At 44.7% G+C, this 72,089-nt stretch overlaps 1 long non-coding RNA gene across 1 annotated transcript; it reads left to right on the forward strand.

Moving 5' to 3' along the window:
• The first annotated feature begins 13,010 nt into the window (after window positions 1–13,010).
• On the forward strand, window positions 13,011–53,721 carry LOC147125107 (uncharacterized). The gene is made up of 3 exons (XR_015079567.1): window positions 13,011–13,340; window positions 27,738–27,903; window positions 52,836–53,721. It is a non-coding gene; the product is annotated as an uncharacterized LOC147125107 (long non-coding RNA).
• The last annotated feature ends 18,368 nt before the right edge of the window (window positions 53,722–72,089 follow it).

Here is a 72,089-nt window from a genome sequence, read left to right on the forward strand (position 1 = left end):
TTCCCCATATAGAATTTTACAGCACAGAATGAGGCCATTTGGCCTATCGTGCCTGAACTGGCTCCCTGAAGAAGCTATCCGTTTGGCCTGATCTTCTTCAAATGGAGCCATGGGGGTCGATTTTAACTGAGCCGTGAAGCGGGCTTTGAGGCGTGCGGGGGGTTAAAATTGCTAAAACTGATGGGCGAGACCCCCCCCGCCTGGTTCCCGACCCCGAGCCATTTTAACACAGGCGTGTCTGATGGTCCTGAATCAGTCCTGCCTCCAACAGGCGGGACTGGTCTTTAAGGCCCTTAATCAGCAATAATTGGCCTTTATAATGCTATTTTAACAGGCCCTTGCATTTTTAACCCTTTTCCCACGTAAAACACACCTGGTGGGGATCACGCCTGTGAAACCTGGCGTGAGCACTATTGGCTTGCTGACTATTAGCTGCAGGTCAACCGTTAAAGAGGAGATTTGATCAGTCATCATTTGCAGGTGGCAGGACTTTATTGTTTCAGGCCTGGGGCAACTTTTACCAGGCTTAACCACACCTGTGGAAGGTTGGAGCCTCACACACATCACCAGTGTGAACTCCTGGGAAACTCCTCTCGCCACCCTCACTCAGCGCTTCCTCAGCGGAGGCATATGCCAGAAGCATGGGAGCCATTTTTCTCCTTCCCTTCTTGGCATTAGAGGAGCTCGAGCACCAGGCACAGCAGCAGCAGAACCAGGAACAGCAGTGTTAAGTCTGTGTGTTATAGTGAGAATTAATACACAGACCACAAGAGTAAATTTTAACAGGACTTTACTAGTCGAAGGTCAGGGCGGAACTGCCCAATAAATCATTACACAGCACTATATATACCGGTGTGGTCACCACCGGTATTACAGTATACAGCAGCCAAGATAAAGTAGTGCAACCCTTAAAATAGTTCTCTTAAAGGTGGAACGGTTACATACACTACAATCCTCCCTTTTTAGCTTAACAGTATATATTCCCCATTAAACATAACATCATAACATATATACACAACTTCATGTAAAAACAGTTCACAGATTCAGTCTCTGAGGAGGCCTCCTGACTCGGTCCGGATAACGCCTCGGTGGTGTAGTAGTTTTCGGTGGTGTAGTAGGTTCTCGTTGCTGGGGTGACTCATCTAATAGTCCTTCACTGGACTTAACAGCTTGAACTTTCGTAACTTCAGAACCAGCCTTGCTGACTTCTAAAGGCTCGAATACCTTGGGAAGTTTTTCTACTTCCAGACTGATTTGGCTCAGTTCAGAGGGACCACGTGCGTGACCTGGTAGGGGTGATAATGGTTCAGATGAGTCATCATCTTCTGCTTCTTCTCTATTGTCTTCTATTTCCACCATCATTTCAGCTTTTGCCTCTGCCACCAATTCCCTGAGTGGCTTATTACTGTTGACACTGCTCACAAAAGGGTGCTCTTTCTTCTTAGCTTTCAACTGATCGATGAATTTGACATATTCCCTTTCTTGCTCAGCTTTGATTCGTTTGGCCTCATCGTGCAGACGGTTTGTGTGTTCCTGATCCATTTTCTCAATCAGCTGCTTCTGCTGTCTTCCCAGATTCTCCAACTCTGTGTCAAAGAACTTTTTCTTTGCATTCATCTCTTGCTCAAAACGACGAATCATTTGTTCTAATTGCTGTTGTAGTTTGAAATGGAGTTGGGTTCGAGCCCGGTGTTCCTCAGAAATGTGCATGTCTGTAGACTGAACAGACTCAGAATTCTCTGTCAAACTATGTTGTTGTTGTTCAGTGGAATTCTGTTCTGATACTTTGTTCTCTTCTGAAGCATTTATGCACTCCTTCGTTTTTCCATCATTAGTCTGCAAGTCCATTTTAGACTTGTCTTTTGCACATGGGCTGGTCTTACCATCATCAGTTCCAGAGTCTGAGCTGATTGTCTTCACTGAGTTCTCACTCTCTGCTTTGTCACTGTCACTGCTGCATATGCCCTCATCCAATATTCTGGACAATCGTTCAGGTTTGACATCTTTTCTTTTTCCGGAATCTACCGTCATTGCTTTTAGGGAGTGCCAGTCCATATTTATTTTCCTGATCCACTCCCGTCCCAGAAGTGGTGGACCTCCCTCAGGTAGTACATATAAGTCCATTCCTTGGTGTTCTTTGCCCTTGTGTCTCACCTTGACTTTTATCTTTCCGATGGGGTATACTCTTTGCCCCGTGTATGTCTGCAATACTATCTCCGTATCCCGTAGGGGAATATGTGTGAATAACCTTTTGTAATCTTGCTTATTCATGACTGTCAACGCCGATCCGGTGTCCAATTCCATCTTCACTTGGACTCCTGCTATCTGCAGTGTGACCCAGATAGTTTGTCGGTCAGCTTCCTTACTCACATTGTGAATTCTCAGACTACCCAGTTCCTTGCTGTTGTAGTCTGAATCCGAATTCTGTTCATCCGAACTCTTCTCAGCCACCTTATGTACCTTGCTGCACTTTTCCTGCGGTGACTTTTTGTTGCTGGTCTTCTTTCCTGACCGGCATACTTTAGCTATGTGACCAAGCTTGCCACATTTTCTACATTCCTGGTTTTTAAACCAGCATTGGTTCTGATCGTGTGTTGTCTTTCCACAACGATAACATTTTGTTGTACCCAAAGCCATTTGATCTACGCTGAGTACCGCTGCCTTCAGCTGCATTTCCGCAGTGCCTCTCGCTGCAGCTTCGTGCGATGCTGCAATAGTGACAGCCTTATCAAGTGTAAGATCATTCTCTTCAAGCAGCCGCTTTTGTGTTCCTTCTTTCGACAACCCACACACGAATTTGTCTCTCAGTGCCTCTGTCAGACTTTCCCCAAACTGACAGTATTTCGCTAGCTTACGCAGTTCAATTAAATACTCCGCGTTGCTTTCCTCTTTCAGTTGCGTTCTCGCATAAAATTTAAATCGTTCCACTAACATCAGCGGTGTGGGGTTCAAATGATTCTTCAGGACAGCAACAATATTAGCGAAAGTCTGATCCGCCGGTTTAGCTGGTGATAGAAGATGCTTCAATAGCCCGTATGTCTTTGCACCCATTGAGTTTAGTAAGGTTAGTGCTTTATCTTCATTTGATATTTTATTTGCCTTACAATATATCTCTATGCGTTCTACATACGTGGCCCAATCTTCAACATCGGGATCGAAATCGTTGATGTTACCACGCTTAGGCATCCTCACAATCTTCTTGAGAAACAAAAAGAAATTTTTCTTTAACTTTTTTTTTTTAAATGGCGGTTTCCCGCGCTTGTCTTCTTCCCCGCCTACGAAAATGGCGGCTTCCCGCGTTTGCCTTTCTCCCCCGCTGGCTGTAATGGTGACTGCTGTATTGCTGCGTTCGCCCTCCCCAGCGGTTTTCAAATCGTGTCTCCCAGCCCCTCTTGCAGTCCGGTCCTTTCCCCCGGCTGCGGCTGAGTTCTCCGCGGTTTTTTTAAATTTTCTCCCGCGCCTTACGCTGTCCCGGTCGCTGCGCCTCGCGGCCTCGGTAGCTGCCCGGCCTTTCTCACCGGTCACGGTCGAGCTCTCTCTCGACGCTGTTGCGTCTCCCAGCCCGCTTGCAGCCCGGTCTTTTACACCGGCTGCGTTTGTCGCGGTCGAGCTCTCTCTCGACGCTGTTGTGTCTCCCAGCCCGCTTGCAGCCCGGTCTTTTACACCGGCTGCGTTTGCATTCACCGCGGCTCTCGTGCCTTACGCTGCCCCAGTCTCAGCGCCTCTGGCCCCGACTTCTGTCCGGCTCTTTTCCCCGGCCGTGGTCGAGTTCTCCGCCCTTATATCCTCCGTTTTCCCCTCCCCTACTTCACAGCCAACGTGGCCGACTTGCTGCTCGTCGCTGATCGGCTTACCCACCACCGTGATAGAAGGGATGATCACTGCCTGTTGCTGATGGAAGGCTTCGTGTCAGAATTCTTCCTTTGCTCTGCAGACCCGAGTCTTTTCTCAGCAGAATGATGAGGGCGGATGCCTCTTCTCGACGCCCGTTAAACTGCCTTGGATGTATCTCTGCCGCAGGGTAAGATCGTACTCGTCGCCACTGTTAAGTCTGTGTATTATAGTGAGAATTACTACACAGACCACAAGAGTAAATTTTAACAGGACTTTACTAGTCGAAGGTCAGGGCGGAACTGCCCAATAAATCATTACACAGCACTATATATACCGGTGTGGTCACCACCGGTATTACAGTATACAGCAGCCAAGATAAAGTAATGCAACCCTTAAAATAGTTCTCTTAAAGGTGGAACGGTTACATACACTACAAACAGCAACACCAGCAACAGCAGCAGCAGCAGCAGGAGCGACAGGCTGCTGCTCACCCACCTGAGGCAGCACAGGCCAGAAGGGGCGAGCGCATGGAAGCCCGTTGGCGCAGGAGATACCCCCCAAACAGGGTCTACAGACACAGGGTCAGCTACCTCAACATGACTGAGCAGCAGTACCAAAGGTGGCTCCGAGTTTTGCGACAGGTAGTGACAGACATCTGCGCAATGATACAGCAAGACCTGCTACCCAGAGGACCAGGTGGACACCCCTTACCAGTGGCCATCAAAGTCACCACCGCACTCAACTTTTTTGCCTCAGGCTCATTCCAGAGATCATCAGCAGACATCAGCGACATCTCCCAGTCGGCCGCACACACTTGCATCACACAGGTAACCGATGCCCTCTTTGCCCTCGTGCACAATTACATCCATTTCACCAGGGTTCACTCAAATGTGACGGCGCGAGCGATTGGTTTAGCTCATCTGGCAGACTTTCCAAGGGTGCAGGGCGTCATTGACTGCACACATGTGGCCCTTAGGGCACCCCATCGCAATCCAGGTATTTTTGTCAACCGCAAGGGCTTCCACTCCCTTAACGTTCAGCTGGTGTGTGACCACAAGAAGGAGATTTTGCATGTTTGTGCCATGTACCCTGGCAGTTGCCATGACTCCTTCATACTGTGCCAGTCTAGTGTGCCTCCGCTATTCAGGCCGCCAGACCAACTTCACGGATGGCTACTTGGAGACAAGGGCTATCCCCTGGGGACTTGGCTAATCACACCGTTGAGGAGGCCAGCCAACGAAGCTGAGGAGCGCTACAACTCCAGCCACATTTCCACCAGATCCATAATCGAACAAACCATTGGCTTGCTGAAGATGCGCTTCAGATGCCTGGATAGATCAGGTGGAGCCCTACAGTACTCAACAGCCAGGGTCTCCAGAATCATCGTGGTTTGGTGTGCACTCCACATCATGGCACAGCGTCGTGGCTTGCAGATTCCTGAGGACCAAGTGGCTCCTCACATACCCTCCTCAGATGATGAAGATGCTGATGAGCAGGAGGAGGAGGAGGAGGGCAAAAACGAGCATCCTGCAGAGGCCCATCAACCAGCGGCAGCATTACACGAGAACATTGCTGCCCGGGATGCAAGGAACGCACTCATCCTGGCCAGATTTGCTTAGCCTAGTAAACCAAACTCTTTTGCCTCACAGCTTCTTACCTGAGCATCGACAAAGGCCAAACCCTGCGGATTCCTAGCTATTTGACCAGCATGCTGACAACTGTAAGTAATCCTAAGCCCTCAATGTGAAAGCCCCATTCGCGAAATGACACACGCCAGAACTGCAACAGCTTTATGCACAAGAACCAACTGATGGCATTTTTACAATATATACAAAATTTCACCCAAGTGACTACCCTTGTGACTACTTGTGCTTTATTTTCCTCTTACGCGTGCTCCTACATAGTGGTTCCCCTGTGGCTTCAGCAGATGTGGAGGCCCCTTGCTCACTTTCCTGCTGCTCCTGTCTCGACACCTTTGGTGGGCGTCCTCTGGAGTGGCGAGCCTGTGAGGGCTCGTCGGCAGTCTGCTGCTCATGCGGCTGTGCAGGGGTTGAGACGTCTATCTCACTTGGGTGTGGACTCCAGCGGGGCTCTGACCGAGGGCTCTGCAGTGGCATGGAAGTGTGAGCGCTTGGAGAGGAACCCCCACTTCCTTGAGGCCTGCCACCAACCTCCCTCTCATGGGTCAGCTCCCCCTCCGCGCCTGCAAGTGGCTTGAGAGCACCTTGCTGCACATCAGGGGGGCCATGAGGACCCGTATCTGCAATGGCAGTCCTACTCAGAAGGACTTCCATGAAGGTTTGGTTTCTCTGTTCAATAGATGCCCATCGCTCCTCAAGAGCTGTCATTCTATTCTGAACACTCACCATGTTTTCCATACCCTGGCGACTAACCTCCTCCATGGCTGTAGCCCTCCTCTCCTCTACCGTAGCCAGCCTTACCACGGAGGCAGCAATCATTTCCACGTAGGTCGCCATCCTTTCCGTGTTGATGCATTCATGCGCCACTGACTCCACAAAGGCTTTGCTCATGTTCGCTATGGACTCCTCCATTTGCTCCACACTCGCAGTGACCCTGGAGACAAAACCTGCCAGAGACTCCTGCATCTGTGCATGGAGTCCATCACCTCTGATCTTATGGATGGACCCAGAGGCAGAGGGTCGACATTCAGCTGAGCCGAGCTGGCAGAGTCCTGCGCCCTCTGACGAGGACTCTCCACTGCTGTCCCTGTCTCCACAATCTGCTGATGCTCACTTGTGAGCTGTGATACACCAGGTGACAACACTACTCTATGTCCCGAAGGTCCCCCCGAGGTGTGAGTGTCTGCGCTGGTGCTGGGTGCGCTTATTTCTGCTGACGCTGCGCCCTCAGAAATTGGAGATTCCTCTGAGGAGTCTGGAATCTCAGGCTCCTCCTCCTGCACAGTGGGGACGGGGGCTCTCGATGGTCCTGTGGGGGAGTCAAGGAAAAAGTTAGAGATGTGATGCCAAGGTTACATGCACATTGCATTTTGCAGATGATCATAAGTCCATATGATGTAGCTTCAGAATCATTATCAGCGACTCATGCAATGTCAATCAGATGGAAAACTATTCTGTCACCAGCTTGCGGGGATGCACCTGTCTGTCCTTACCCAACTTCCGCATCTGTATCAGCCCCGGCAATCTCCAGAACGGCTTCCTCCCAGGGGGTGAGCTGGGCTAACGAGGATGGCCCTCCTCCTGTCCTGGCTCGCTCTCTCCTGTTGTGTGCTCTCTTCACCTGCAATGAGGGAGACAAGTGGAGGTTGAGTGAGAATGAAGGAGTGAGTGTAGAGATTGCATAGCATAGATACTTAGAAGGAGACAAAGATGGAGTGAGGTTGCAAGACCAAGGGCCCTCAGTGTGGGTTGTCAGTTGTGTTCAAAGCATCAGAGTGAGAGGGAGTGTGAGGGCTGCATGGTTGAATAGTTAGGTGAATGTGAGCATAGAGAGAGAGGGAATGGCTAAGGGTGCATGGATGTGAGTGTCAAGTGGGATGTGGAGGAAGAGATTGCTAAAGCTGAGTGCTGGTGAGGAAAGGCAATGGGGATCAGATTAAGGGTGATGGAAACTTCATACTTACTTTTCCAGTGCGATGAAGGTCATGGAATCTTTTCCTGCACTGCATCCAGGTGCGCCGTGTGAGCCCCAAGGAGTTGACTTCCCCAGCCATCTGTAGCCACACAGCCTTGGTCTGACTGGGAGGCCTCTTCCTCCCTGAAGAATGGAACAGGACCTCCCTGTGGGCCCTAGCCCCATCCAACAATGCCTGCAGTGATGCCTCATCAAATTTAGGCACAGCTCTTGCCCTCCCATTGTTCCTGCAGGCTCCTGTGCCATCATAAGGGGAAAGCTTGGAAGCCTGCAGAGGAAGCAAGGCTTGCTGTGGACCTTAAATGCAGCAGCAATGATGACGCCATCAGAGGGGACTTACAGTCATGAAAAACCCATTTGCAAAGGCTTCCCACACGTTGGAAATCAATTGGCCAATTGAGTTCAAATTGCATCAAGCTCACACATCCATTTAGATTCGTGTGGGAATCACAAATTTTGGGGAACCCGACAATTGCCCACACCCTATGCGTCATCTGCTGGTTTTCTTAAAGGGGCCACGCACAGACAGCTGATTTCTCAGTGTTTGACAGTATTGAGGTGCTGCAAACACTGACAATCACTGTACAAAGGTGAGCTCTTGCACCCAGGCTCTCCAGTGACTCCCTCCTTAGGCTAAAACAGAAGGCCTAATGCAGCTGCAGGTGAAGTTACAGAAGCGATCTATCACTGGTGAGAGAGGTTCTCGCAATGAGGTGGGACTACACATACAAATCAATACTTGTTACCTACAGAAAAGTCTAAATGCATTAAAAATTAATTTCCCAACATTTTCTTACCTCTGAAACTCACCAGTGCACCATTGGATCCTTCACACCACTTCTGCAGCTGTCATCAATGCATAAACATTACAACAGACTCACAACACGCCTCACTTACCTGGTGTGGTGTCCGGACGTCGGGAAGCCAACAGTAGAAGTGTCAAAATTGGAAAAAGCCTGTTAACTGTCTCTTAACAACCTGTTAACAAGCAGTTAAATGGCTATAATCCTCTTCCTGCCGCTAGGTGTTGGGTCCATGCGCAAATCGGGGACCCGACATTTGGGAAGATTGATTGGAGGCGGGTTGACAGTGGGTTTCTGACCCGCTGTCAATCTTTGCAATTTTGCCAGCGGTCCCGCTTCCAAACCCGCCCCCTGAGCGCTGGCAAAATTCCGGCCTCAATATTTTCAAGGGGAGACTGGATAGGCACTTGAGGGAAATAAACTTGCAGGGCTACAGGGATAGAGCAGGGAATGGGACTGACTGGATTGTTCTATAGAGAGCTGGCACGGACTTGATGAGCTGAATGGCCTCCTTCTGTGCCATTATGACTCTATCAGAGCGTGACATTAGGCAGGTAAAGGTGATATTAATGGACAAGAAGCAATGGGTGTCAAGAGCTATTATTCATAAGCTAGCCCTGGCCTCCAGCATGACCCCACTCCCAACCACACAAAAAAATACCCAGCTGCCACTCCTCCATCCCCAAACACCGCTTCTCAACATCGCTTGCAGTAACAAATAATTAAAAATATTCCCAGCCCACGCCTACTTCTAAATCCCACTACTGTCTGTAAAGCCTTCCAAGTGCAGCCCTGCTCCTCAGATCCCCCTCCTCAAACCCTGCTCCTGACTGCAATAAATCTAATATACTCCTGCCCCCCACTCTTCACCTTCCCTGCCCAAATGCAATATAAATTAATTTTAAAATATTGCCACCCAGCCCCACCTGCAGCTCAGAATTTAATCTTTTCAAAATATTCCTGGTCCAGTCATGGCACGTCCATAATTAATTTAATAATATTTGCTCCTTTTATTTCATGAATACATTTTGCACAACTATCATCAGCCATGGCTCAGTTGTAGCCCTCTTGCCTCTGAGTCAGAAGGTTGTGGGTTCAAGTCCCACTCCAGAGACTTCAGCACATAATCTAGCTGACTCTTCAGTGTAGTACTGAGGGAGGGCTACACTGTCGGAAGTGCAGTCTTTCGGATGAGATATTAAACCGAGATCCCATCTGCCCTCTCGGCTGAATGTGAAAGATCCCACGGCATTATTTGAAGAAGAGCAGGGGAGTTCGCCCAGTATTCTGGTCAACATTTATCCTTCAATTAACATGACTAAAAATAGGGTGCTATGGTCACTCTTTTCATTTCTGTCTGTGGGATCTTGCTCTTGGCAAATTGGCTGCTGTGTTCCCTACATTAAAATGGTGACTGCACTTCAAAAGTATTTAATTGGCTGTGAAGCACTTTGGCACATCTTGTGGTCATGAAAGAAATGATATAAATGCAAGTTATTTCTATTGGGAGATGTATAAGAGCAGTCTTGGGAGACCCACCCTCTGAGTTTCTGTCTCTTTCAGTGGGGATGATCCCAACCTCTGTTTTTAACTCTTCCCCCATTCTGACAGCTTGATTAAGACCAGGAACTTACCATTTGAGTAGGTAGGGCATGACACCCATGTCCTTCCAGCCTGTGATGAAATTCATTAGTACACCAAAGTGCCATAACACAAGATCACCTTTGATTTACTATTTTCTCTTAGTAAAGAACTGTTGCTGTGGCACTCAAAGGGTCTCTCAGAAATGGCTGCCAAGTCAAATAGCTGAAGAAAGAAGCAAATTTTGTTGTACCACAATGGATCCAAAATAATTGGACACTAACATTTTGATTTTTTTTTGGAATTATGTTCATAGCTGTCCTAAGTAAATAAGGAGGCCTGGGAAGCTGTTACAGAATCACTCATCCTCACAATAGGGAGTTCAAAGTTCAGGTACTTAATGGGTAAATGATTTAAACTAAAGCAATACCTCAAAAATAAAGAAATAAAACAGTGTTGGGTTTTATTCAAATTTGATTTTCATAGATTGGCATGCAGCACATTCATTTACTAAAGGGCTGTGCCAAAAAAATAGCTTGACACAAAGAGTAGTGCCACAAAAGTGGTTAGACACAAAGAAAGATATCTGCTTGACAGATGTCATTCTTTGAACAGGGAATTCCAATCTTGGCTGGACCAGCACAGGGAGGAAGAGAAAATGAAAGGGGGAGTCGACCCATGGTACTGTGCTACATGTTCTGGTGTCTGGTTACGCAGCAGATTAGCAGAGACCGGTGTGTGCCATAGGGAGCAACCAATGCAGGAAGGGAAAAGCTAACAATTGTGTGGAAAAGTAAAAATATTCAAAAAAGCGGCTTTTAAAGCATATATTCTAAAATCTGTTCCTGAAGATGAGGCCTGGCGGTTGCAATTGTAGAAAGGTGACCTCTTTAAGCTTGAAGGCCCAAGTTCAAATCGCAGTGTTGACTAGCATTTACAGTTCGACTTCCTAAAGAGAACGAGCTTGACTGGTCTCAGCATGCTGTCTCCACATGAAGAGTAAACCAGTGAGAGAGAGTTCTGTCCTGCACCACTTGAACATGCCTCCCAGCTGGTTGATCTGACAGCAGTGAAAATGATTGCAGGCAAAATCTTCTCACTCTCTTGAGCAGAAAACAGTACAATTTCATCTAAATACAAGTCCTTTCTTTACGGGTGCAGAGGGTTAACCTGGAAAAGCTCATGGAGAAATGAAGGCGGAAAAATCACCAAAATCACTGTTAAATCTACTTGGTAATCTCACCAACAAGTCTTAGTGTTTATTTATGAGTTTGAGAGCACAAAATTAACCAGTTACAGAAAAAGTTAGTCACTATAAAGCCAGCTCCTAATTTTGAGACTTTTAACCCTGAAGTATTGGCTGTTCTTTAGTGCTTTCAAACTAAACAAAATGCTGATGATTGTAAATTAAGAACTGCAGTAACAGAGAAAATCCATAAATGATTTCTGTCATTTGCATTCTTCCTTTAGAGATGGAACCATTTGCAATGCTGTTATATTGTTAATGTGTTAGTGCAGAAATTTTGCTGCAATCCCCAAAGTCCCCAGACAGTGGCAGCCACCCAGAATCTCTGTGAAAACACTGTAATCTAATGTAAAGACTGTTGCAGTTAGAGTCACTTCAGTTAAAGAATGCCTTGGCATCTCCTGTAACCACTTCTAATAGATTCAGTGCTGTTAAATAAATGTTTTAGCAGTAAATTCCTGTCACAGCACCATCCTCTTATTACCGTCCTAAATTTACAAGCCAAATGGAGGAAACTGTAAATGACTGATGATACTAGGGACCTGGTTTTACATCTATGGTGATATTTGCGTGCTTTCTTCAGCGCAGTATTTCATTTTGGAGTTTATTTTCCTCTAACATTGATTACTGTTAATTCAATGACATACGGCTCATTATAAGTAGCGAGTGTAAATGTGTTTAATGTATTTTTTACTTACAACCATTTTTTGACTTTGTGGAGCAGGCAGCGTGATAGGGAGCTTAACTAAGGCAGAGCATCACACAGGATTTTGTTTACATCGATGTTCAAGCAGCAAGCCTGCATTAATTCCATGTTCTTTAACCTTGCATACATTGTCATGCTTGTCCCCGTTTACTACAGTCTTTGTCATGTAAAAAACATGTAGCACAGTTGACTTGATACCAAAACAAAACTTTTGAAATTATAAATGAGCAGTACATCAGTGCACTAAATGTATTTAATATTTTCAAATAGATCTATGGTAATAAGGTGTCCGCATGGATTTTCAAAGTTAAATTTAAGCTTTAAATAATCAAAATACTAAAACCTCTTCTTCAAAATGTAAATTGTACCTAGCACCAATTGAGCAGTTAGATGTATTTTTTAATCCCAATCTAAATGTTATGGATGGTGATATTGGACCTGTATATATACAGATATCTTTCTTTGTTGACATTGTTTTGATAATTTCTATAATAATCTGTGTGTCCTCCTAACCAGTTTGTTTCTTTATATTCTCATCCTTGTCCTGCTCCCTTAGTTACATCGCTAAAATTAACACCATTTTAAAAGTTAAATAAGAATTGGCAACTTTTGAGTTAAAAAAAAATCCCCAAAAAATGCTGGAAATGCACAGCAGGTCAATCAGCATCAATAGAGGGAAAAGACATGTTAAAATTTTGGATCTAGGTCCCTCATCCAAACGGAGACAAGAGTCTCCACCTGAACCATTAACCTATTTTTTCTTTTTTTCAGATTCTGACAAACTGCCTTCTATTTCCAGCACTTTCTGTTCATATTTCAAAATGTCCAGAATTCACAACTTTTTATTGGCAACTTCAAGTTGACAGGACCTCTAAATCTCTAAATGTTAACTTTTCATTTTTCTAAAGGCAGTCTTTAATCTTAGCTGACATAGGCAGCGCAATGTCGCGTTAATTTTCACCGGAAAGTGTCTAGAAAAACTCCCAAAGAAAATAAAAATTCCAAGATTAAATTTGGTGGAAAGCAGCTGTGCAGGAAACCAGGCAGTACAAGGGTTAATGACTTCCCCCTTCAGACATGCAGGAAATCCGGCACTACGAGGGTTAATGACTTCCACCTCAAATTTGGCAGTATCCCAACCCTCACAAAGTGTTTGTTTGACTGTTTTGTTATAATAACCTCTGGTTTGTTGTAGAGGACAGGCTGGTAGCTTTACAGTTTTACAGCTCACAGTGTAGATTGTTGGGGGGTGGGGGGTGGAAGTTGGCCCCTCCTGCACGACCTACGGAGTGCTGAGGTATTAGACGTGAGCCACATGATCAGCTGAGCTCTTATCCATTTAAGACAGAGCTTCCCACAAAGACTCCCAGCTACTGAGAACTGAACAGCCATTCAGTGAGCACGGAAGCACACACACGCCTCCTTCTCACAGCGACTGATCATTCTATAGCAACTGCAAGTTCACACTGAAGGCACAGCGCAAAGAATATGAACGTCAAGTTCCACACACTCGTCCTCTTGGTCCTCTTCGTCTCTCTGACCCTTGTATCTGGAGGTAAGTCATTTCTTGAATGTTTCAGTAATCAATCTTTCCTGAAAAAAGCTGAAGTAAAGTTAATCAGACATACTTTATCAATAAAGGGAATTTACTGGAAGAACACCTGTTAGTGATTATATGCAAAAGATAAATAAAAACATTTGATAAAGCTAATTGTAAATAGAAATGATTAGGTATAATGGGACTCAGCAATTAATGCATAACTTTTAATCTGCATTATCTTTGATGCATGCAAGTCCAAAGCTTACCTTTTAAATGCATGTCAAAAATAGAAATTATGTTTCACACGTATCTTGTGCCTATAACAGTTATTGGATCACATAAAAATTTCAGAGATTTATAAAAAGATTATATATAGTTATACTGTGTTTGATTGGAGTTGCACTCAAATCATGGACTTCACTAAGCTGTTTATCTGCATCGTGCTGTGGAACCTGCCCTGTGGGAGAATAGTGACTATTCAATTTGATTTAATAATGGGATTTGTTTTTGGATAATTCATAAATGAGAAAATATTGTTATTTAAACTGAGTTTTTTTTTTACCAGTGACGCCTTCTCTAATATTCAGCTCTGTCACTGGCAGTTTTTTTTCTGAGATTAAGCCTGGTAAAAAAAATCCAGTATTTATCCTGCAAAAGAAACCTGTTGTTTTTTTGGTTCCACTTGGTAAACCCTGGCTGAGGAATCTCAACTGGCTGCCAATCACCATGCCAAGGTTGGTTTTGCAGGATATGTCAACATTGTCCTCATGCTCCCAATGTAATATCGGATCTGATAAAAGTCAAATATGCAAAAACAATTCTTACTCCAGATTTGTATCAAGACTAAAGCAAAACATGATTTTTATCTGTACGTTAAATATTCATTAGGGTATGGTGATATAAGGAAAGAGCAGGAAAATAGAATAAGAGTAGATAACTCCATCGTGGAGCCAATATCAGTACTGACACAATGGGACAAATACCTTCTTCTATGCCGAAGTTTCTATGGCTCTGTGAAGCATGGTAAAATTAATATTCCCCAGTGGCAGTGGGTGAGTGCTAGACTGCCATTCAGAGAGCATCAGCTCCAAACCCAGCCTTAACCAACACTCCTGATTGACTAGCCTCTGTGGTTGTTCTAGCTTTTCACAGTTGGGCTGCTAGATGAAACATTTTTCATTGGCAGTGAGGAGTAAAAGATACATTTCCTTCACATTAAAGCAGGCCTCTTGTGGTTAGTATTGGAAGGGGTTGGATGTTGCCACTGAGTAGTGGGCATATATTGATAGTGCTTCATTCTTAGGATGAATCACATTGGGAATAATTTTAACCTTAGATTCTGAGTTCTGACTTATGCAATGATTTTTATCAAGAACTTCAAGGAATGCCTGTCACCACATTTAGCCGTGAGCAGAGAAGGAGTCTGAAGTCAATATTCATCAAACTGAGCCAATTCAAAACACATCACAATAGATCCAAATAGCCCAGATTGGATTAGTTCAGACTCAGATAGCTTGTCCATTATAAGTAATTAGATGCTAAACCAACTTCTAGCTATTCCCTCATGGTTTATCAGCTATCCTTAGCTGCTTGTTGATAACAGGCTCATCCTGTGTCGAGCACCACAAACATTCAGGTAATAGCTGTAATTGCAGATTCTGATAAGGCTTAATTAGGGATGTCATGATTCTTACATTATCAGCACTGTTTCTTGATTAATCAAGAGTATTTTAATAGTACAATAATAAAAGATAAAGGTATAATGTTTCAGGATTTCGTTTAATTTGTTTAATTATTTTTGGAAATAATTCCATTAATTTTTTTAATGGAATTTCTTCTGCTTTCCCTTATTCATTAAATGGTCCTTGGATACAATTGCTGAGGAAAATGTCAATGACAACCTATAGCTAGCTAGCTTAACGATGCCACAAATATATTTTGCTCTGTGTAAATATTAGATGGTGCCAATGTAAAATGAGAAACCAAGAATGAACTGAATAAATCAAGTACTGTCTTTTTAATGAAAATTATTTCACAAAATGTAGTGCTTACAATGTTGTCAGTGTTTCACAAGTCTGGACACTTCACTTGCTCTGTGAAGCTCTTGGCATCACTATCTATTAGTGCCTGAACTTGCTGTAATTAAAAACAACTTTGCATTCTAATACTGTAAACTTGAGTAATATCAAATAATGTTTACTACTTTAGTTGTGTAAATTCTTGTAAAATAATCTGATACATCAAAAGGTAAGGCAATTGGATAGGGGCCGAGGAAGGACATTCAAGAGATAGAGTCAAGGGATGTTAGTTCAACCACAGTGCAGTAGAACAACATACATCATTTCTAGGAAGTGCTATGGGGTGGTGAGATCTAACTTAATCTAAAACATTAAGGCCTTGCTGCAGCCTGTTCAGTCATTCCCACAAATGCAATACTGAATGAACACATTGGCTTCTCAAAGGATCTGTGCAATATGTCTCAGCAGAATAACTGGAAAAAAGTTGGGAATTCAGTAATTATTTTCAATTTATGTGCATTTTTAATGTAATGTTTCCTCAAATGTCTCCACTTTTCTCCCCTCCTTTACTAACTCTTGCTGAGATATGATTCTATGGATACTAGCAATCCTCCAGTAACTCACCCAAGTGGCCATTCTTAATGGGTCAGTGTGTTTCAGCAGGTCACTCAAACATTGGGGCATCACAGTAGAGCCTGATCATGTCCAAAAATGACATCCACACATGCACACTTTTCAGCAGGAGTCACTGAAGAGCAGTCAGAAATGGAAACGCTTTGTAATTTTGCTTCCCTTATCTAGATCAGAGGTACCGAAACCAAGGACAGCTCCAACTTTCAATTCATATGAGATCAACATAGATTTGGAACAAAATCTGGGATCTTCCTGGTCTGTATGGCTCCCTATAATATAATAGGGAACAGGCAAATAACTTTTCTCAACTGGTTAGTGTTAAAATGAAAGTTGTGTTTTTTCTCTCAAGGCCACCAGGTGAGAACAAATGCCTGTGGCGAGAGAACAACAGGCCAGATTGTTTGATGTGGTAATTGATCAGATAAGGAGATGTTACTATGAGAGGGGCAGACACACATTAGTAGAGATTTAAACTGCTGGGCGGTAAGTCGGGAAGAGGTACCGGACTTCCCGCCCGGGAGTTACAGTAGGAGGCACAGTCCATTTTAATGGCCAAGCCTCATTAACAGTTTGCTGGCCAGCTGCCCCACCCAAAACAGCTGAAATGAGACAGATGCCCAGCTGTCGCCTCATGAGACCAGGCGACCCAGAGATTGCCTACCAGTACTCAACAAAGTTGCAGGGTGGGATTCAAGAGGGTTTTGCAGCTGGGAAAGTGAGGGGGGGTGTGCCTGGGTTGGCAGAGGCCAACACTTTCCTTAATTCTTCTTCTTAGGCAGTCCCTCGGAACCGAGGATGACTTGCTTCCACATTAAAAATGAGTTCGCAGGTGACTGATTAGCCCAATGTGGGACCTACAGCCTCTGTCACAGGTGGGGCAGACGGTGGTTGAAGGGGCGGGTGGGTGGGGTGCTTGGGTTGACGTGCACTCCTTGCGCTGCCTGCGCTTGGCTTCCGCTTGCTTTCCTTAATTGGGCCCAGAGGAGCACTCCTGGTCCTCCTGGCACCACAGAGATAAGTTTTGTACTTACCTTTAGGGCCCTCCACTTCTGCTCCAGCAAGTTTTAGTGGTCAGAGTGGACACTCCGCCTAGTAGGTCATTAGAATCACCTCAGGATCCTATCTGAGTGAGAACCCTGATTTACATATATTTATGGGGAAGTCCGGCATTAAAACAGTCGCAGGGTGGTATCCGAGCAGCACATTGTACCCCATTCTTTTAACTCCCATTCCACCCAGTTTCTGCTATAATTATACCCATTGTGTCTTTGTTCAGTTTTTGGTTGACAGTTTGGTAACCAGAAACTGCTTAATAATAATAATAATAATAATAATAATAATAATCAACTTTATTGTCATTGTTAGTGCACAAGTGCAGTACAACGAAATGTAGGCTTGCGGCTCCCGAGAGTGTACATTTAGATTAAGACATTTAAACATTCAACATACATTTGGCTTGTAATACATTAACATAAACATAATAAAGTGCATTGGCACAAGTGCTTGAACCTGCAAATAAATATGGCAGCTGCTGGCAACTGTTTTAGTTCATATAATTCAACTGTTGCAGTAGTGAGCACATATGCCATGGTGCTTAGAGCCCATAAATTGCTTACACGATCAGCTAAAGAATATTCATGAAAGGACTCTAAGAATCTCAAAATGTTTCATTGTGTAGGATTCACAGAACGGATTTATGCAGCTAGGAAAGTCAAATAGTGTGCTGATTACCTGGTCTGCTGGTCTTTTTGTGTTTCTATATACTCTTACTTCTTAATAAACCCAATTAATAATTTAACTCGAGCTACACAGACTATCAGTGTGGTATTTTTATGTCAGTTCAAAAAGATCAGGAGAGTAGGTAGCATCACATAGAATACCTGGCACATCCCTCCAATTGTAAAAAGGTTCAGCCCCTGGCCCTCTGTCCCAGATATTTGTGGATATGCTTATATTTCAGTTCATAGGAGACACAGGTTTGCCTGCAGAAACTGACTTTTCAGGGAGCATGAATAAAGAATATTGGGAAGTGCCCTGAATACATAGTTTTATATATATATATATATATAAAATCTTTAGACTGTTCAACACAGGGTGATATATTCTATATTTAGTTTTTGTGTTTCACCTTAAATATGTGGTTAGTTTGACCTGTAATTTCCTTAGAGGATGGTGCCAAGTGATCACAATGTTATTCATATCCTTTACAACCTCTCACTAATTATAGGAAGCACTTCATTAAGTTTGAACATAGACGCTGTGGTTTTGGTTCAGTACCGCACGTGCGGAGTGAGGACCAGTCATTCATTTCTAATTTTTTTTCAACAGAATTATTTTTAAACAAGCGATGCATGCAGTACATGTAGTCAACGATAACAGATTAACTACAAGGGATACAATCCTCGTGGTTACATTAACATAGACCTTATCAAGCTGATACCAACCAAATCAAACTGATTGGAATTTCTTTATGAAAGTTTGAATGTCAAAAGCATTATACATAGACATTTCGATTTATTAAACCAGAGTAGTGGCTCCCCCAATGGCTCAGCATGTTTATCCAGTGAGTAACTGAGCCATATAGATCAAGAAGATCCTTGCATCTTCTTCCTGGTCTGTGTTCAGTTAACTAATATTAATTCAGCTGCAGAACAGGTGTTACCACCTCGAGAGCAGGGAGGTGGAAATCAACCAGCATTCGCATTCCTGATTTATGTTCATGGGCATCATTTGAGGACAGGATTGGGCTCAGCTGTTATGCCCTTTGCAGTCAAATAGCCTGCAAATAACATTCAGGGTTAAGTTGACTGGAATCTGTCCAACTCTCTTGGGAAGCTATTACTCAATTACAAATAGTCACTACCGCCAACATTTTATTCCCGATATCCAATTCCAAATACACAGATAGAATACTTGATAGAATGAACAGTTCTTAAGGGAGGTTTTGCCAGGAAAACTCCTAAAAGATTAGATTCAGCATCAATTTCCCCTGCACCCTGTTAGCATACTGGTGGTGGTGAAAGGGTTGGTGACAGTGAACTAGCACAATAATGTCACAGGAGGGGGTGAGCAAGAAACAAGAACCTGGAGCGGGAATCGGACAGGCGGTGGCCTTGGCGAGCACCAAATCCCCCTGAGCTCAGCAGCATGGTGCCCGGACGATTTTAGGTCCCAGCCCTTATCTGCATGCCCTGGTCAGCTGCCCACTGGAAATGGGTGGGAAGTGGTAGCTTGCCGGTGGGAAGGAATGCAATTTTAGATAGCAGGAGACAGCAGGCCAACTGAAAGACCGTTCATCAGCTCTCAGGCAAGTCACAGGGAGGGGGGGTTTCACAAAGGTCTCGCGTTCGAGAAGGTGGGAGGCCTGGGGCAGGGGTGGCCTAAACTTTCCCTCTGGGGCCCAGAAGAGTACTCTTGATCCTCCTAGCCCCACAAGGAAAGTAAAATAAACTTACCAGTTCTTCTGGCCTCTTCTAGCCTCGGATCCTCTTCTTGCTTAATTTTTCACGCAATACTTTTCTTTAATGCAGCAAACAAAAAACAGATTTTCACCACATGGTTTTTGATTATTAAAATGGTCAGGCAGTCATCTCCTCCTTCCAAAATTGGACTATCCGGTTCAAAGCTGGATTGGTATTCACAATAAGCTGCATACTGACCACAGAGACTTGGGGGAAGGATTTTACCCTTTAACAGCCCCTCTATAAGCACTTTACAGATCATTGTCTAGTATCAATGGATACTTTTACAGTATTAGCTGGTTCTGCTGGCCAACATGTTATAATGCGAAGAGAACCCGAGAATCTGTGTGTGTGTGTGTGTGTATGTATTGAAAGAGGAGACTTTGCAGCTTGCAGATGCAATTTCTGTCGGGTAGCAGCTAAACAGAAATCTTCTATGATGTTTTATTGATGAATATTCTGAATTACAATTAAAGAAATGATTAGAACTGAAATGGCTATAAATAATTATTAATTTATAATCTCATTCTTATACAGAAATGTTCCTACAGTCCTCCAAGGATTATGCAAATATTTGAAGCATTTTCTTTACACAAGTAGTTCACTCTTATTTTTACAGTCTTTTTAAAATTATGTGCAACTGGTGGATTAAGAGAATGCAACGTTGCTATTTTTGCAGCATGCACATGACTTGAATTAAGAACAGGATATTTTATTCATTCACATACCTGTCAACCTACAAAGGGCAGAACTCAGTCAGTGATTGGGCTGCAGTATGGTTTTCTATAGGATTGACAGATAGGCTGATCTTGTTGGCTTTGGTGTTTCTCAGTGTATCCAGAGGCAGCACATTTGCGTTAAGTGTCAGAAAATTGAGCCTCTGGAGCAGAGGATCTCTGCTCTCAAAGAAATTGGCCATAATCCACAGTACCAGAGAGGATAAGGAGTTTCTGCATCGTAATCTCAGAATATGGTCATCCAAGAGGCCGTGTTAGACAGTTCAAGACACAGGGATAGTGTAAAACGAGAAAAGACCATCTGCAGAGGCAGCAGGAGGAGACAGGACTCACAAGTGTAGGGAATCTTTGAATTACTGGAACTATCTAATTGAAAGTGTTGAACAAGTATAGGTGGACAGTGACTCAGAGAATGGTGGTCCTGAACAACACTGTAGCACTGTGGAACAAGGATTACCCAAGGAAGTGAGTGACAGGTAGGTTACAAGATAGGAGGGGTGGTAGTGAGAGATTCAATAGTCAGGGGAATAAACAGCCTTTTTTGCAATCATAGCTGGGAATCCAATAAGTTATGTTGCCTTTCTAATAATAGAGTGAAGGATATCATGGAATGGGTGGAGAACCTCTGGGAAGAGAGGGTGACCAGCCAAAAGTCTTGCTTCATGTTGAAACCAATGACATAGATTGAAATACAGTATGTTTGTGGTCATGCAGGGAGAGTTTAAGAAGTTAGGCATCAGATTGGAAATAAGACCTCAAGGATGGTGTTGTCCAGATTGCTTCCTGTGCCACGGCGCTAGACAGGTTATGGCGAGGAAGGTTAACGTGTGGCTACAGAGCTGGTGCAGGTGGGAAGGATTCACACTCTTGAGGCATTGGAGTGATTTCTGGAAACCTATACTGAAATGATGTTCTTCACCTGAACTGAAACGGCACCAATGTCCTTGCAGAGAGAGTAAACAGAGCAGTGGGGGAGGATTGAAACTAATATAGCCGGAGAATAAGTTTAAGATGAGAGAGGGAGAGCAGAATTATTAAAACTGCTGGAGTTGAAGCAAAAAGCTTAACTGAAGTAGTGAGAAAATTTTAACCATAAAGAAAAGGAAAGATAAGCTTGTGAGGTAGTGAGAGGCAAGAACACTTGTAGAAACGGCAATGGATTAAAAAAATTAAATGATATAAACAAAAAAAAAGGAATGAGCCAACGTCCCCCAAAAATTGGGAGTCAGAATTGAGTGGTACGTATGTGAACGCACAAAGTATTCAACACAGAGTTGCAAGCATTAATATCGATGGAAGGATAAACAGAGGCATGGGTCAGGTTTGCATACAATTGAGAACTTAATATTCCTGGTTATAACGTTTTCAGGAGAGTTAGGGATGGTAATAAGGGGGTGAGATGGCAGTGTTAGTAAAGGTTTCAATCACAACTGGGGGTTGTGTTAAGACAGAATCTGTATGGGTAGATTTAAGAAATAGGAAGGGAAATTATACATTTTTCAGTGTGCATTACAGGTCAACAAATAATCGAGATGAGATAGTGGAGGAAATCTGCAGACATTTCCGAGATATGCAAGAACAGCATGGCAATAATATCCCGTAATTTGAATTATCTCAAGATAGATTGAAGTAAAAGTAATGTGATCAAAGTCTGGAACCTTTTTAGAATGCAGGATTGCTTCCTAGATCGATATGTTTCTACTGTAATAAGGAAAGAAGCATTGCTTGATATAGTTCTGGGAAATGAAGAGCAGCAAATAACTGTTGAGTGTAGGAGAATAATTGGAAAATAGAACCACAACATAGTTAGATTCAATGTCAGAATAGAAAAGGATAATAAGATAAGAGTGCTCGATTAAAAAAGGCCAAAGTTCAGCTGAGATAAGAGATCTGGCCCAAATTAACTAGGCAGAAGAGCTAACAAGCAGGTCAATGGATCAGTATTGGGAAACCTTCAAATACAAAATAAATATTTCTGCAAGGCAAAAAGTGGTTGCATCAAAGAGTAGAGTTTTGTGGATAACTACAGAGTTTTTAAAAAATTGAAACTTAAAAGGGAAACTTACGATAAAGTTAGGGCTAGTAATACTAACATTTCTAAACATATAAAAAGTAAAAGAATAAAGAGCGGGTAGGACTGCTCAGGCACGAAGAAGGGAGAAAGTTGTGATGGTTGAAGGTGTGGCAGAGATATTAAATAATTTTTCATCAGTTATTTCAAATGATGGTGGAAGTGAGAGTGTACATGTACTAGAGGAGAAAATAGAACAATTGACAGAACTATTGGTAGAAAAAGAACTGGTTCTGAAAAATTAGCAGAATCAAGATGGGTAAGTCATCAAGCTCTGACGGCATGCACCCTAGGCTATTGAAAGAATTTAGCATATTTAATGAGGATTAAAAAACTGTGGCCAGAGTTTCTTTTATCTTGTATCTGAACAGAGGCCCTGGCCAGTTTTTTAATCATCCTTAAATATGTAAATCATGCTGTGAAACTGGAGCCTAGCCATGTAAGTGCCTTGTTCAAGAAGGGTGAGAAGGATAAACTAAGTAACTATAGACCAGTTAGTCTAACATCAGTTACGGGAAAACACTTGGAATCCATGATTTGAGGTAAAATTAGTGAGCATTTAGAAATACATGGGTTAAGGACAGCTAGAACAGATTTGTTGAAGGCAAATTGTATTTGGCAAATTAAATTTTTTGAAGAAGTGACTGATTAGATTGATAAATAGACTGCAGTAGTGTATGGATTTTCAGATAAAGCACCTTGACCCAGAGAGCTAATAAGACAATTTGTATTTTCTCCACTGTCAATTCCTTCTGTGAGATGTGAGTGTAAAGTGTTCAAATTGGCAGCTTTACTCAATTGGATTTGTGTCCACTTCAGACAAATCTGTGAGCATCAGAAATGGATGTAATTATGACTCTTACTAGCCATTCATGGGCTTTGCCAATGAGTTGGGGCAAACAGTAACTGCATCTAGTTAACCTAGGCTAACCTGGTCCCTCACTTCTAGGTAGTATACTAATATAAGGTAGACTACCAAATATTAGAGTTCCACATAATGACTAATACTGCCCATTCCAACATATTGACATTTTTACATTGTAAACCTTATATAATTTTTTTTTACAAACTCCATAAAGCCTTATCAAGACACCTGGGGATCTTATATTACAATAAATCAACATGGTTCTCAGATTAGTATTGATATCTTAGTGTATTATCATTGAATGCAGATTGATAGAGAATATATTACTGGTCACGCTAAGTCATTGCACAAGTGATTTTATCTGTCATAAAATGATTGTTTCTCTCATTGAACACTGCTTTCTACCATGTATTCCTATTGCATTTATTCTGATTCTGCCATACCTAGTTGGCCAAAAAATTGCATACATGGATTAACATTAACCGTGTATGAAGTAAATGTCCATGGGCATCTATATGTTGAGAGAGGAAGAGAGACTGAAAGTTAATAAGAGTTTACATCACAAGTGAAGACCACACCCTTCCCACAGATAACACAGAAAACCATTGGGGGATATATTCTGAGTTATTCTCCATGACACAGAAAACCAGCGGGAGACGATTGACTCAGATGTCATAAGATGACATTTATATTTTATTCACTGTTGATTCCTTCTATGAGATGTGCGTGTAAAGTGCTCAAATTAACAGTTTTACTCTACTGGATTTGTATCCACTTCAGACAAAGCGGAGAACATAAGAGCGATCAGAATGATTAGCCATTCATGGACTTTGCTGTTGTGTTGGGGCATTCAATTACTATGTTAACCTTGATAAGTTGGTCCCATATATATCTATATATATAAAGCGGCTCTTCTGTCTGTCTGTCCCGATGTCTGTCTGTCTGTCCGTTCTCTATACGTTTGAAAGTTAGAGCGTACCGACGCGCGCGTCGCCTCAAAAGAAAGCTTGCGATTCCGGACCGGTCATAGGCGTATTTACGTTTCGGACGGACAAAAATCCCGCCCGCGGTATCCGAAAAACATTCAGCCTTCCGCTCATTAGCATCTCATTAGCGACCGTGTGACGTCGAGGTCGACCAATCGGACGGCGGGTTCCTTCCTACAGTTGAGTGTCGAGTGACTCGACGATTGACCAATCCTACGCTTCGGTGACCTGACCGGTCGACCAATCGGTGCGTATGTGGGCGGGCCTTATCCTTCTGAACCGAGGTGAGTGGCCGCCATCTTGATTTTTCACGATTTCTTCCCCACACTTTCAGTATGTTAGGGAAGTAAGGTAAATATTTGAATTATGTGTTAGGGAATTAATTAACAATTTATTTGAGTTTTATATTGTGTTTAGCAACCCCCCCCCTCCTCCTCACCCTCGTGCAGGGGGGACTCGGGGCCTGAAGCTCAAAACATTTCTCTCTCTCTCTCTCTCTTTCTTCCCTCTCTCTCTCTCCTTCTCCTCTTCCCTCTCCTTCTCCTCTTCCCTCTCTCTCCTTCTCCTCTTCCCTCTCTGTCTCTCTCTACTTCCCCCTCTCAGGTTTCACGGTGTCGCGGACAGAGCGTGGGCGGGCCGCCCGAAGTTTCCCGCTCGCTAACGGCCGCCAAGCCGCCCTTGCCTGCTCCCTGCGGGCCGCCTCGCGCCGCCCGCACTGACCGCGCATGCGCCGCCCGCACTGACCGCGCATGCGCCGCCCGCACTGACCGCGCATGCGCCACCCGCCCGCAGCGGCCGTCCATCAGCTGCGCGATACGCGGGGGACCTCAGCTCCGGTCTGTCCCGGCCTCAGAACCCGACCGCGCCTTAAGCGCTAGGCCCCGCACGGCCGCTATCGCAACGGCACCGGACCTCAGGCGCTAGGCAGCGGGAGGGGCCGGAGAGAGGGACAGAGGGGAGTGGGGGAGCGGGGGAGGGGAGGGGTGGGGGTGGGCGAGGGGAGGGGAGGGGGTGGGGGTGGGCGAGGGGAGGGGAGGGGGTGGGGGGAGGGAGGGAGGGAGACAGGGGAGAGGAGGGGAGGGAGAGGAGGGGAGGGAGAGGAGGGGAGGGAGGGATAGGACAGGGAGAGGACATGACAGGGAGAGGGGGGACACACAGGGGCAGGGAGACCAAGCGCCCCAAAATTGCCCTCGCAACGCGGGGCTCCCCAGCTAGTATATATATATTATTACTATTCCAGATAGTGACTAAAACTATAGGCCTAGAAATTGGCCTGAGGCGCCCAAGCGGCGCAAAGTTCGCTTGTGCGCTGGAATTTGCGCCGCGATCGCCGCATTAGCGATCGCTGCAAATTCAGTTGAAGTGCCCCTAGAGGGAGATGGGGCGCGGCTCGAGGCGCTCCGTGTCCCTCTTAGGGCGCTGAAAGTGAATTTTGCAGCGCTACGCTGTGGCACGGCACACTGCGGTACTGCAGGTCTTCCTCCTACTGTTAAGGGGGAGGGGCCTGCAACAGCGCGAGCCCCGATCGCGAGTGCCGGCAAAAGAGCCTAGCACCAAGGAGAAGTGCCGGGCTCTCGGGAAACAGCCGGCAATACCGTGGGGGGGGGGGGGGCGGGGACCAGGAGGCCAGGGACGGAGGTGCTGGCAGGCGGCCGCCGAAAAAGCGGCCGCCCCGCACCTCCACCTTAACCTTAACTTGCGCCTCTGCCGGCGCAGCAAGGCCCCGTGAACCAGGCGCGGGTAGCGAACGGCGCTACAGCGGTGTTCGCTACCAAATATCGCGATTGGGGCGCGAATGGGGCGCTGCGCACACCGATGACGTCATCGGTGGCGGCGCAGCGCAAAAGGCTAACGCCACCATTAGTGCCCCTGCTGAATATCGCGGGAGGCGCAGCCAGTGGCGCTACAGCCACTGACTGCCTCTTTAGGCGCTAACAGGTGGCGCTACTCACCCAATTTTTCCCCTATAGTGTGCTACATTCTATTGCCCATCTTGTGGAAAGTTACAAAAGGTATAAGCAGAGGCTTGTGGATATAGGAATTTTTAACAGCAAAGTTAAAAGTTAACTGCACAGAGACGTAAGACTTTTAGGGGGAGAAATTCAACACTGTTGCATACACTTTTTGAGCATTAAATCAACATTAAAAGCTGCATTTTATGTCATGACCTCCCAAGACCAATTTCCCTTTGAGTGCACTGACTACCAGATTGGATGCCGGTGACTTCTAGGTGTGCAGGGCACCCACCTGAAACATGCGTTAGGTGTCTGGGTCCTAACACCTGTTTAGGACCCCCAATTGAAACCGGTCAGCAAATGGGTGGAAATTGGGAATTTGCGGAGCCTTAAATGGACCGCTGGAGGTCGCTCAAAAAAAGGTGAATAAACGTTTTAATAGTTTTATTTCTGTGGAGCCAGGATGAACAGGAGCCGGGCCAGCCGAAATTTGTTAGATCCCAACCGGCAAGCTGTATCTGGATGTCCAATTGGCATCTGCAGTTCACTGGAGTGACCAGTTTACACAGGCAAAACCCATATAAATCTGATATCGGAATTTATAGTTGACGCAAAAATGTTACAGGAAGTCCAGTGATACAGACAGGAATTGGGCACAGATATAAGATTTTTAATATTTTATACATTATACACATGATACCCAGGTGTATTAAATGTGACAGAAGTAGGCATGACATAAAATTGTGACTGGGAAATGGACAGGAGATATGCAAAACTTTTAATATATAGAAATGCAAGTATAGGCTGTAGCATTGTGAAAGGCTTATCTGGGCAGGTGTAGACCTGAGACTAGGTTATGGCCATTACTGAATGTGCAAGGAGTACATTTTTAGATGTAACCAAAAAATTATTAGGCAAGCATACCTTAGCATGAATATTAATATAAAATAGACAGGGAGCAACTAGACGGCTGTTGCTGAGAACATTACTCGGTGGGAAATGAATATTTTATGTTAACAGGGAGATAACATCTACAGTAATAAGAAAATTACTGATTTTGTATGTTGTGAGGAGCCAGATATTGTTTTATTTTGAGAGCATACTTTGTCTTAAAGAGATCTTTCATAGATAGATTTTGATTGTAAAAAAAGTACTCGTTTCAACCAGAAACGTACTGTTACAACTCATTATAAATGAACACTCATTTTACTCCCAGCAATAATGAAAAACAAATCTTTCGATGTGAAATATAAATGATTTACCTGGAGGCAGCCAGCATCAGAGGAAATATGGATATCCAGTAGCTGCTCACCGCTATTTTTTGTGGATGACTATTAGTCCCCGAATGTAGCACTGAGTGGTTAAAAACCCTGTGCTATTTGGAATTTCTGGCTTGCAAGTTAAAAATTTCTGTTCTACAAAATGCCACTTGTGTGGCTAAAAGTGGTTTATAAATAAATTTCAACTTACTGAGGATAATTATTCGCTGTTATCACTGATGAATGTTTGCTTGGGTACAGTAGAATGAACAGTATTGTAACCTCCCTGTGACCTTCACTTGCTCGTCATTATTACAAACGTGTTCTGGCTGTTACAGTTTGCATCAATTTACTCCAACCATGCAGACTCCCAATTTGCTGCATCTTCATTCTTACCCGGAACTAACCTTGTTTATTACATTCCCAGGGCCGGTTGCCGTCCTGTCAGAGGGGTCAGCACTGGATGAGGGCAGCATCAGGACTTATGTAAAGAAAGTAGGCAGACGTCCCAGTCAAAGACAAGTACCGATGAAAAAATACAGGCGGCTGAGACCCCGTCTCTCTCACAAAGGACCCATGCCCTTCTGAGTCAGGTAAATGAAGAGACAGCTTACCACATGCAAAGGCACCCTTTTACATAAACTTCATGTATTGATAAAAACATGCAAGAATTATCAGATGCTCATATTATTTTAATCCCTTGCCATAAGTCCTCTGTATCTGTAATTATTTCAGGTAATGGTCACACAGGTTTTGTCTGTGGCTGCAGTGCAATAAATGGTTACATGTCTTGAGGTATGGGTGGTCCCACAGTGTCCTCACTTATCTGTCCAGGCAGAACAGGAGTGCAGTCTGAAATGCAGTTTAACAAATGCAGTTGTTAAAGCTTTGCAATCACACACAATGGGAATGAAATAAAATGATACAAAAACCCTACACACTAATTGGAACACATTGTTTGGGAGCCAATGATTGTGCTTGTTACTACGAGATGAATCCCACAGCAACTGTCCATAACGTCACGTAAAATGTACAATGAAAATGTCAGTAGCTGCTTTCCCATTGAGCGCACTGCATAGCACAGAACGGCTAGGAAGGTCTTTAAAAAAACATTAAATCAAATTGTCCAAATCCCATTATGGGCTACAATTTTTCTTGCAACTAAGAACATTACTTTGAAATGGTTGCCACAATTTCTAAAATAGTTATAATTGACCTAATGTTTGAAAGATAAACACGAGAGCAGCTATGTCCTTGATTGAGTTAATCCTATCTCCAAAATTAAGTGCTTTTCCACTAGCTAAGAATTAGCACGTCCTGCCATTCATAAAGGCTACTGTAGATTAAGCCACAATGTCTCGCATTCCTTACCCTGATAATCTCGAAAGACTGATGCCATTCTAAACCCTTTACCCTGACTGCGGAACTTTCTTTTTGAGAAGGAACCTAATAAGTAGAATTTTTCTGGTTGGAGGGCACAGTGTGTTTCCTTTTATTAAATGAAACACTTGCAGAGCACATATACCCATATTTTTCAATAACCCATTAATAATAGTATATTGATTGAGTCTAGGAGGAAGTTATGCTTCAGTTGTACAGAGCTTTGGTCAGACCCCACCGGATGTACTGTGTTCAGTTTTGGGCTCCATACCTCAAGAAGAATATTAGAAGGGGGGACAGCACAGATTCACCAGAATTATACCAGGGCTTAAAGAGGTAAATTATGAGGACAGGTTGCATAAACTTGGTGTGTATTCCCTTGAAGTTAAAAGGTTGAGGGTGATCTAACGAGGTGTTTAAAATGATCAAAGGATTCAATAGAGTAGCTGGAGAGAAACCATTTCCTCTGGCGGGAGAATCCAAAACAAGAGGGCATAATCTTAAAATTAGAGCTAGGTCACTGAGGAGTGAAATCAGGAAGCACTTTTTCACACAATGATGTAGTGGAAATCTGGAAAACTCTCCCCCAAAAAGTTGTGGATGCTAGGTCAATTGAAATTTTCAAGACTCAGATCAACAGATTTTTATTAGGCAAGGGTATTAAGGGATATGGGTCAAAGGCAGGTAAATGAAGTTGAGATACAGATCGGCCAGGATCTAATTGAATGGCAGAACAGGCTCAAGGGGCTGAATAGCCTACTCCTGTTCCTATGTCTGGTCTAATTCAACTTGGATACTGCTGGCTTCTAGAAATTTCCAGTTTTTTCCCCTCCTCTGCTCTAGCCATTGACTCCTCCTGGGATATATGATAATAGTTGAGCCGATAGCCCTCCTATACCTTGTCTAAGTAGCCATTCTTCATGTGTGAGCATAGGTAGTGAGTACTGGCAGGTTATTTTAACCATACGGGAGGTGGAGGGGTTGGTAGTCTATTAGGCCTGCTCCCACGGGACATGTACACATGCAAACTTTCCAGTAGCAATCAGAAGTAGGGACCCTAACTGATTTTTCTCCATCTCTAATCCAGGGATTCTGAGGACAATTGTAGCATCCCAGCTGCTGTCCTGGCTGAGCTCTGCTAACTCCAGAGCAGGGGTTGAATCCTGAACTTAAGGCTAGTGCTGTGTGCTATATTAGACAATAGTGCCTTTACCCACAAGGCCATCAGTGGAGCTCGTTTGAAAACTCTGATCTCTAGGATTCACTTGCATGGCTAGACAGGTTGGATAGCATAGTGATGTCATGTCTCCATGTTGATATCACCTGACGTCAGATCTGTACCTCCAGTTGAGAACCAGGGTCTTTCTAGATTCAGCTTTAAAGGGGTAGGAAATCGAACATTTTGGCGTCATTCAGCTTATTTATATTTTAAAAACTAGGAAAGAATTCTGAAGTTACTTAATTAGATATTTCTTTAAATGTTAATTCCAATCCATTGTTCTTCTGAAAAGGTATAATACTGCCAGATTTAATCCATTAAAGTAATGTATTACAGCTGTTATCAGACTCTGTTGCAAATGTGAGCAGACTGTCAAACAGGTAGTCAATGCCTCTAAGACATCATTAAAAAGCAAAAATAAGTCCTTTGGTCCTCAGAGTGTTAAGCATGTGGTGCCTAAACTAGTCATCCTGAACTTGCATACAGTATTGTTTGCCAAGTGTACACTGTGCATTGGCTGATGTTGAGCTTGAAGATGTTCTAATCCAAAGAAGACAGACATGATGAACTACTCAGTCTGCAGTGGTAACCAGATTTATCACCTCCTCATTCCCATAGCCGTGTCTTCAGAATTAATCTAGAAATATAGGGATCTCTTTTTGAATATGTAATTCAAATTTAATTTTAAAATATTAAAAATTAAAGCCATGTCAAATAATTCAAATTCCCTTAATACTCAGTGACCTCCAAGAATAAAGAGAATGACTAGTTCTATTATTTGGGTTAAATGTAAATTTAATATATAACTCTCATGATGACTCCATCCAAAATTTTGCCCCCAGTAACTGAACTTCTAATTCTTTTTCTTCCAATTTCTTTCTTTAACTTTTTTTCTTTTACAAATGATACACGGTGGGGGGTCCCAGTAGCACAAGGATTTGAGGTCCTGACTCCCAGCCAGAAAGGAATGAGCCTATCACTCAAACTCTCTTGCTTCAGTAGACTTGAGTTTTGGTAGTTGCTTGTCAGGCTGCTGGATATTGAGCACCAAACAGACAGCATGGCCCCTTCATGTGGAAAGGTGGTGACTGTGAAACTGTTCCTTTCAAAAGCCAAATATGTAGAGGTTCACATGGAGGGGAAAAATGATAATGAAAATCAGAATATATAAAATGAGGATAAGAACATCATATTGCTCTGGAAATAAACATCTAGCATACATCAAACAAGCCCTATAATCCTGAATATATAATAATTCTAATGGGATACAAATGATATTACATACATAACACAAGTCTACAGCCTTTTCTGAGTACCTTTTAGCACAAATAGATTGATGAGAAGAATGTGAAAGGATTGAGCTTTACAGCACCAATTTACATTATTATCTTAAATGTAACTACCAGTTTTATCCAGAAGGGCTGTCTCTAACGTACAACTGTCTGAATGAATTATATCTCCCTCTTGTTACTTATTTTCCTGTTTTTACTCGAGTAGATGAGGAAACCCATTCAGCATATGTAGCTCATCCTTCTACCGTCCCCCATTGCAACATCTAGCTGCCTGTTGAACTACTCCAGAGCTTTTGCCTTTACTACCTTACCCAGAAGACGATCTGTATAAAAAGTCCTTCCTGATATCAGTCCTCAACTTGCCCTTTATGTCATGGTTTAATTTAAAACCTTTTCTATTCCCCTCAGTATCTTAAAGTTCCACAAGGTCCCTTTACAGTGCAAATTCTCTCTTGTGTACACAGTGAAAAGGTGATTCCATAAACAAATTGAGTTTCCTTTGATCGGAATCCTGTGGCCTGACATGTCGTGTTTAATAAACCAGAAATCATGCAGGATACTCTCCATTTTATTTTGCCTCCTTTGAAAAATAGAAACAGCCATACTTTCAGACCAATGTGCATACACTAAAACAAAGAGATTTATTTAAATGTTGAATATTACATTGAACTAGTTAGCCATAGGAAAATAATAAGAGTACAATATCTAAAAACAATAAATATAGAATCATAGAATGTTACAGCACAGAAATAGTCTATTTGGCTCATCGAGGCTGTACCAGTGTTTTCTTCACGGGAGCCACCTAGTCTAATAAGAACATAATAGGAGCAGGAGTAGGCCATTTGGCCCCTCAAGCCTGCTCCGCCATTCAATAAGACCATGGCTGATCTTATACCTCAACTCCACTTTTATATTCCCTTAATATCCAAAAATCTATCGATCTCTGTCTTAAATATACTCAACGACTGAGCCTCCACGGCCCTCTGTGGTAGAGAATTCCAAAGATTCACTACCTTTGGAGTGAAGAAATTTCTCCTCCAGCTCAGTCCTAAATGGCCGACCCCTTATTCTGTGACTGTGACCCCTGGTTCTAGACTCCCCAACCAGGGGAAACATCCTCCCTGCATCTACCCTATCAAGCCCTGTAAGAATTTTGTATGTTTCAATGAGATCACCTCTCATTCTTCTAAACTCTAGAGAATATAGGCCTAGTTTACTCAATCTCTCCTCATAGGACAATCCCCTCATCCCAGGAACCAGTCTGGTGAACCTTTGTTGCACTCCCTCTATGGCAAGTACATCCTTCCTTCGGTAAGGAGACCAAAACTGCAATTTTCTTGCGTGAGCTCCATCTCCTTTGATATTCCTCCTTTTCAAGCACGTATCTAATTCCCTTTCTTACCTCTCTCATTTCTATTTTGTCTCTCCTCATATTTCCCATTTTCGACTTGACTCTTTGACCTCTTACATTTTATTTAACTTATTTTCTCCTTATCATCTTTTATTTGTACATCTTTTTAATCCTCAGTTTTGAACTAGTACGGCTACCAACCCCATTTTGAGGCTGTTAACGCCAGACGAGGGCACTCAAAAGCGACACCATGGACTCTATTTTTAGCCTTAAAATGTTATATATAGCTTTGCTTTCAACACAGCACCCTATTGTTTGCCTTCTTACAAAGATGAAGATTGAGCCATTCTAGCTTTTCCTCATAACTCAGTCCTTTGACATTAGGGGTCACCCTCATTGCCCTTCTGGGCTTTACCTCAATGACGTGATTGTGTCTTGGTATCAGAACTGAATGTAGCACTCAAGGTGCTATGCAGTTGCAGGATGACAGTGTATTTGCCTGCAAAATTAGCAAAGTATAAGGCAAAGGTTAGAAAATGACTCGGTCTCTATGGGAGTGAGACTGGACAACTATCCAGGAGAGAAAAAAAATCAGTTTCAAAATCCTGATAGTCAGGTATCATTGCATAATATTTGTCTCACATTTTGTAGGTAAATTCATATAGTATTTGAAATTTTTCTTCAAGATTTGTTTACCAGAAGGTCACCTATCAGTTGTTATATGTGAGTGACTGAGCCACCTTTATTTTCTCTATTATTTCTTGATTTGAGCGACCCCTTATGGAATAGGTCTGTAGGTGGTGAGCATGTAGGCTTCAGATACACCTGTGTTGTGTAGAGTTTCCCTAGAAGTTTTTTCTGTCACATTTAATATACAAGATCTCAAGCTCTATACAAATGAGCCCATTTGAAGCTACTTTAATCCAGAAAAAATTTAAAGTCGACGTCCCACCCCGCCCCATCATGGTATCTAACTGTTCCCTACCTGAAAGTAGCTTGCACAGGAAGTTTTGTGTGAAGAACTTAGAGTCATAGGGGGAGAAATTCGGTTGATAGTGCCACTGATTAATGCCTAAAGAGGCCGAGAAGTGGGGCTAAATCTTAGCGCCCGCTCATGGGCGCAGGCTGATTATGACGTAATTTGAGTGTGCAACGCCTTTTGGGTGCCCCGGACCGGAAATTCAGTGGCGCCCCCCTCTGTAGCGCCTGCCGCTAATAGTGACAGCTTACCTGGGCCTTACCAAGTCACTCTCAGGCTGGAGGAGCGTTATTTAAAGGGGACTGGTGTGGTTTAAAAGCGGCAGCCATTTTTGGATCACAACTTCCTCGAGAGCTACAAAGAGTTGCTGAGCTGCACACTGAGAGCCATTTGACCACTGAGCCAGCGCAGGCAGACGATCTTCAGCCTTCTGACCATCACCTTGCTGTTGGTGAGCCTTGACAACGGGGAACCTTCCTGTGGGCACTTATTATGGGGGCTGCATTGGAGGGGAACGTCCTGCTGCTGAATCATCTGGAAAGGGCACTGAGATGCAGGGAGAGGGGGGCGGGCATGGCCAGACGGAGGAGGGCCAACAGACGTCGCCACAGCAGACCTTACGCTGGCAGGGTTATCCGACAGCAGTTTTCCTACATGAACATGCCAGATGAGCAGTGTGTCAGAAGGCTGCGATTTAGAAAGGAGGTGGTGACTGAGCTGTGCCAGCTGCTTCAGCCAGATCTGCAGCCTCAGATAAGGTGCAGGACATCTCTGTCGGCGGCTGAGAAGATGGCTGCTGGCCTGAACTTCTACGCAAGCGGCTCTTCTCAGGCTGCGCGTCAGAGGCTGATCAGAAGTAGCTTCTAGGCCCCTCTCACGGAATGCTTGCTGCCATTCCAAGAACAGGAATGGAACCAGCCTGATACCCCCAAGCCTGTGAAGGGCAAGATGCATGTAAATAGCAGGCATGGCCATTGTAAATGAAGAAAGTGTTTCATTACACAAAATGTGGTTCCTTCAAACATGAGAAAGCTGTGGCAACAGAAAGCAAAACTAATACACTGACACATAACTGCCTCTCACACCCGGGAGACTGTCCAAAACATAAATCACATTCCGACCATCTTTCTTGGCCTTGATTCCACTGCGCCAACCAAAGCATCCAATGCCCCATCAGTGAGTCGTTCCGCCCTCTACCTCACCCTTTCCATGTCTTGCTAGGCTGGTGCACCACAGGTAGGCTCCCACCGCTTTGAAGGCCTACAAGGCAGTGAGTGTGTCTGGTGATGCCAATTGACCTGCCCCTTTAAGAGCTGGCCAGCGCCATTGTGTCTCAGGGAAAGTGATTATTGAGAGCACCCTCGCTGCGCCCCGCCGCCGCGAAATTAGGTTGCGCCGCCAGGTTAGCGCCTTAAGAGTAGCGTGCAGCACCTGATTTAACGCCGCAATCACCTTTAGGGGCGCTGCAACCCAATATCGCGCTAGGTGCCGCTAAATTGCGCCTGGCGCTAAACTTTGCGCATCGCCAGGACTAGCGCCCCAAACGCGGCTATACCGAATTTCTAGGCCAGAAAGAGGCCCTTCGGCCCATCGTGTCTGCACCAGCCATCAAGCCCTGTCTATTCTAATCCCATTTTCCAGCACTTGGTCCATAGCCTTGTATGCTATGGCATTTCAAGTGCTCATCTAAATGCCTTCTTAACCACCACAAGGCATATGAGATACTTTCCTTCATTAGCCGAGGCATAGAATATAAGAGCAGGGAGGTTATGATGGAGCTGTACAAAACACTAGTTAGGCCACAGCTGGAATACTGTGTGCAGTTCTGGTCACCTCACTACAGGAAGGATGTAATTGCATTGGAGAGAGTGCAGAGGAGATTCACCAGGATGTTACCTGGACTGGAGCGCTTCAGCTATGAAGAGAGACTGGACAGGCTGGGGTTGTTTTCCTTAGAGCAGAGAAGGCTGAGGGGGGACCTGATTGAGGTATATAAAATTATGAGCGGCATAGATAGGGTAGATAGAAAGGAACTTTTCCCCTTAGTAGAGGGGTTAATAACTAGGGGGCATAGTTTCAAGGTAAGGGGCAGGAGAATTAGAGGGGATTTGAGGAAAAACTTTTTCACCCAGAGGGTGGTTGGAATCTGGAACTCACTGACTGAAAGGGTGGTAGAGGCAGGAACCCTCACAACATTCAAGAAGCATTTAGATGAGCACTTGAAACACCATACCATACAAGGCTACGGACCACGTGCTGGAAAATGGGATTAGAATAGACGGCTTGATGGCCGGCGCAGACACGATGGGCCGAAGGGCCTCTTTCTGTGCTGTATAACTCTATGGGGTAGAAATTGGGTGAGTAGCGCCACCTGTTAGCGCCTAAAGAGGCAGCCAGTGGCTGTAGCGCCACTGGCTGCGCCTCCCGCGATATTCAGCAGAGGTGCTAATGGTGGTGTTAGCCTGTTGCGCTGTGCCGCCACCGATGACGTCATCGGTGTGTGCAGCGCCCCATTCACGCCCCGATTGCGATATTTGGTAGCGAATGCCGCTGTTGCGCCGTTCGCTACCCGCGCCCAGTTCATGGTGCCTTACTGCGCCGGCAGAGGCGCAAGTTAAGGTGGAGGTGCGGGGCAGCCGGTTTTTCCGGCGGCCGCCTGCCAGCACCTCCGTCCCCGGCCTCCAGATCCCTCCCCCCGCAGCATTGCCGGCTGTTTCCCGAGAGCCCGGCACTTCTCCACGGTGCCGGGCTCTTTTGCCGGCACTCGCGATCGGGGTTCGCGCTGCTGCAGGCCCCTCCCCCTTAACAATGGGAGGAAGGCCTGCAGTACCGCTGCGGCACGTTGCGCTGCGAAATTCACTTTCAGTGCCCTAAGAGGGACGCGGAGCGCCTCGAGCCGTGCCCCGTCTCCCTCTAGGGGCACTGAGGCTGAGTATCTGACGATCGCTACTGCTCCGAACGCTGCGCAAAAATCTGCGCCCAGGTGAACTTGGCGCCAGTTTGGCACCTCACCCCAATTTCTAGGCCTATGACTCTAATTATCTACCTGTCCTGCTGCCTTCAGGGATTTACGTACATGCACACCAAGGTCCCTCTGATCCTCTGTCCTTCCTAGGGTCCTACCATTCATTGTGTATTCCCTTGCCTTGTTAGTCCTCCCAAAATGTATCACCTCACAATTTTCAGGGTTAAATTCCATTTGCCACTGTTCTGCTCATCTGACCAACCCATCTATATCGTCCTGTAGCCTGAGGCTTCTCTCCTCGCTCTTTACCACTCCACTAATTTTTGTGTCATCTACGAACTTACTGATCATACCTTCTACATTCATATCTAAATCATTAATGTACACTACAAACAGCAAGGGTCCCAGCACTGATCCCTGCCGTACACCACTGGACACAGGCTTCCAGTCACAAAAACAACCTTCGACCATCACCCTCTGTCTCCTGCCACTAAGCCAATTTTGGATCCAATGTGCCAAATTGCCCTGGATCCCATGGGCTCTTACCTTCTTGACCAGTCTCCCATGCGGTACTTTGTCAAAAGCCTTACTGAAGTCCATGAAGACTACATCAACTGCACTACCCTCATCCACACACCTAGTCACCCCCTCGAAAAATTCAATCAAATTGGTTAGACATGATCTCCCCTGACAAACCTATGCTGACTATCCTTGATTAATCCTTGCCTCTCCAAGTGGAGACTAATTCTGTCCCTCAGAATTTTTTCCAATAATTTCCCTGTCATTGATGTTAGGCTCACTGGCCTGTAATTCCCTGGTTTATCCCTACTACCCTTCTTGAATAATGGTACTACGTTAGCTGTCCTCCAGTCCTCTGGCACCTCCCCTGTGGCCAGAGAGGTTCTGAAAATTTGTGTCAGAGCCTCTGCAATCTCCTCCCTTGCCTCACACAGCAGCCTGGGATACATCTCGTCTGTGCCTGGGGATTTATCCACTTTTAAGCCCACTAAAACCGTTAGTACCTCCTCGCTCTCAATACTAATTTGTTCAAGTATATCACAATCGCCCTGCCTGATTTCTATGCCTACATCGTCCTTCTCCATAGTGAACACAGTGAACTTCTTGTCATCTGTCCTAAATAGCACCTGAAATTGTTTGTAAAAGTATGAGAGATTGTCCTAGGATTTTCTGACAACCTCCCATGTTATCTGTAGGTCTGCTCTATCATAGGGTTTGTCGGTAACTTTGCTGGAGATAGATATCATTGTGAACTGGAATTCAAAATCTGCTTTGGTGTTCCATTTTTTTGGATTTATAAAATGTGATTTTGTTTTTATATTTTGTGTAGTTTTTTCCCCAGTTAACAGGTTGTATTTTAGCTGCAACATTTTTGTTCTAAATCTGAGGTGCCGCTGACCTGTTTTTTTACGCCGTTTTTTACTTTGTAGATTTATACCACCAGGTAAATTGGGATAATTGATGAATCAGCCCAATTCAAACCAATCCCTTGGTGCTTAATCTAAAAAAATGTAATTGTTTGCTGAACAGAGTTATATTGAAATTGTTGCAGACACAAATATGAAACATCAATCTGTGCAGATACTAATATACTACGTCGATCTATACAGATACTAATATACAACATCAATCTGGGTATCAGTAACTGAATAAAAACACACTCATTGAGGGAGTAGGCCAAAAAAAGTCACACTTTATTTTGCATTACCTAACAATATATTTTGCCGATACCATAAATTTCCCATAGAATGTTAACAGTTTTGACTAATTTTGCTTTTCGTCCTTACTCCTACATCACTGCACTCTATTAGTAGTACATTGTGTGAAGCACTTAGAAATATTTCAATGATACAAGGTGTTATATAAATACATGGAATTCATTTCATTACCCTACTAATTTCAATTTGTTAGTGACTGCCCATCATACTTAGTGGGTCAAATGGGAAAATTAATCCTGTAAAAATTACATTTCAGTGTTCAAATATATTTTTCCCACTAGGCTCAGGAATTCTCTTTTATCGTTCCCCAGGTCCTCAAAACTCTACCTCCCTCAGTCTTTTCTTCCTCCTACAAGTCAAGGCTATTAAAATGCAAGTTTGACACTACCTAATCATTACTTCTTCATTTACCACCTCCTTGTTTCCCATTCTTTACAGTCTTGGTGTTGCCCTGCACTATCGGCTTGGCTTTTCTTCAAACCTCCTAATAAAACAATTGGAAGTTGTCCAGAAAGGAAATTAAACAAATGCTGAGAATACCACCTATAATGGAGGTGGGCTTCAGCTAAAGTTTAATTTAGTTCAGTATTGTCTAATTATTTAGATATTTTAAATGTTTAATAGATTCATACAGTTCCATTACAGGTTCCAACATCACTTGTATTTAGTATTCTTACTTCCCCATAAATTGTGGCTTTGGAACAGAAAGATATTCTGAATCACAGCCAATACATGTAGGCTCTGATAGCATACTGCAATTAATCACCATCTTCAGGTTAGTTAGGATACAATATATTATTTAAGGCAAGACATTCTTTGTAAATGCATTTGGATTCAGATTTAGGGGCTGAAAGATTTGGCTGGCATTCTGGTAGTATTGCAACTTACATACTTGGATCACACCACTGATATTAAACTCCCCATGATGGGCAGAGGAGGGTTGATGGGGTGGTTAAACCATCAAATGCGTGATACGCAACCCTAACCTGCTGCGAATGCGCCCGTTGGCGTAGTTACAGAAACGGGTTTCGAGGCGTTTGAGTATCCAGTCATGGAGAGGTGGGATGCTTTGTTAACATATTTAAATCAGGTTCCCACAGTGCAATTGGGAGACCAATTTTAAAATTCATTGCTACTGTGTGGGTTTCCCAGGGGCGGGGAAGCCAGTCAATGAAAGGGAGGCAAGAGCTGGCAGCTCCACAAGGTAAGTGCCTTTTCCAGCACACCTTGTGGGCCAAGAGGAGCTCCCCCAGCCACTCAAGGAAGCCTTCAGCCTCCCACCCCCTCCTGACCGCTGACCTTCTCCCTCCCCCAATGTCCTCTCTTGCCCCTCTCTTCCACAACTCATGCCTCGCTTACTGACCTTTTCCCCTTCTGATTTCCGGGGACCGTCCTCAAGGGCCCCCCAGCCGTGGCCTCCTGCCGCTGGTCTTCCCTCAAAGCCGTTGGGCAGGCTGTTAATTTGGCCATCTGTCCAGCGGTAAACACATCCACAAAATGATCAGCAGGACTGCCATGGGTTTCCGGGTTCTTTGGTCATTTTTGGCTTCCCCCGCAACCTACCCGTAATTATTGGGGCCACAGTCAATGAGGTTGGACTGATCAAAATAAATGTTAACCGGTCCAAACTGGATAAATGTAAATTTGTTCCTAAACCACAAACTTTTGTCTAGTTCTTGTGATTTAGGTTCTGAAGATCTAGAATTTTTCTTCGTAAATATTTTTAATGCCGATTTGCTACTCTCTTCTGTTAAAGCCAGTAACACAAACTGAAGTATGGTTCACTGGGTGCCAGCAGCTTTAAGTGGCCATTCCTCCTGTGTAAGCCTTGACAGTGAGTATTAACAGGTTACTTGAGCCAGGGAGAAGAGGGGTTATCACAGCCGAGTCCCACTTTGGTCTCACTTGATACCGACACACAAAGATTTTTTAATAAGGATCACTGCATAACAATCACAAGCAGGAACCCTGATTAATGGTTTTGCCTTCCTTATCCCAGATGCACTCATCCAATACTGATACTGCTGGCCTGGCGGAGATCAGTTGACTGAGTACAGGCTATTATCATTTAAAGAAATCTCTCGACGCATGGCACCATTTTGCCATTATTCTCTTCACGTATACACATGCTGCATCTTTTGTAGTACCAGATAAAATGCCAAAAGTCCATTCATCTCAATGTTTCATCAGTAGTGCGGTGGAACTCTGGTTCTTTTATGACACCTTTGTATTAAATTTAATGGTCCATTATATGTCTTAATTTTTAGTGGAGTCTTCTGGACTTCAGATTCAGGAAAGCAGAATTTTGAGTTCTGAATCAAAATAATCAGTTTCTTTTCATTGGTTCTGAGGCCTTGCTTTGGCTGACGGTCAAAGGAGCTGTCACATGCTCCATCAAGGTTCAAGAGTAATGCAAAGGAAAGGTTTATATAATGCACCAGACAGAACTGGGACAGTGTTTAGTTGCCACAAAACAAAAGGAAAAACACACAACAAACCAAATATCCTTTATGCACACAAAAAAACTTGAATCGAAACCTCACAAAGCACTTCACATGCTGAATTGTTTTGAAGTGCAATGACTGCTGTAGGCAAAACACACCAGCCATTCAAAACTCACAAGCAGCAGTGAGATGAATGACTGTTTAATCTATTTTTCATTGAGTGAGGAATATTGGCTAGGAGATCAGGCGAACTCCCTGCTTTTTTTTTGAATAGCGCAATGTGATCGTTCACATTCACTTGAACAAGCCTCTCTCTTTAATAACTTTAGTAAAATGGAAACGTTCAGAGCAAAGTTAAAACCCTTGGAAGATGCAGGAGTTGCCATGAAAAAAAAAAATTACATTTCAAAATTCCAATATTTTTCAAATACATTTTGACAAATTAATTGAAAACTTAGTATAAGAATAGCCAGCATCTGTTTAATGCTTCTGCTCCAAACCACTACCACCCACTCCTATGTTGCATTATTAATTAAGATGTGCAACCTTAAATTCCAATCTTACAGCGGATGTAGGTTGAGTAAATATTAAAAGGGCACATTGTGAATTTGCAAGATATTAAAACCTAAAGAACAGGTAGAGAATGCATTGGAGATATACCCTTTTATGGATTTATTCAGTAAATGACAGACAACTACAAATAAAAGTAGAACCTGAATGTCAGAGAACTCGGATGTTGGGAGCAGTCCAAGTAAAATGCTCCAGTTTATCAGATACAGACATTTGGACACATAGGTATAATGCTTCTTTGACAAGTCTAAACCCATTACAAATTAATACAGAGGGAGCTTTTCTAACACTAGCTGTGTGACAGGTAATTGCCTATTATTAGATCAACAGCTTACTTGCAGGCCTAACTCTGGTCTGGCACTATTCCAGCTCAGTTAGCTGCTGTGAATAACTATTCCCCACTAATCCACCACATAGGCTAAAGTTTGCTTTTTTTATATTTGCATGACTATAAAATATGAAGAAAATTAAATGAAAGTGACTTTTCACTTATCTGCCAAGAACTCTCTACATCTTCATGGGATAATGTGCATCAAACACAAATCAAAATGACATACATTCCACTTCATGGAAAATAAATGTTTCCAGATCTATGGCTAGCAAGGATATGTTTCAAACAACACGTCTCCAACACTGGCAACTTGTTAACAGAATGATTCACAAACAGCTGTGCTGTCCATCATTCTATCTTTTCTATAAGGGCATTCTGAAAAGGCCAGAGTGTTCTGTATAACAGAACCCTGTGAAAGTAAAAATATTAAGCATTTTCATCTTGTTATTCTTGGACACACACACACAAATCTGTTGGAGCCCTAAAGGGTTCAAGTCATTAATATGGCTTTATAGGCTGACTTTATATCTTCATAACATCCCCTTTTATTTAATTCTTCGGGCTATCCTGACAGTCTATTCCAATAGAGATTACACAGTGCTGATTTAGCCGTTCCCAGCTGGGACAACAAATGGGTCACTACAATTAGCTTCAGCACCTCTGGGCTAAGGAAGGAGAAAAAGAAAATAGCCAGATTTCTCATTTCTGATTGTTATCCAGTGACTTCTGCTGGAAAGAGAGCAGAATTGGGCTTGGCTGCAGTTCGAGCCACTTATCAAGTAGTCTGGTGACACACACTATCTACACTCACATATAAAGAATGGGTACTTGGGTGGGGTACGGAGGGCTACCAGCACCTATGGAGCTGTTTCCCAATGAGAGTCAGAGCTTTCAGGAAAGAAGGGAGAAAATTAAGAAAGGTTACGCAGCAATATTTGTCAGAGAAATATGTCCAAAATATAACACAAATCTCAGAAAACCAAATTACCAAGGGGGAAATAGTAAGAGTTTTACTGAAGAAAACAGTTCCTGTTTACTGATTAAATTTTAATAATAATCCTTAATCTTACTGGATTTTTAGTACTTTTAATATCAACTTCATAACAAGAAGATATTGAATACTCATTGATTTTTTTCATTTGTGTTAGTTTTTGCATCTGAAATCCATGTTTGGCACACATGCTTTATGTTTATCAAGCAACCGCCAGTACTGTCAATCACCGTTATGCCAACTACATGGCACTGTGTGACGAAGAAACAGGGGATCTAGCCTTGCTTAATTGACAGCATTGTGTGCAACATTGGTGGGCTGCTGTTTTTTAAACAAGCACTTGCTGAAAAATATCAACCTCCATTCACAATTCCAATATCTAAAATAACAAACTCAAGTTATTTATAGGACATTTCATTTTTATAGTGGTGCACTGAAACTTGATCATTATCATAGAATTTCAAAACACAAGACCATTTTCTATTCATTCCTTTCAAATGTATACAGTGCTTAATAGCATCTGTTTGTCATAAATAGACCCCAACAAGCTGCCACTAACTTGCAAACAGACACACGTAAACCTTTTAGCACTTAGTGTAGAGGTGAGCAGCTTCCTCACTTGCGCTGAAAATGTGTTGGCACGTGTGTAGCTTTGATCAGACATTTTTATTCAAGCATCATTCCTACAACCCCCTTCTTCTTTATTTGATGTCTACACAGTGTTAAGTTCCCTTTTTCAATTGCTATACTTTCAATTTCATTTTGTTCTCTTCTATAGTTGGTGGGTTAGATGCATCCTAATAAGTATGTATTGGCCCTGCTTCTCAATCCATGCTTTTTTATAATACCTGCAGTCTATCTGATTAGCAGACAGAAGTATGGACTTAATTGCTCACTGTTGTTTAATAGCTGGAGCAGCTTCTAGCACTGCTGGTTTCACTCTCCGTGCTCAAGGAATGCCTTCCCATGTGGCTTGGAAAGTGCCCAAACTACAGAGTAACAATGCCAGCTATCACCACATGGCTAGGACTAAACAAACTGCCCAAATCAAAGCTCGACAGCTGCCAGCTGCCAATTTGGCACCAATACCAAATGGCTGGCCCCTTAAAAAAAAAAAAAATCTGACCATATTCCTCAGATACATCCCAACTGTTTTAAAAACAATACAAGAACTTGCAGACAATTGTAAAACTTACACTGCATCAAGCTAATAACTGTTAACTGGATGGTCCAGAATCACAGAATCACAGAAACCCCACAGTGCAGATAGAGGCCATTTCGGCCCATCAAGCCTGCACCGACACATATCCCACCCGATCCCCGTAACCCCTACACCAACACATATCCCACCCTATCCCTGTAACCCCACGTATTTAATCCCCCTAACACTAAGGGTCAATTTATCATAGCCAATCAACCTAACCCGCACATCTTTGGACTGTGGGAGGAAACCGGAGCACCCGGAGAAAACCCACGCAAACACGGGGAGAATGTGCAAACTCCACACAGACAGTCGCCCGAGGCTGGATTCGAACCCGGGTCTCTGGCGCTGATTTTTCAAGCTCTGAAAATTGGTATCTGCCCAAAAATGGAAAACTGGAAAGCCAGAGGCAAACTGCATTACAACACTGCCATTTCACCTGAAGAACTTTGGTTCAAATTCAACTCGGACAGAAACGATGAAGGTCTCTTCTCTAATGCAGGAATGGTAACCATAATGAGTTAGATCATTGTTCTTTCACCTCGTAAATCTAACCAAGGATAAAGAGATGATAACATTTTCCTCCTGATGATCTCCTAATGGATTATCGTGGAGAGCTGTATTGTGGGAAAATGGTATGAGGCTGCAGGGCGAGCTCCTCTTTCACACAGTGCCTTCCAAATATCTGCTACAGTACCCTGGCAAGAACAACCTCTAGATATTTTCCAGATTATTTAATCACCAACTTCAAAGCATAAATCAGATTAAGTTTCTTATCATTTAATGCATTTGTAGGAGAAAGTGAGAAGTATGGATGTATTTGAATTTATGAATATATATATTCGTAAATAAATAGGCCTGGGAATTTAGTTTCACTTTAAAATAAATAGTAATATATGCCTGACAACAGCAGGCAGCCTTAGACTATTCTAATGAGAAGTCAATGTTTTAAGGATTCGTTTGCATTCCTATTTTATTATCCTACAGTAAAGCTAGATATCATTCTCTTTCTTTTACCCTTTGTTCTGTTTTTTCCCTCCATTTTTTCTCTTGGCAGGGTCCTTACTCAGCTGGGAGAATAACATGGTTCCCATGACCAAACTAAATGCTGTTCTTTGATTAGCAGGCAAGAGGCCTGATTCAGGCAGGGTGTGCCAGGCAATCTTGATTCCGTCTCTCTTTTACCCCCGTGATTGAGCATCTTGCTTATCTGTAGTGCTTTACCTAGCAAGCATATTGGGGAATGGTGAAACTTACCTGGCTGAAGCAGTCAAGATTAGCACAGGCAGCCCTGAGTCTTCAGCTCAAGACTATTTGGATTAGAGTCAAGCACCTGATTGCTTGAGCTGCCAGGGCAAAAATGGATTTTAGTTTGCGGAGGAGCTGGTGACATACTTTGTGAGTCAGTCCTGTGCTGTTTACTCTTCTGTTCCTTTCATGTTAACCCTTAGGTTTCAGAAAGTGCACTACAGCTTTCAAAATATCGGTTCTGTCTGTATATTGGGTTTTTTGCAGAGTCCTTAGTGAGGCATCCATTACATACATGTAGGCCAATCCAAGAGACAATGGGATGGCTATCTCTGATTTTGGATCTGGTTTTTGAGTGCAGTGTTTGGAAATTTCTCCCCCCCCCCCCCCCCCAAAAAAAAAATCACACCACAAAAATCTGAGTTTTAAAGTAGATGTCCATGCTTTTTGCTTACTTCTGTATCTTATGGGGTAGACACATTGTGGTAGATTTTCATCTTCACCACCTGGGCAGTAATCACAGAATCACAGAAACCCCACAGTGCAGATAGAGGCCATTTCGGCCCATCGAGCCTGCACCGACACATATCCCACCTGATCCCTGTAACCCCTACACCAACACATATCCCACCCTATCCCCGTAACCCCACGTATTTAATCCCCCTAACACTAAGGGTCAATTTATCATAGCCAATCAACCTAACTCACACATCTTTGGACTGTGGGAGGAAACTGGAGCGCCCGGAGGAAACCCACACAAACACGGGGAGAATGTGCAAACTCCACACAGACAGTTGCCCGAGGCCGGATTCGAACCCGGGTCCCTGGCGCTGTGAGGCAACAGTGCTAACCACTATGCCACCGTGCTGCCCTGGCCTGAATCTGGCAGAGCAGATCCCTGGTCCTTTATAAAACCCATCCAATTTTCATTCCATTGAAATTAATGGAATAAAATTAGGCAGGTTCTATAAAGGCAGGAAATCCACTGCCCAGGCAGTGAAGATGAAAATCTACCCCAATAGCTATTAAGGGTTTCAAATATTTTTATTATCTAAAAAGCAAATATACCCTTATTTTGCTCCTTGTTCAGATTTAGACTTGGTAAAAGGTATCAACCCTATAAATGGAAGTAAGGATGAATGAACTTTTTATCCTTTATCTAAAATATTTAGCAAAAAGAGTTTTATCTAACTGAGACAATGGGAATTGTTGTATTACTATTGCCTATGGGCAGACCCATGGCTCCAAACAGTGGTGTATGAATGGATAGTGCCACACAGTGGCTGGTTAGAGGCACAGTTCTGTAGCCAGTACATTCTCTATCTCAGCCAGGAGAGGCTCCAAGTAAAGGTGAGATGTTTGGATGCAGAAAAATGGGGAAGCCAGCCCAGAGAGTGTGCTAGTCAAAATAAGAGAGCAGCCAGACTTCGTGGCAGGCTGATGTGGGAGATGGGGAACACCTGGATGCTCGGCACTGCCTCGCTCGCAGCAAGCTGTGTGAAAGCTCATGTTCCCTGTTCTCTTATGGCCATAATAGAGAAACTTCTTCACCCAGAGACTGGTTAAAATATGGAACTCGCTACAACATGGAGTAGTTGAGGTGAATAGCATAGATACATTTAAAGAGAAGCTAGATAAGTACATGAGGAAGAAAGGAATAGAAGGACATGTTGATAGGGTTAGATGAAGAGGAGTGGGAGGAGGCTTGTGTGGAGCATAAACACCGGCATAGACCAGTTGGACCGAATGGCCTGTTTCTCTGCATATAAAATTTAGGTAATTCTATGTTTACTTACAGAAAAATGAGGAAATTGGAGAGCAAAGCAACCTGGGCTATTCTGGTACAGAGGTGCAATGTCAGAGGTGTAGGGACAGCTGATCTGGATATCCTGCCAGACAGGAAATGCAACTAGGTACAGGGAAACCAGACGTAAAGAAGGAAATTTTAAAAAATCAGCTATCGCATGCAGTAACGCATTGCTTAGTAGCTTATACTGTGATTTTTCAAATACAGCTCCAAGCTTGTTAGTGATACTTACAATCAAGGTACTGGAAACTACTATACATCAAGTCAGTAGGGTCGTCATACAGATAATGATTTGGATAGAGTAGAGAAGGCAAAAACTTTGTAATCATTTAAGAAACAGTTGCATGTTTTGAAGGAGGAACTGTAGCTTTCTTCTTGATGGATGAGACAATATGGGCTAAAAGGAAGGATGACCTTCATTATTCATATCTATCTTGTGATCTCAGGGCAAAGTTTACAAATTTGTGCTCATAACTTTTGTGCCAAAAGCACACATTTGTAAAACCTACCCTATGACCACAAGATAGAAATGGATAATGAAGGTCATTTGGCTCATCTTAGCTCATAATGAATGGAAAAAAAACTGTGGGGCCTACTGATCTCTGAGCCTGAATTCCCGATATGTGCTCCCAGCGAGTGGGACCTACTGATCTCTGTGCCCGAATTCCCGATATGTGCTCCCAGCGAGTGGGGACTACTGATCTCTGTGCCTGAATTCCCGATATGTGCTCCCAGCGAGTGGGACCTACTGATCTCTGTGCCTGAATTCCCGATATGTGCTCCCAGCGAGTGGGACCTACTGATCTCTGTGCCTGAATTCCCGATATGTGCTCCCAGCGAGTGGGACCTACTGATCTCTGTGCCTGAATTCCCGATATGTGCTCCAAGTGAGTGGGACCTACTGATCTCTGTGCCCGAATTCCCGATATGTGCTCCCAGCGAGTGGGACCTACTGATCTCTCTGCCTGAATTCCAGATATGTGCTCCCAGTGAGTGGGACCTACTGATCTCTGTGATGAAATATGCCATTCATCAGGCACTCTGTATTCTCTGTGTTTGATTGTGCCTGTGACTGTGACAAGCAGGGGAGTTTAGTTTCAGTTTCATTTCCTTACCTGTATTGTATTGTGTGTAGGGCTCCGCCCATACCTGGCCCCTACTTAAGCAGGCCCCAGCGTGTCTCACAGGCAGTACAGCAGATCTCTGGATGAGAGACACTTCTCCACTGTGTATTACTTTCTGAGTTAATAAAAGCCTTGCTTTGCTCCGTTAACGTTGAGTCTCGGATTCATTGAGGCACATCAATTTTATTAACTCAATTTTCAACGCAATGGATCAACTCTTGAAACCCGAACGTTTGGATTTGGACCCGCATGCTTCAGACGCATCGGCACGATTTGGACACTGGTTTAAGTGTATGGAATTCTTCCTGGACAATTCCGCAGCCATCACAGACGCTACGGACGCTCAAAGTATGAAACTCGGAATCCTGCGGAATTGGGTAAGCCACCGGGTTTACCCCCTCATCCAAGACGCCGACACATACCCGGCCGCCTGTGACATCCTAAAGGCGCATTACCAGCAGCCTACGAACGAGGTGTACGCTAGGCATCTGCTCGCTACTCGCACACAGCGACCTGGGGAATCGCTGGATGAGTTCCTAGTCACCCTGAAAACGCTTGGCAAAGACTGCACGTGCCAAGATGTAAAAGCCGCAGTGTACACTGACGAGCTTGTTTGTGATGCCTTTATCACAGGCCTCAGCTCCACTTACATCCAGCAGAGACTACTGGAGAAAACGGGATTGGACCTGAAACAGGCTGTGGACACAGCGCGATCCCTGGATGTGGCCCAGAGAAACTCGGACGCCTACTCCTCAGCCCGTGCCGCCCACGCCGCCACGTGTGCACCAAGGGCGCCGCCATCTTGGAAGGCATCTTCCCCGCCCGGCAGCCCGACACCGTCGGGGCCCCGCTCTCCCCCCAGAAGCCCTACGACAGCTGCGACGCGTCGGGGCCCCAACTGCTACTTCTGCGGGCAGCCGAAGCACACCAGAAACCTGTGCCCGGCGAAAGGCACCACCTGCTTTAAGTGCGGTAAGAAGGGGCACTTCGGGAAGGTGTGCAGAGGGAACCCCACTGGAAAACCCGCCACCGCCGCGTGTGCGCCGTGGGAGCGGCCATCTTGGACGCCATCTTGCCCGACCTCGTGGGGTCTGCCATCTTGTGAGCAGACAGCGTGGACGCCATCTTGTCTCGATCAGGGCCCTACAGTGGCATCGGTCACAGTGGACCAGACCAGACCGCACCCGCTATCCAAATCAATGGTGGACATCGAGGTAAACGGGTGCGGGGTTAAATGTTTAATTGACAGTGGAAGCACGGAGAGTTTTATCCACCCTGAACTAGCACAACAACTCTCTCTAACGGTGGTCCCTGCTCGGGGCACCATCTCTATGGCTGATAAAACCCAGACATCGACCATTATGGGTTACTGCGCGGTACAATTGTCCGTTAACGGAACTGTATACGATAATTTTAAATTACTAATCATGAAGAGTCTCTGTGCGAGCGTGATCTTGGGCCTGGATTTCCAGTGCCACCACCAAAGCATCACGCTCAATTACGGTGGGTCCCAGCCGCCCCTCACAGTGTGCGGTCTGGCTACCCTGAAGGTAAAGCCGCCTTCGCTATTCGTGAACCTTACTCCCAACTGCCGGCCAATAGCGACTAAAAGCAGGAGGTACAGCTGGGAGGACAGGCGGTTTATCGCGACCGAGGTGGACAGGCTGCTGAGGGAGCGCGTTATTGAATGCAGCAACAGCCCGTGGTGCGCTCAAGTGGTGGTGGTGAGGGGTAGCGAGAAGAAACGGATGGTGATCGACTATTGCCAAACGATCAACATGTACACCCAACTAGACGCCTACCCGCTACCCCGCATATCAGAAATGGTGAACCAAATTGCCCAATACCGGGTGTTCTCCACCATCGACCTCAAGTCAGCGTACCACCAGCTCCCTATCAGATCAGAGGACCGCCCGTACACCGCCTTCGAGGCGAACGGACACCTCTACCAATTCCTCAGAGTCCCCTTTGGGGTGACGAATGGGGTCTCGGTCTTCCAGAGGGAGATGGACCGCATGGTCGATGACCACCACTTGCAGGCAACCTTCCCCTACCTCGACAACGTCACCATCTGCGGTCACAACCAGCAGGATCACGACTCGAACCTCGAGAGGTTCCTGAAAACCGCACAAAAACTCAACCTCACTTACAACGAGGACAAGTGCGTTTACAACACCACGCGCCTCTGCATACTGGGCAGCGTGGTGGAGAATGGGGAAATCGGACCAGACCCCGACCGATTGCGCCCCCTACGGGAGCTGCCCCTGCCCAACACTCCCAAAGCCCTGAAAAGGTGCCTGGGGTTATTTTCTTATTATGCCCAATGGGTCCCCAACTACTCCGACAAAGCCCGCCCCCTCTTGAAAGCATCCTCTTTTCCGCTCTCTGCTGAGGCCCACGCCGCCTTCAAAAGCATTAAGCGGGATATTGAACGGGCCACGCTACAGGCAGTGAATAAGAACACTCCCTTTCAAGTGGAAAGTGATGCGTCTGACTTTGCCTTGGCGGCCACCCTCAACCAGGCGGGGCGGCCCGTAGCTTTCTTCTTGAGGACCCTCCAAGGGCCCGAGATCAGACACTCCTCCGTGGAAAAGGAGGCCCAAGCCATCGTGGAGGCAGTGCGCCACTGGCGCCACTACCTAGCCGGCAAACGCTTCACCCTACTTACCGACCAGCGGTCGGTAGCGTTTATGTTCAATAATAAACAGAAGGGGAAGATTAAAAATGATAAGATTCTTAGGTGGCGGACCGAGCTCTCCACCTTCGAGTATGACATCATTTACCGGCCAGGGGCCCTTAATGAATCCCCCGACGCCCTCTCACGAGGGATGTGTGCCAGCGCCACCGGGGATCGGCTACAGACCCTCCACAATGACCTCTGCCACCCAGGGGTCACACGGCTGTTCCACTTCATAAAGTCCTGCAACTTACCCTACTCGATTGAGGAAGTTCGGTCTCTGACCAGGAACTGCCGCACTTGCGCTGAGTGCAAGCCTCGGTTCTACCGCCCAGATAGAGCCCACTTAATCAAAGCTACACGGCCCTTTGAGCGGCTCAGCTTAGATTTCAAGGGCCCCCTCCCGTCAGCCGACCGCAATGTTTACTTCCTGAACATTGTGGACGAATACTCCCATTTCCCATTCGCCTTCCCCTGCCCAGACATGACCAGCGCCACGGTCATTAAATGCCTCAACAGCCTGTTCTGCCTGTTCGGTATGCCGAGCTACGTCCATACGGATAGGGGGGCGTCCTTCATGAGTGAAGAGCTACGCCAGTACATGCTGTCCAGGGGGATCGCCACGAGCCGTACCACCAGCTACAACCCCCAGGTTAACGGCCAGGTGGAGCGAGAGAACGGGACAGTATGGAAAGCAGTCACTCTAGCTCTAAGGACCAAGGGCCTCCCTATCTCCCGCTGGCAGGAAGTCCTCCCAGATGTGCTCCATTCGATACGGTCGCTATTGTGTACTGCCACTAATGCCACGCCTCATGAACGAATGTTTGTCTTTCCCCGGAAATCCACCTCAGGCGTATCCATGCCGTCATGGCTCTCCACCCCAGGTCCGGTATTTGTACGAAGGCATGTGAGGGGCCACAAGACGGACCCTCTCGTGGAGTCAGTGCACCTACTCCACACCAACCCCCAATACGCGTATGTCCGGCACGCCGACGGAAGGGAGGACACCGTGTCCATAAAAGACGTCGCCCCAGCCGGTAATGACAACAACCATGACAACAACAGCAACAACGATCACAGCAACTCTTACCCACCCACTATCCTTTCATCACCCCCGGAAGAACATCGACCAACGGTGCCCCCACCAACTACCCCTTCAACAACCCTGGCGGCGCCCCCGGCAGAGACCCAGGAGGCCACCGGGGACACCCAGCCAACACCCGCGGCACCACAACAGCTACGTCGGTCACAGAGGACTATGAAACCCCCGAACCGACTAAATCTGTAGAAGGGGTGAATGTGATGAAATATGCCATTCATCAGGCACTCTGTATTCTCTGTGTTTGATTGTGACTGTGACAAGCAGGGGAGTTTAGTTTCAGTTTCATTTCCTTACCTGTATTGTATTGTATTGTATTGTGTGTAGGGCTCCGCCCATACCTGGCCCCTACTTAAGCAGGCCCCAGCGTGTCTCTCAGGCAGTACAGCAGATCTCTGGATGAGAGACACTTCTCCACTGTGTATTACTTTCTGAGTTAATAAAAGCCTTGCTTTGCTCCGTTAACGTTGAGTCTCGGATTCATTGAGGCACATCAATCTCTGTGCCTGAATTCCCGATATGTGCTCCCAGCGAGTGGGACCTACTGATCTCTGTGCCTGAATTCCCGATATGTGCTCCCAGCGAGTGGGGCCTACTGATCTCTGTGCCTGAATTCCCAATATGTGCTCCCAGCGAGTGGGACCTACTGATCTCTGTGCCTGAATTCCCGATATGTGCTCCCAGCGAGTGGGGCCTACTGATCTCTGTGCCTGAATTCCCAATATGTGCTCCCAGCGAGTGGGACCTACTGATCTCTGTGCCTGAATTCCCGATATGTGCTCCCAGTGAACAAAGCTGTGCACTGGAAGCCAAATAAATCATAAAATTTACCCTGTTTTGTTACTGAACAGACGTTCTGTATCACACAAGACTGATGTCTTAAGTTTGATATTTTTACATTAACTGCAGCAAAAATATTTCTAAATTTCAACTGCTTCATTAAGAAAAAATTTGAGAAATCCGCATAGCAAAAGAACATTTCATTATCAAAAGTTTTGAATACAATGAATTTAAAGACCCATCTTGTTTTATATCATCTTTTGCTACTGCAACGCTATTGGCATCCTTCAATTCATTAACACTATTTTTTGCCTTGTGACCTTTTTTCCAGGAATTTCTTTCCTTTCAAGCTCATCTCTACCTTTGAAACCTCAAGGTCACCCAGTCCGCCCCTAGAAGCAAAGCACCCAAGCCTCACCATAGCAACGTCTCCATTTACAAGCATCTTAGTGTCTGCAATGAAGGCAAATGTCTCCCAGAAGTGAAAAGGAACAGGACCTCGTTCGCTTAGCTGACCTCTGACCTTGTCAGACACTCCCTGCACAGTGCAACATGTGATTCGAGGATCTGTCCACGTCGATTTTATCTTAACACAACACAGTTGTCTCCTTTTGGGAGAACGCATCTATCTCAGGGTGTTTAACAAAAAACATGCAAAAAATTGGGCTGATACCGATGTATTAAATTTGGAAAATGTATTATTGTTCTGTAGGGCCAAGGAAGACTCTAATTCTTCATGAGATATTCTGTAAATACTTTAATTTTTTGTTACTAAATTATAAATTTATGCTTAGCTCTTTGGAGCATTACATTTCTTCTGTAGCTTGTGGCATAAGATGTTTTGTCTTATTCTTATAAAGATTGTGTTGTGCAAATTAATCCTAATTATTGTAAAAACAAAGGCTTAGAAATAATTATTAAAATAAAAATGCTTCACTTTATTATATTAAGGAGTCGTGCTGCTAATATATTGTCATTGATTGATGGGGAGGCTCCCACGTTCTGTGAAAATAAAACAAGAATATAATTATTTAAGAAAAATGAAAGAAAGCCTCCGTGCCTGATTGCATGTATCTGATTTTTTTTTAAACTTTTCCATAATAGTTAGATGTTCTTGCATTTCAACATATTCTGGGGGGTTTCCACTTAGCAGCAGTTCTTCTCTGTGCTGGGCTGAGTGTTGGCAGCAGTTCAGGGATTTTTTAAACAAAGTGATGTATGTGCGTGGTGCAGTGAATCACATAAACTGCATGCAGATCAGGTTGCCAGTTTCCATTAGCTTATGTCTGTTCACCACTGTCAGAGGTCAGAGAAAAAGAATAAAATCTTCATCCCCCTTCTGTTTGGGCTAGAGCTGATCACAGTTTACAGAGGCAAAAAAGACAGTTTTATAACCAGGATAGAGCTCAGTCCCCAATGTGAGCATGAGAGAAAGACAAGAGAACTTCTATTGCTAGGTTGAATTTGATCCCAGGTTACAAAGGACAGTGTTCCACCAACTGTTCCTCTTTGTACATAATCAAAGAGAGAGAAAGAGAATCTTTCACCTAGCTCTGGGCTGGATTTGATCCCAGGTCACACAGTTGAAAGGGCATTGTTTGTTTCTGCCCCTAGGGAGATTTATCTATTTTGTGGACTTTTGGGGGGAGAATTTTAACTGGTGGAACCCAGTTAAAATGGAGCGAGAGATTTACCCACACTCGTCCAACCTTCCATGTTAAAATCTCTAAATCTAAAATCTCTCCGGGCCTCCAGGCTGCGAGCTTGCTACTCGTCTCGGCCCTTCATTGCACCACTCCCACCTTGATCTCAAATACACGATACTAGGTGACAATTATAAAAATAATGTCTACAAGAATCCAGTCTGATATGATCGACAGGGTTAGCAGGAAATGTGGTTGAGGCCAAAACGCTGCACTCATTTAAGAAACCACGAGATGCTGTAATGGGAAGATGGTAGAGTTGATATTCTGGAAGAATGAGATCAAAAGGTTGGCAGATAGAAAGCAAAGAGTTGGAATAAACGGGTCTTTTTCCGAGTGGCAGGCAGTGACTAGTGGGGTACCGCAGGGATCGGTCCTTGGACCCCAGCTATTCACAATATATATTAATGATCTAGACAAGGGAACTAGATGCAATATCTCCAAATTTGCAGACAACACAAAGCTGGGTGGGCGTGTGTGCTGTGAGGAGGATGCCGAGAAACTACGGGATGATTTGGACAGGTTGGGTGATTGGGCAGAAGCATAGCAGATGCAATATAACGTGGATAAATGTGAGGTTATCCACTTTGGTGTCAAAAACAGGAAGGCAGATTATTATCTGAATGGCAATAGATTGGGAGAAGGGGAAGTGCAATGAGACCTGGGTGTCCTTGTGCACCAGTCGCTGAAGGTAAGCATGCAGGTGCAGCAGGCGGCTAAGAAGGCAAATGGTATGTTGGCCTTCATAGCGAGAGAGTTTGAGTACAGGAACAAGGATGTCTTGCTGCAGTTGTACAGGGCCTTGGTGAGACCACATCTTGAGTATTGTGTGCAGTTTTGGTCACCTTACCTGAGGAAGGATATTCTTGCCATGGAAGGAGTTCAGAGAAGATTCACCAGGCTGATACCTGGGATGGCAGGAATGACGTATGAGGAGAGATTGGGTCAATTGGGCTTGTACTCGCTGGAGTTTAGAAGAATGAGAGGGGATCTCATTGAAACTTATAAAATTCTGGCAGGACTGGACAGACTAGATGCAGGGAGGATGTTCCCGATGGTCGGGGAATCCAGAACCAGGGGTCACAGTCTAAGGTTAAGGGGTAGGCCTTTTAGGACAGAAATGAGGAGGAATTTCTTCACCCAGAGAGTGGTGAACCTGTGGAATTCTCTACCACAGAAGGTGGTGGAGGCCAGTTCATTAAGTATATTCAAGAAGGAGTTGGATATATTTCTTAAGGCTAAAGGGATCAAGGGGTATGGAGAGAAAGCAGGGACCGGGTACTGAACTTGGATGATCAGCCATGATCGCATTGAATGGCAGAGCAGGCTCGAGGGGCCGAATGGCCTACTCCTGCTCCTATCCTCTATGTTTCTATGTTTCTATGAACATCTTGTTCATTCAAAGCTCATTTGTGACCTTGTGATGAGCATCCCTCTCGCTCTCTTCGATGATTTCTCACTCTTACCCATCTTCTGCATTATCTGTCTCTCCCCTATCCTCCTTCATGGTCTGTCTTTTCTAATGTCTGCTTTCTCTTCCTCTTGCTCTCACACTAAGAGACAGGAAATATCAGAAGGAAGCATACTATCCCAGCCTCTTCCAAGCTCTGAAGCTGCTCTTTCACCTATGGTCAGAATAGAACAGTTTTACATCACAAGGCATTTGGCTCAGACCAATTTTTGCCCCATTTGAGAAGCGTTAACAACACTGGGTTTTAACCTGAGACCGTCTTAATCTTTGTGTCTCAGTAGCGTATCATGTGGCGCATTTACCCAGGAGTGTAATGTAAGCTGCTTCACCATTTTATTACAAGGCTGCTTTTTTTTTAAACCATGGAATGGAATGAGACCTTTGAGTTGATAGAAATGCCAAATAGCATGGAGAGATGAGGGCCGGGAAATTGGACTTGCGCCGAAAATGGATGGCAAGTCGACTAAGTGTTTGCTCTGCGCGCCGGTCTGAGGTCTGATCAAAATTTGACATTGGGCCTCATTTGAATTAAACTGGTGAGTTCCGGATGCCAATTGGGGATTCTGATGTAGCTGGCCGGTCAAGACTTGATGAATTCCCACCAGCACCAACGCTGAGCCGGCCCACATGTCAGAACTGGGGGAGGAGGCAAAGTGGAGGGGAGTGAGTCCGGGCCAGCAATGGTCCGAGATATTTTTATGGAACCAGGAGGAGCATTTTAGTGGAAAGTGCCCAATGTTGAGTCTAACTGTGCATATGTGTTGGGCCCACTGTAAGGCAAAGAAACAGGAACAACAGCCAGGAAAGAAATCAAGTTGCAGGTAGGGAGTCCCAGATCCCGTAAGACATAAGTAGGTCTCTGGAAAGAAAGAGTAGTATAGGAATGTGGAATACCATAGAGGCAGATGTATGGGAAACATTCATGCATTTAAGGGAATTGTACTTTTTTTTATATAGGTTTGTTATTTTTACTGTTATTTTTACAGTTATACATTCAGCTGGGTCAGATGTATAATTGCTGGCTGGAACCACTTTGAAAAAATAACATCAGTGCCATGATTGAATGAAACTACAGCCTTTCCAATGGTTGCCTTCCTGTGGGTGCTGTGGAATATTTGCTGATCTATATTTCTTCAAATCAGTATGGTTAAGATTTTTATTTGAGTGGATGAGAAAAGTAAGACAGTTGATTTTTGTTCTGATAGAGGCAAATTTAATGCCTGCTGCACAACACATAAAACTTCTAATGATATAGATAGATGTTTTACTTTTTGTGAAACTCAGCTCAGGAAGATACCTTTTTTCTGAAGCTAGCCATCTGTAGGCCGAAGTAGAACGTATTTAGAATAACACCCTGTAACAGTCACTGAGGGCTGAATTTTGCCGGTGCTCAGAGTGCAGGTTTGGAGGCGGGTCCGCTGTCAAAATCGAAATGATTGACAGTGGGTTGGGAGCCCGCTCCGAACTCGCCTCCATGTAAGTTTCCAAAGTGTCGGGTCTGCGATTTCAGAACAGACCCAACACCAAGCAGCGGGGAAGGCATTTAAGATACTTAAATGCTTGTTAAACGCTTGTTAACTACTATTTTGCCAGCCTTTTTCTATTTTCTCACTTTTTTAACGAGGTTCCTGACGTTCGGAGATCACATCAGGTAAGTAGGTCGGGTTCTCTATGTCCCCTCATTGCTGTGAATAGGTGACAGCTGCAGAAGTGGTATAAAATATACCATTTCACAGCTGTTCAGTTTCTAATGTCAGAAGCTTGAGCCTTCAGGACTTGGAAGACACTTTTGAGCTGTATGCAGTTTGGAAGTGTTTGGAGTAAACTCTCTATCCACTGTCACCTCCTTGGAGCAAGCTCTCTCACCATTGACAGATCGCTTCTGTCATTTCAACTGCAGCTACCATCTATTCCAGCAACATCGGTGCCCTTGAAAAAATCTCACCTTGGTCCTCTGAATCCCTCCATGATCAGCCCAAACACCAACATCACCAGGCACACCAACATCACCAACAACAACACCAACCTTCTCCGCATTCACCTGATGCTGCACAGGACACAGGGCATCAGTACCCAACACCATTGCTGCCCAGGAGGCCAGCGATGGCATCACCATGGCCAGATTTACTTCACCTGTACACCCTGGCGGCCACATGATGCACCAGGTTGACACCACCCCACACCAGCACCATAAAGCATCCCTACAATGTCAAAGCCATTCATTTCATACTCATCACAATTGGGCTGGGGGTGGGGTAGTTATGTCTCAACATTCACTGGAACTCATTAAGTCACTTCCAAAGGTGAGCACAGATCCTTCCAATAAGGTAAAATGTTGACAATATAGATTTCAATGTTTGACAACACATTACCAGAAAAGTTACATGAACATTGCATAAAACACCCAAGTGCCTACCCTTGTGTGTTGTTAATTGGTATGATTGCACTAAGATGAGGGGGCGTGTGAGGGGTGGCTAGTGAGATGGGGAAGTGATAATGTAGATAGAGCATAGAGCGGGATGGGTGGAGGTGCAAGGTAAGTTGGTGTGAGTAAGGATGTGCAGGAGTAGGATAGGGAAGGCAGAGTGATGGGGATGTGATGAGTGAACAGCAGGATGAGGTTGAGTGTGGCTTTGCATATGGAGGGAGTCATGCAGAAGCCTGGGTTCAGCCATGCACCCTTGTGCAGTGCTGGTCAGTGTTTGCACTGTACACCACTGACATCACAACTGTCAAAATGAATGTGGCTACATGTAGGTTAGTGTATTTGCACTGTAGGAGGAACAAGAGAGGAAACAATAAGGGAGGTAAGTGACCCATAGAAAGATTCTTAGACTTGGATCAGGCTATGTCTAATACTGCAGAGAGCACTGAATTTGCATAATTTTGCAGAAGTCACCCTGACTGAAAGGTGACTGCTGGCAAGTGACCTATTGAAAGACAGTTGAAAGTGGATTTTCTGCTATTATGGTTGACCTAACACTCCTGAGGAGAAAGAGTACTAAATTTGTATTCTTTACAGACATAATCCTGAGACAAATAAGAAGGGAAGTCAGGCAAAATCTTTTCAACCAATGGGTACTCAAATTATTGACTATGTGCCAAAGAAAGACATTGTAACTGGCAGTATAAATAGGATATGTTTCTGGAGAGAGAAGAGAATAAGGCAAGTAGGTGTGGTTGGTCTGCAAAAAAAAGCCTCCTAAAAAATCTTATGCTCAACGACCATAGTAGTATCATTAAAATAAAGAGCCAGGAAAGTTTTGATGGACAGGTTAGAGACTAGAGAAAAGAAAAAGATCACCAACCAGATTACAAAATATTTCTTGAATTAGTTTAGGAATGCAAAAGAGGTGCTTGAAGAGTCTTCTCTCATCTGTGAGCAGTTAGATGTGTTGCTCACCACATGAATTCCAAGGGTTGTAGAGCAACCACTTTATACTCACCATTTAGGTCCCAAGGAATTTTACAGCAGCCACTTTAATGGTCTGCGATATAGCATTTCTAGTCCAAGTCTGATTCTTGAATATTCTCTAATTATTTATTTATGGAGTTGTGTAAGTGTTGCACTGCATGGTTAATGCGCATTTGATGCACTAATGCTGTTATTTTGAAGACTTGCCTACCAGTAGCTGAATCTGCATTTTCCTGCTCAGGTAATTACTATTTGCAATGTCACTGACTTTTAGTTGGAGTTGCAGGTGGAGGAGCCATTATCAGAAAGGCAGATACTGTTGGAAGTGGTAGCAGTTTCTGACCTCGGAGACCCAGGTTTGTCTGTATAAAGAAGAAAATAATGTATTTAAGATGGTGTAATCTGTCTTTCATCCCTCAAAACCTTACAAATAATCAGTAGTCTGTTGTTCAATAAGTAACAGTTTATAGTAATACAAGTTTGTCCAGAATTTGTTTAATTTAGAAAAATAACAAATTTGGCTGTTGTCACTGCTCAACCTATTAAACATGATGAAAACTTTAGCAGGGCTTGTGAAGATAGTTCCCACATCTGGCACAGTTTCAGCGACAAAGAGCTGCTGGCCCTACTTTATTGATGTTACTGTATTAGCATATTTTGGGTTCTGTGGCAGAGTTAACCATCAGTTCCCTCAAGACTTTAGTTTAATTTTACTTTGCTGGAGTCAGATTTTGCTGCTGGTTTGTCATTAAATTATCTGTCAGTATACTCAGCACCCTTTCTGAAAATTTCGCTTTGCGCATGAAGCTCAATTTAATATCTAGATTACTGCCACAGAATTTCCACACATGCCCTTATAGGAATGAAAGGTCTAATTTCCAGATGTTTCTGTTTTCTCAAAATCAATTGAAAGTCTGCCAGAAGTGCCCTCAGACAGAATCCAGAGATAATCCTTAATGAGTTTTCAAATATCTTAAAGAGGAAGGAAAGTGCAGGGGAATATTTTTGTTTAAAATGCTTTCTTTTACATGAGAAAACAATATTAATATTTCTTTGACTTAAAAAAAAATTAATTGTTGGCATTGAGACCAGTGGAGTACTGAGGGGAGTGCTGCACTATTGAAGGTGTCGTCTTTCGGATGAGACGTTAAACCCTCTGCTTTCTCAGATGGACATAAAAGATCCCATGGTACTATTTCAAAGAAAAGCAAGGAAGTTCTTCCCAGTGACCTGGCCAATAATTATCCCTCATTCAACATCTTTAAAACAGATTATCTGTCATGATAACATTGCTGTTAGTGGGAGCTTGCTGTGTTTCCCACATTACAACAATGACTTCACTTCAAATGTACTATAAAGCGCTTTGGGACATCCTGAGCTCATGAAAGGCCCTATATAAATGCAAGTTTAGCCATGGAAGTATATTTCTAGAAACAACTTCTAATGTTTTCTGGTTCGGCAATCTGCGTCAAGTAAAGGTAATGGTGTGGCAGAACCACTGAATGACTCTAGCTAACTGTATATAATTCTCTTTAACGATGTTCTAACACCAGTCTAAACCTGTACCATTGTGTTAGGCATTACTGTGTTTTGTATATAGAGTTTGCATGTACGGGGCGTGGCCCCTTTAAGAGTGCGGGAAAACGCGGGCAAACGCGATGACGTCACGTCGCAAACCACGGGGCTGCCCAGGCAGTCCTCATGGCACCTCCGTTGAGTAAAGACCTGTTTAGTTGTTCTCTTGTGTCGATCTCCGTTATTCGTTGGAATTCGTTAATTCCTACATTAGTGACCCCGTTTTTGTGAACGTTTTCACATAAGAAGAGCACAGCATGGAAGCAAACGCCGTTTCGCTAAAGCTACCGCAGTTCTGGGAGCAGCAACTGCCCTCGTGGTTTATTCAGGTCGAGGCCCAGTTCGCCCTGAGGAACATCGATGCGGATCAGACCAAGTACCTTTATGTGGTCTCCACACTCGACAGCTCTACCGCCTCTCGGATCGTCAGCCTCCTCGAAAACCCCCCAACGGAGCGCAAGTATGAAACCCTCAAAGCGCGGTTACTGCAGGTTTTCGGGCTCACAAAATCGGAGCGCGCCCGTCAATTACTCGCTATGCCCGGGCTCGGGGACTCCAAGCCTTCAGAGTTGATGAGCCAAATGCTCACACTCCTGGGCTCAGAACGGGCATGTTTCCTATTCTGCGAGATTTTCCTCAGCCAACTGCCTGAACAGGTACAAGCTGCCCTGACCAGATCTGAAATTGAAGACTGCGCAACACTCGCTGCGGAGGCTGACAAAATTTTCGCTGTAACTCGGCAGCACTGCACCGCCACGAGGCACCCATCCCCTGCAGACACCGCCCCAGCTCGTCAGCCTGCTGGGCTGTGTTTCTACCACGCGCAGTTCGGCGCGAAGGCAAAGCGTTGCTGCCCTCCCTGCAGTTTTCCCAAAAAAAACAAACAACAACTGACACTGCGACCACCGAGGAATGGGTCTAACGGGCACCCCGCGGCCGCGATGGCGATCGACAATGCGGGAAAATTGCTGTTCATCACTGATACTCTCTCCAGTCATCATTTTCTGTGCGACACCGGGGTGCAGTGCAGCATTTTACCCGTGTCCGCCCTCGATGTGCAGACGGGGAATCACGGCCCAACCCTTGAAGCGGCCAATGGCGGAACAATTCGGACCTTCGGCAGACGGCGAGTGGAGGTGTGCCTCGGGGGGCAATGTTTTCACTGGGAGTTTGTTATGGCCAGAGTTTCCCAGCCCCTCCTCGGCGCGGATTTCCTGGTCGATGTTAGGAACCGGCGGTTGATCAATGCAGCAACTTTTAATTCTCTTCCGTGTTACCGCAGTAACACTACGTCACGCACTGTCTCCTGTGCGTTCCCGACTCTTGATGAGTTCGCTCGCCTGCTCGGCGAATTCCCCGACCTGACAAGACCCACGTTCTCCTCCACAGCCATGAAACATGGTGTGGAACACCACATCATCACCACCAATGGCTCCCCGGTCTACGCGCGGGCCTGGCGCCTGGAACCTGGCAAGCTGGCGGTCGCAAAGGCGGAGTTCGCAACCATGGAACAGTTAGTGATTATTCGCCGGTCGAATAGTCCCTGGTCTTCACCCCTCCATATCGTCCCGAAGCCTGGTGGCGGATGGCGGCCATGCGGCGACTATCGACGCCTCAACAACGCCACCACTCCTGATCGGTACCCGATCCCCCACATCCAGGATTTCTCTGCCCATTTGGCAGGGAACACCGTGTTCTCAAAAGTCGACCTTGTCCGGGGCTACCACCAGGTCCCAGTTCATCCACAAGACGTCCAGAAGGCCGCAGTCATCACCCCATTCGGCCTCTTCGAGTTTTTACGAATGCCGTTTGGGTTAAAGAACGCCACCCAGGCTTTCCAACGCCTGATGGGCGCCGTGCTGCGGGACCTCAAGTTCCTCTTCGTCTACCTGGATGATATTCTAATTGCCAGTCCTACTAAGGAAGAACATACCTGTCACCTACGCACCCTTTTTCGACGCCTCAGCCAACATGGCCTGATTATCAACCCGGCCAAGTGTCAGTTTGGCCTGCACCAAATTGACTTCCTGGGGCATCGCATCACCTCAGAGGGAGTGGTTCCTTTACCTTCGAAAGTAGAGGCGGCGACATCCTTTCCACGCCCGCAGAACGTAAAGGCCCTGCAGGAATTCCTAGGCATGGTAAACTTTTACCACCGTTTCGTGCCTAAGGCAGCACTACTCATGCAGCCCCTGTACGAGGCCCTCAAGGGCAAGACTGGCAAGAACCCGGTAGACTGGACGGATGACATGGCCCGAGCGTTCGCCAACGCCAAAAGCGCCTTAGCCAACGCGACTATGCTGGCGCACCCACTGCCAGGAGCCACCATCGCCCTCACCACCGACGCATCGGACTACGCAGTCAGTGCCGTGCAACAGCAGTGGGTGAACGGGACGTGGCAGCCGTTGGCATTCTTCAGCCGTCAACTACGACAGAACGAGAGAGCATACAGCACGTTCGACCGGGAGTTGCTCGCCCTTTTTCTGGCCATCCGCCATTTTCGGTTCCTACTGGAAGGACGTCCTTTCACCGCCTTTGTGGACCATAAGCCGCTAACCTTTGCAATGGCCAAGACCGCCAAACTGTGGTCAGCCCGACAGCAGCGTCAACTGACCTACATATCCGAATTCACCACAGATATACGGCACGTGGCCGGTAAGGACAACCTGGTGGCAGACTGCCTCTCCCGCGCGTTCGTCAATACGGTTCATTTGGGCATCGACTACGCCCTCATGGCAGCGGATCAAGCCTCAGACCCGGAAGTCCAAGCTTACAGAGCAGCCATCACTGGCCTCCAGTTGGCCGACGTCAAGTTCCATTCGGCAGGTACCACGCTGTCGTGTGACGTCTCCGTACAGGATCCTCGCCCTGTCGTGCCGGTCGTCTGGCACTGCAAAGTGTTCGACGCCATACATGGGTTGTCACACCCAGGAATGAAGGCCTCTCAGAAACTGATGTCAGCGAAATTTGTATGGCATGGCATGCATAAGGATGTCCGCGATTGGGCCAACACCTGCGTGGTCTGCCAAAAAGGCCAAGGTACAGCGCCACATCAAAGCTCCGTTGGCCACCTTCACAGTCCTGGAGCGACGTTTTGACCATGTCAATGTGGACCTGGTAGGACCACTCCCACCCTCCCATGGTTTTTCACACATCCTGACCAAGGTGGACCGCACCACCAGATGGCCGGAGGCGGTCCCCCTGTCATCCACTACTTCGGCGGACGTGGCCAGGGCATTCATTTCCTCCTGGATCGCCCGTTTCGGAGTGCCCGCAGATATTTCGTCAGACAGGGGACCTCAGTTTTCCTCCGAACTCTGGAATGCAGTGGCCCAAGGACTCGGTGTCAAATTACACCGCACCACAGCCTACCACCCACAGGCGAATGGCCTCTGCGAACGCTTCCACAGGTCAATGAAAGCCGCCCTGAGGGCCAGCCTCCAGGACGCTGGATGGGCAGACAAGCTACCATGGGTCCTGTTGGGCCTTCGCGCGGCCCCCAAAGAAGACCTTCACTCTTCATCAGCGGAGCTTGTGTATGGCCAGCCACTGTGAGTCCCAGGGGACTTCCTACCAACATCGACGGAGCCATGGTCCGCGTCTGCCCAGCTTGCTAGTCACCAAGAGGCAGCCAGATGTTTCGCACCGGTGCCCACTTCGCACCACGGGCTGCAGAGGTCACACGTTCCCACGGAGCTTCACAAGGCTGAATACGTTTTTATTCGCCATGACGCACATAGGGATCCGCTCAAGGCCCCATATACCGGTCCATTCCGCGTGTTGGAAGCAGGGGACAAAACCTTCACGGTAGATGTCGGTGGTAAACCGGACCACAAATCGGTCGACCGCTTAAAGCCAGCACATTTAGACCTCGACCGCCCCGTCGAGACAGCACAACCGCCGAGACGGGGTCGGCCACCCATCGTCGTTACGGTAGATCGAGTGCGACCGCCAGCCGACCAGCAGCCTCTGCCTCGAGAGTACAGGAGTCGTTCTGACTCGTCAGACCCCCTCACCATTTGACTTTGTCTGTTAAAGCGAATTCTGGGGGGGGCGCATGTAGCAGAACCACTGAATGACTCTGGCTAACTGTATATAATTCTCTTTAACGATGTTCTAACACCAGCCTAAACCTGTACCATTGTGTTAGGCATTACTGTGTTTTGTATACAGAGTTTGCATGTACGGGGCGTGGCCCCTTTAAGAGCGCGGGAAAACGCGGGCAAACGCGATGACGTCACGTCGCAAACCACGGGGCTGCCCAGGCAGTCCTCGTGGCATCTCCGTTGAGTAAAGACCTGTTTAGTTCTCTTGTGTCGATCTCCGTTATTCGTTGGAATTCGTTAATTCCTACAATGGAAAAATAAATACGTATCATTAAATACTTGCAATCATAATACCTTATCAGTGTCATTGAAACAAGTCAAAGCACTTCACGTGGTGAATTACATTTGGAGTGTAGCGAAAGTTACTACGTGGGCAAATGTAGTATCTGGGAATATCCCACAATCAGCAATGAGAAGAATGATCAGTTAATCTGTTTCCTTGCTGGAATTTATAAACCTAAATGTAAGCTGTAAGCCTAAGCCACTCAACAATCTACTGAAACCCTTGACAATCTCCCAGAGGGTGGGGGAAGGCCAGAAGTCCATTTTGGACTGAAATACGATATTTGTGCACCACTGCCCAGAGTTATAGCCCGCCTGTCAATGAAGACCACCTGAAGTCAGTTCTAAAAGGAACAATTTGTCGATAGGTCCCTGCAGAGGTGGCACAGCAAGTAACCCTCATGGAACACATCTTCTCCCACACGAGATATGTTTCCCACCTTAATCTCTATTCTCTTTAATTACATATAAACACTCTATACTGACTTCTCATTGAGGTTTATACCACGCCTAATTGTCAACGGAGTTCTAAAAAATGTTGAGCAACACCTTGTGTAAACAGATAACTGGTATAAAATTTCTAGCAGCCAAAGCAATAATTACTGGATTAGACTCCTCTCAGTTGGATTATTGTGATTTAATCAGAAGTAAAATAAGCTTTGTTCACTAGAACCAGTTACCACTCTTTATAACAGCATTGTTAAAGATTTATTTCAAAATCTGGTTCCTTACACATTGCTGTGAAAATAATCATGCTTTAACCAGCTGCTTCATACCACTAGATCACTCAGCTTGTTTATAAATTTAGAAATACATAGGTTCTTCCAACTTGAAGGTAGAGTTACATCAAAAAAATAGTTTTAAACATCAGTTTACATATGTGATTAAGTCAGTAAGTGGTGTTGTGGCAGTTTTAAAAGTGGGTATACTGTATGTCTCGGGAAGCCTTGGGCACGCTCCCACAGAAAATTAACTTTGACACTTTTTGATATTTGTTACAGCATTTTGCAATAGAATTAATTACATTTAGTATAATTTTACAAGTATAATGTATGAAATGTCAAAAATGAAAATTTTCTGGATAGTACATCCCAGAGCCCCATAGAAGTACAGTATATTGTATACTGTGCATCAAAGGCTGTATGGCAGCATATTCCCCCAAAGGTTTTTATTTGACACTTCATTTAGTGCATTTTGCAATAAAATAACATTCTTTACTGGTAATTGTACAAATAGGCATATTGCAAAATGTATCAAATGCTATACTGCTTCTTGTAGAGAAATGAACTGAACCTAACAACATTACAGCCTACAGGATGTTATGCTGCCTGAGTTAGATGGGCTGTCCTCGTTGCCACTCCAGAGTACCTGCTCCATAAAGCACAAATGCATCATGTCTATAATTATCATTAAGCATAAAAGATAAGGGCTGAACTAACTTCACTGCCACTGATAGTGGATGCAATATCAGAGTTCAATAGATGGCATAACTGCCACGGTTTCCCAAGTGATTTGGAGACTACCCAATATTGCCTTTCTGCCAGTCTTAGTGGGTAGAAGGATATTGGCAGGTGGGCACAAACCTCCCTTGGTGCAACCTCACCGACCTGGCATCCCTCCATTACTCCTCCTCTTGAAAATATCAAAACTGGAATCCCGGTAACAAAAACTTAGCTGAAAATAAGTGGTTTCAAGAAAAGACAGAAAAAAGTAAACAAAAATAGCTCTGATTGCTTCCAAACCTGTACTTCGCTGTCCTTTTGGTGTTTTAAGTTTTAAAAGCTTCTGCTTAGCATTTTTGGATGCCCAGTGTGCATGGGCATTCTTGTGAATATTTTTGCAACAGTGTAAATGGCCCAAAAATGGGAGCATCTTAAAGAATTCATGCATGTCCTATAGCACATTACCGTGAAGGTCCTACCTGCTTCTGGTAGAAGTTTCCTGTGCCTATTTAAATGGCCACCAAAATATGCATCAGACGCAAAAGGGGTGGAGATTTGGTGGCATGGATCTCTGCCTCTTTTTTCACAGTCACACCAAGTCTTGGGGTGTAATAGAGAGAAAAATCAGCCAGCAGGTCTGTTAATACTGGGGAGACCTTCCTTCTGCATGTCTAAGCAAACTCTTCCACTCTGTGCTGCTGCATAAACCCGGCCACTTCAATAAATTCCAACAGTCCCTTCTCCAGTCTCAGTCTCCATCCATACCATTGATGCATGTTTTTACTTGATAAATACACCTCCTCACACATTGTGGGCCTGTGACATCCTTGCAAACCTAGGGTATTTTGCTTAGCTGTAATTATAATGGCTTTGTGCTACTTGTAATGCCTTCAGGCTGCCACCAGGACATAGCTGCAAACAACATGCACTGTTTCAACGATATATTTTGGAATGAAATAAATAAACTCCACAGATGCTGTATATACAGTCCACATGTGCAGGCAACTAAGGATTTGGGTGCCTGCTTTTGCTGACAGCTTAACAACTTGAAACAATCCTTTGTAATGGATTGTCCTGTGGAGGCTTGCTTCTCCTAACAGGCTTCTTTGCTGCAGGAAATAAACTCTTGTAGAAAGTCCTGATGTACTGTAAAGGTACATCAGTTTCTAGACAAACTCATCACAAACTGTGCAGTCACTGTGCTGATAGATTGTCTATGGAAATGTCCCAGTTAACATAGAAACATAGAAACTAGGAGCAGGCGTAGGCCATTCGGCCCTTCGAGCCTGCTCCGCCATTCAACGAGATCATGGCTGATCATCCAAACCCTAGCACCCGGTCCCTACACCGACAGCCATCCCACACAAGCCCTATCCCCGTAACCCCACGTATTTAATCCCCCCCTAACACTAAGGGCCAATTTTTGTCATGGCCAATCAACCTAACCCGCACATCTTTGGACTGTGGGAGGAAACCGGAGCACCCGGAGGAAACCCACGCAAATACCGGGAGAATGTGCAAACTCCACACAGACAGTCACCTGAGGCCGGATTTGAACCCGGGTCCCTGGCGCTGTAATTTGCACGACTACTAGTGGATCTGCCACGGCATTACTCACAGGTAGAATTGGACTTGAAAGGTGGTTTCTGATGGTCCCACCACAGCCTAAGCACGGCAGTGATTTACCCAATAAGATAATACAGAGAATTTATTGAAGCAATATGTTGCACTAAAGTAGTTACAGCAGGAGTGACAAATAAGAAACGTGTTAAGTTAAGTAGTGTGAGAAAGACAGCATCAGGGCAGAAGGGTCTCTTGCCCAAATAAGAGTTTTATATACTAACGCATAGAGTACAAGAAATACATTGAATGAACTATAGGCTCAAATACAGCTTAGCAGATATGACATGGTGGCCATTACGAAGACATGTTTGCAAGCTGGTCATGATCGGGTGTTAAATATTCCAGGTTATAAGGCCTTTAGAAAGAATAGGGAAACTGGAAGAGGAGGAAGAGTAGCCTAATTGATTAAAGATACTATTACAACATTAGTAAGAGAGGATATAAGTAAGATATTTCTAACTGTCTCAAGTGAATAAAGAAAATGGATGCCATAAACAGAATGAAGAAATTCTCTGAGTGATTAGATTGTTAAATTTTCTGTTCCATGCTGGCTCATGAATGATAGCATTGAAAATAAAATTAAGAGATTTTATTGCTCTGCTTTCTGCTGGTTAAACATTCCACATTGGTATTTTTGTTTCTTTTGATTTGTTCACATTTAAAGTCAATCAGGTATTTGGTGACTTATCAGGTAAGTAGTTATTTAATTGTTTTACGTGAGCATGTGTGACACATTGAGATGTGACACTACAATTTCAGGTGCGATGCAATGTATACATACTAAATTCAAGGCATTTACTTATATAGGCAGATATGGTGAATTTTCTGCTCAACTCTGTGAGAAATAAAAACAACAGAGAATGGAAAGCCAGTCTCAGCTCAGTTCAGCCTGATGTAAAGTAGTGCTCCTCAAACAATGGGTTTAAAATTGCACTGCGCAATATTTATAATGAATGCACTAATATGTTCGTAGGAATTTTTGTGTTAACAGTTTAACACCTTTGTTAAAATAGTGGACAAACAAATTTCAAACTCATTAATGTGTGTATTACTAGTACCATACAAAGTGACTTCAACTCCTGTGGGTCTCCATTCCTGCCTCAGAACAATCTTGTACAGGTGTGATTAGTTTTTTAAAACTTATTCAGATTGGAGGAAGGTAGAAAGCAGTGTTCCATAAGGATCAGTGCTGGGACCGCTGTTATTCATAGCTTACATTAATGATTTGGACTTAGGAATAAGTAACTCAGTATCAAAATGTGCAGATAATGCCAATCTGGGGGGTATAGCTAACACTGAGGTAGAATGCAACATAATACAAGAAAATATTAGAAAACTTGCAGATTAGGCAGTTAAATGGCAAATTAACTTCAATATAAATAAATGCGAGGTGATGCACCTTGGTTGGAAAAATAGAAACATCACCTACACCTTAGGAAATAAGAATCTGAATGGGGTACAAGAGCAAAAGGGACCTAGGGATACAGGTGAACAAATCAATAAAAGCAGCATCGCATGCCAGCAAAGCAATTAAAAAAGCTAACAAAGTACTAGGATTTATTTCTAGGGATATCGAATTCAAAAGAAATGAAATTATGTTAAACTTGTGTAGGACCCTGGTCAGGCTGCACTTGGAGTAATGTGCACAGTTCTGGTCTCCATACTATAAAAAGGACATAGAATCACTGGAGAAAATGCAAAATAGATTTACAAGGATGGTACCAGAACTGAGAGATTACACCGATCAGGAAAGATTGAACAGGTTGAGACTTTTTTGCTCAGAAAAGAGAAGACTTAGAGGTGATCTAATAGGAGGTCTTTAAAACTATGAATGGGTTGGACAGGGTAGATGTGGAGAGAATGTTTCCGCTTGTGGGAGAATCCATTTATGGCAGGTACAGCAAGCAATTAGGAAAGCAAATGGTATGTTGACCTTTATTACAAGAGGATTTGAATATAGGAGTAAAGACATCTTACTGCAATGATATAGGGCCCTGGTGAAACCACACCTGGAGTATTGTGTACAGTTTTGGTCTCCTTACCTAGGAAGGATATACTTGCCATAGAGGGAGTGCAACGAAGGTTCACCAGACTGATTCCTGGGATCGGGGGATTGTCCTATGAGGAGAGAATGAGTAGACTAGGCCTATATTCTCCAGAGTTTAGAAGAATGAGAGGTGATCTCATTGAAACATACAAAATTCTTACAGGGCTTGACAGGGTAGATGCAGGGAGGATGTTTCTCCTGACTGGGGAGTCTAGAACCAGGGGTCACAGTCTCAGAATAAGTGGTCGGCCATTTAGGACTGAGAGAGGAGAAATTTCTTCACTCAGAGGGTGGTGAATCTTTGGAATTCTCTACCCCAGAGGGCTGTGGAGGCTTAGCCATTGAGTATATTCAAGACAGAGATCGATAGATTTTTGAATATGAAGGGAATCAAGGGATATGGGGGTAGTGCGGGAAAGTGGAGATGAGGTAGAAGACCAGCGACGATCTTATTGAATGGCGGAGCAGGCTCAAAGGGCCAAATAGCCTACTGCTGCTCCTATTTCTTATGTTCTTAATCCAAAAAAGGGGCCATGAATACAAGATAGTTACTAATAAATCCAGTAGGGAAATAAGGAGAAATTTCTTTACTCAGAGTGGTTAGAATGTGGAACATGTTAACACAGGAAGTAGTTGAGACAAATAGCTTAGATGCTTTCAAAAGGAAACCAGCTGCGTACATGAGAGAAAAGGGAATATACTGCAAGGCTGAGATGAGGTAGATGGAATGGGAGGACATTTGTATGGAGCATAAGCACCAGCACAGACTAGCTGGGCCCAATGGTCTGTTTTTGTGCTGTATATTCTATGTAATTCTATGTAACATATACTCTACAGAAAATGCTGGAAACACTCAGCAGGTCAGGCAGCATCGAGGAGAGAGAAACAGAATGAACATTTTGAGTCGGGGACCCTTCGTCAGAACTGGAAAAGGTTAGAGAAGAGAGATTTCTAAACAGGGGCAGGGAGGAGGGGAGGAAAGAATAAAGGGAAGGTCTGTGATCAGATGGAAGGCAGGAGAGATTGACTGACAAAAGGGATGGTGGTGCAAGGGAAAAGGAGAGGTAATGGGACAAGTTAAGAAACAAAAGATGACTAGATGAGGTGTGAATGATAATAGCAGCATCATTAACAGCTACCATGTGAGAAAACAAAACAAAAAAAGATAAAGAAATACAGGGGCTGAGGTTATAGTCTAAAATTGTTGAACTTGATGTTAAGTCCAGAAGGCTGTAAGGTGCCTAATAGGAAGATGAGGTGCTGTTCCTCGAGCTTACGTTGAGCTTCATTGGAACAGTGTAAGAGGCCGAGGACAGAGAGGTCAGAGTGGGAGTGGAGCGGAGAATTAAAGTGACAGGCGACCGGAAGCTTAGGGTAATGCTTGCGGACTGAACAGAGGCGTTCCACAAAGCGGTCACCCAATCTGCATTTGGTCTCCCCAATGTAGAGGAGACCGCATCGTGAGCGGCGAATACAGTATACTAGATTGTAAGAAGTACAAGTAAATCGTTGTTTCGCCTGCAAGGAGTGTTTGGGCCCCTGGACGGTGGGAAGGGAGGAGGTAAAAGGGCAGGTGTTGCATCTCCTGCGCTTGCATGGGAAGGTGCCGGGCGAAGGGGAAGGGGTGTTGGGGGTGATAGAGGAGTGGACCAGGGTGTCGCGGAGGGAGCGGTCCCTTCGGAATGCTGAAAGTGGGGGGAGGGGAAAATGTGTTTGGTGGTGGGAATCATGCTGGAGGTGGCGGAGGATGATCCGTTGAATGTGGAGGCTGGTGGGGTGAAAGATGAGGACAAGGGGAACCCTATATCATGGTTGTGGGATTTCCAGCATCTGCAGTATTTTGCTATTGTAACTTATACTCTATCTTTTTACCTAACACTTCAGAAGAGACAGCAAACTTGCATGATTTTACAACAGTTAC

Source organism: Somniosus microcephalus, chromosome 1 (genome assembly GCF_052327205.1).
Source record: "Somniosus microcephalus isolate GS21.2 chromosome 1, FLI_Smic_1.0, whole genome shotgun sequence".
Taxonomy (NCBI): domain Eukaryota; kingdom Metazoa; phylum Chordata; class Chondrichthyes; order Squaliformes; family Somniosidae; genus Somniosus; species Somniosus microcephalus.